We start from the raw sequence: 72089 nt of genomic DNA on the forward strand, positions 1-72089 counted from the left end.
GCTTTTTAGATGCTCATATAAGTAAGGGCTTTACATCCTGAATGTGAAACACATATGCCTATACGGAGACTACCCAGAGTCTCTGAGGGTTCTGCTACATCTCAGCCAGTAGACTGCTGGGCCAGCCGTGGTTCTTCAGTGGTGCTTGAGATCTAGGGGCTCAAAGACGGCCTAGGAAAAGTCACCTACTTTCCCGTTCCATTGGGACTGTGTTTCTGGAGTGAGAAATATCTGGGGTCAAGGTCAAGAGTTAGCTACATGCCTGTCAAGCACATATAGTCAAAATCAAAACACTCATCAACTACTCAGATGGGCCAGGAAGTACTAATATGCTCAAAAGATGACTGCACTCTTGAAAAATGCTCACAAATCACACACTGAATATTTTGAAAAATGTTAAAATTTATTAATAGTTAACATCACACAGTTAATTCAACTAGTTCTTTATTGTACATGACAACATCTTCACTAGACTGAGGGCTCAAGGATTTGAGATGATCTGCTATTGAGCACATCCCAGTCCAAGACTGAGAGGCAATGTATTTACACGGGCAAAGCAGCGTCAGCAAGGAACTGTCACCTAACTGTGGGAACACAAACATTCAAACTGCATTTTCCAGCTTTCCTTTTTGGAAACCAAGGACACATCTTAAATAGCCACACACACAGCTCTACCTTTTAGAAATGTGCAATTTCATAGATGGTGCCTAATTTTCAAGTTTAAAAGTTAAGGTTCATTTCTATTTCTTGGGCATCCTTTAATGAGACACAAATCTAGACACTGTTCCAGTACAAGTTTGATAAATGTGCAAAAATTGGGTGCTGCTGAGTTGCGTCTTTCCATTTTTCTGTTTTGATCCTCGTATCCTACTCAACATTGTTAAAAGGCCATCCCCTCTTTATTATGAAGTATTCAGGTTTAACGTGTGGGGGTGTGATCATTTTAGGGCAGAAGTGGGCTTTCAGATTCAGAATTAACTGCACTCTAAACAGCAGGGTAAGGAAGGTTTTATGTCTCCCCTCACCACCACCCCAAACCCGCACCAAGCAGTTTGAAATAAACACTTCTTGTAAAAACAGCTCAGTGTAAGGAAGTCTGTGGACAACACCTCTTGTAGAACATTTACAAAACAAATTGAAGGCGAACTTTGCTAGGAGGGCACAAATCCACCAAAAGTGTTGTCCCTGAAGTTTCGTTTGTTTGATTGTTTGTTTTGGTTCGGTTTGCTATCAACAATTAGACAATTTTTTCAACGTTTTTGGTGGCTTCCTTTGTATTGTTAGAGAGGTTTAAAATACTAATAACTGCCCTAAGGATGAAGATTTCTAAGCAGAGTCTATTTGAAAGGATTCCTGTTTCCTTTGTTAGCATCTCATGTAATATGGCTCCAGGAAAGTCCCTAGACTGAGCAGCCAGTTAGCGTGGTTTCTTCAATCCATAGCCCCAGCCTCCTTCACTCTGTCCCCAGCCACCTTCCAAGTTTCTGAGTCTGCAGGGAAAGGAGCTGGCAAGGAGCTGCTTGGCCATTCGCTCACCCTAAAGAGGCTTTCCTTCTTTTCCTGAAGATGAATGAGGTATTTCTAGGAACCAATCAGTATCTTCATCTTCCATCCTTTAACTACACTGATCTACTAATGAGACCCTGTGTATTTACAGACATAACAAATTAACATATAAATACGTTACATACAACCGACCGTTACGTACAGTGTCAAAATGAAGGAGCAGATGTACTTCATGAACTAAATAAATTTCAAATATAAATTAAAATGAAAATACAGTGTTTCCACCTCTGCAGGAAAAAATTTTTAAACAGACCAAAAAGTCTTCCCTTCCCCAAAGGTCCACTGCTTATGGATGACTTGTGAACCCACAAGGAGATGTGACAACAAGCCCACTCACAGGACTCTTAGCTTTGGTTTTGCTTGCTCAGACTCAGGATGCTTTGATTCCAGGAACAGCATCCACTGGAACCCACTAGGCAAACGCTTAAAGATGAGGTTGAAGAGGGGCTGCCACATGGCTATCCATGGGTTTCCCCTACATTACCGCCCCTCCTCCCTGCCTATGGGAGAATCAGGCTCAAGTCAGTGGAGACCTCCCAGATCTCTGAGAGGAGAAATAGCATCAGCTTCCATGCTGGGGGATGCTCTCCACCTAGAAATGTCATGTTCAGGCTCCAAGGTGAAGCAACCGTAGTTTTTCATTAGTGTCCCCACCCTGTAGGGTTATACAGGGACATGGAATTTGGCCAGGGGGATTACTAAAGGTTAAATTTTTTTTCAAGTTTTAAGAGAACCCATGGTAATGGTTGTGATAAGTGGGAACAAATCCTTACTTCAAACTGTATTTATCTCAGGAGGGCTAAGCCTTGGGTACCAAACTCTACAGTGAGTAGACAGAGACAAAACCCAGTCCGATAAGGTCCTCTCTGCCAAGGAAAAGCCAAGGGGTCCGTCTCTGACACAAGGGGATCAACTTATAATTTAAAGCAGGAAAGAAGGGAAACCAGAGGAAGTCCTTCCAATTTCAGGGGCTCTACCGCTGTCCAGCCTCTCGGATGCGGCAGGCCACAGCAGTGATGAGAGCCGCCCCCTTCCCGCTGCCATCCTCCGACTCCAGGAAGGACACATCACATTTTGGAGCCAAGTCCTTCACCGTCTCATGCATGACTTTGGCAAAGCTGGAAAGGTTGGGAAGGAGACAGAAAAAATACCTTAGTCACAATTGATTTGTATCCTCAGAGATGGGACCCTAAGAAGTGATGCTGGAAACCCAGGAATAATTGAGATGGGAAAGAGGATGACAGCTACCATGAATGAAACATTATGTATTGTGCTTCAGAAAACTGAAACTTGGAGAGACCAGCAACATGCCCAAATTCTATGTCACAGTGGGCAAGTGGGAAGCTAAGATTCAACTCTAGGACAAAAGTCTGAGATTCTGGCAAGCTGTGTTCTTAAAACTAAGCAGTGAAAGAGAAGTTCAACAGTCGTGGACGCCACAAGCATACCTTGCAGAAGTGTATATATAACCTGTTCATCAACTCTGGAGGGAAGGGTGAAGCGCCACATGTGTGATATTCTATTATTTTCCAGAGGTATTAACTCACATCAGACTCATATCTAACCCAAAATGTCATTAAAGGCAAAAGGAGCAGACTTAGGAGGGTGTGTTGAGAACAGAAATCAGAGATTCTTCCTGATATGGGACTAGAGGAAGAAACCGTTCGTCATCATCTCCCTACCAGAGCAGGGACAAGTTGCTCCTCCCCATCTGCAGAGCTGAGAACAGAGGCTCCTAACACCAAGCCCCAGTGCTGGTGGCTAGACTTCTGTCCCCCTTCTGACCCTCACTTGGGACTGAGGTTCCTATTTTCACAATGACACTGATCATCAACAAGAGAAACTTGGAACTTCTCAAGGTCCAGTCTTTTCACTAACTGTGTAGACTCTGGGCAAGTTTCTCAGCTCCCTGAAACAATCATGGTGACAGCAGGTGACAATTCAATCGATGAGTCTCTCCATCCTACCTCATGTCCAGGCAAGGGGCACAGCTCTATTCTTTTAACTTTTAGTTGAAGAGCTTCTAGGGGAGAGGGACTGAGGCACTTCCTAATTTTAAAACAATTTATTCAACATATGCAAGTGAGGGAAGAAAGGAGAAGAGAAATAGTGATGAGAGGAGAAAAGGGAGAAGAGATGGAGAAAGACAGGAAAAAGAGTAAAAAGAAAAGGGAATTCAGTACTTCCATACCACAGGTGAGGGTGGAAAACTTCTTCTACAGAGGGCCAGACGATAGGTATTTTGAGCTCTGTAGGTCATATGGTCTGCTGTTATAACCGAAAGCAGCCATAGACAGCACATAAACAAGTGGGTGTGGCTGTATTCCAGTAAAACTTTAGTTACAAAAACACTTGTGGCTATAATCTGCCAACCCCTACCCTAGACTGTAGAAAAAAATCTTGATCCAGAGTTCCGGCATACATTTACTAGAATGTTGACAGGAGCACTGCTTGTAATAGTCAAAACCTAGAAATAACCCAAATATCCATCATTAGAATAAATTATAGTATAGTCATTCAGAGGTATGCTATACAGCCTTGAAAATGAATTAACTATGATTGCAGACTTCAGTGTGGATGCATCTCAAAACCATAAATGTGGTGTGAGAAAAGCCAGTCAACAAAAGAAAAGATGTCATATGGTAAATTCAAAATTAAGTAAAACTAAACAATGTAGATGCATACGTAGATATATGGAGGGGGAAAAGAAAGCAATAGACTTAATCACCCCAGCACTCACTCATGGTAGGGGGGAGTGAAGGGTGCAATTGGGAGGGGCTCACAGGGGGCTTCCTAGCTGGGTGGTAAAACACACACCTACTTCTAGTTATTAATCTTTAAACTATAATATATATATATTATATACACTCTTTGGAACGTCTGATAATTTGCCATAAAATAAAGAGAGAGAGAGAGAAAGGAAAGCAAGGAAAGAATGGTGAGAAAGAGGGAGAAAGATGGGCAGGAAGAGTGGAAATCAGGCACTCACTGAGGATGTAGCTTGTAGAGGGTCCCATCCACGCCCACTGTCACTTTGAGGGTGTCCAGCCCACGGTTCTCTCGTATCTTGTCCACCACGGCGGCCATGCCTGCACCACAGAGTTGGGCTGCCCGCCGCGCCACCACAGTGCACACCTCCTTGACAATGATGCTGTCATCACAGGTGCTCTCGAGCCCTAAGTGGTGCAGGATGGCACGGACCTGCAGCAGGGCCAGGCAGTCACTGGGCCAGGAGGAGACAGTGAGTGGTCAGTCACATACCTAGAGGGCATGGTGGCCTGCCACTCCGGGGCCTGGCTCCTTCATCAGAAGTGGTTCTGGGGGACCTGGCCTTCTGAGAGCTGGGGGTAAAAGCCACTGCCCCTGAGAGGTGGTTCCATTCTTAAACTCAGTTCAGGAACTAGTGCTCATCTCACTGACCCTCACAGAGAGAACACGAAGAAACAGCTCCTTATGCCACTTTGCCCAGGCAAGGTAGAGCACTGCTGCTACAAAACTGACACTCAAAACAAAAGGAAATTCACTGTCCATGTATTCCACTTATCTGGAAATATTGACAGTAAAGACAGTGATGGTGCTCGTATGCGACAGTTTTCAGTTGCAAAGCCCTTTCCTGTCCAATCTCTCATTGTTCACAGGTCAGCAGAACAGGCATCACCCACCAACATTAAATGCCTGTTCTATTTCTCCTCCCCCACTCTGGGTTGTCTGAAATCTACCTGTGCACTATTTATGAAACAAAGATAAATAAAACTATAAGAAGAAAATAAACAGACATGCAAACTAGAACAATATTCTATTCACTGGTGCAGATGCCCTAGGGCCCCACTCATGTACGCCAACCAGTTCCTGTTTTCCTATATGCATGAGAGTAATAATGACACAGCATTAATTTTTAAAAGGCTCTGAAATTCAGTATTCTAATTTGGAGCAGACTTCTCCACCATTAGACTGGAGGAAGAAGGCTTTGCTTTAATGAGCCGCCACAAGGCATGTTTCTGCATTGCCTGACATGCCAACCTCACTCAATCCTGGTTGCCTTATTACAGCAGCCAGCAGTTAAGAAGAACACTTTTGCCAAGCATAAAGTGCTTTAGTGGGTTATCTTCCTCCGTGCGTTCCAATTTACATTCTATGAGCAGCTATATTTCTTTCTACCTTTGAAATTGGTCTAAAACCCAACAATACTTCTTTGCACAGGCTCATCCAGCTTACCATGATTTTTCATGAGAATATTATATATTTTCCCTTAAAATGCCAACTGTTCATAACGTACTTTAAAACAACACTATATAGATACAAACATGTGAACTACTAAACTGACCTTTATGTAAGCCACACCCTGATCTTACTTGAACTGTGGAAATCCCAGCTTGTCTGTCCATGAAAAGGAGGATATACAGTCTATCCTATTCCAGGCCCTAAATTCTCACCTCTCAATCTGAGACAGGAACTTGGTTTCAAAGATTCCCCGTGTCTTGAGCCGCTCCGAGATGCGGCCACGGAAGAGCAGCCCACGTTTGGTGAAATCGATGAGGATGTTACGAACAATTTCGCCCAAGTACATGCCACTGATCATTTTCTCGAACCTGCAATGCAGGTAATGTTCATGGAGGTTAAGAAGGAAGGTGGTGGGATGTGCTGAGATACACCAGCTCCGTCACCCCCATCGCATTAGAAGGTAGAAGGCATACAAATTCCCCTTCGTGGGAAGGAAATGCTATTTGACTCACTGAGGCAGGATTCCTGGCATCCACACATACTGACTCATAGCCTTCAGTAAAACGTGTCCTGAGGCCCAAGGGGTTCCCTGAGATTGACCCCATTTTGTGGTTTCATTTCCCTTCCAAGGCTTATTCCCAACTCCTCAAGAAGGAACGCACACCCAAACCCCACCACACTTCCAGAAGGGTAAGATGCTGTCTTAATCCCCTGCGTTGCTGAGAATTTAGCACGCTTTCTCTTCAGCCTAATCACTTATTGCTCAAGTAACTAGTGCCAGCTGGAGACCCCTGTTCTGGCCACTAGAACGAAACATGACTACTCAATGGCATGAGGGTCTTCTGGCTCTACCTAGTGCCTTTAAAAAGTCAATGTTCTCAGTTTCAACCAAAACCCCATCATCATTCAATCTTGTCTTACTCCAGCCTGTTTCTTTCATTAATGTTGCCTGCCTGGCTCCTGGAGGCATTTTAGCCTGTGACCTCTACTATAAACAAATATTTTGCAAAGTATATTCTGCAGAAGTATGGTCCCTGATTAATCTAGTTAGGAAACACTACGTGCAACCTCTTCCTAATGAGATCCCACCATACCAGGGGCTTTGTGATGCTGGGGCTACCCCCTTGTCCAGTATGACAGTAAAGGGTGCTATATACTGGATGGATGGAGGAGAAAGAAGTTTGCTTCTATTGCTTCCTATTCCTATCTGCCTCACCCCAGCAATGCTTCTTCACCCTGATGGCAGCAGGTGGTTCAACTGTCTGTTTTTCCTCAAGTTCCAGATCTAGGTTTTAATACTCTCTCCCACCTGTTCTCCTAGTCCTCAGGGTAGGAGCTGATTGCTACATGTACTAACTGCTCCTCAAAAAGCATCCCCTTTTTGTCTTTTCATCCCTCTAAAACCTGTGTGACCAGTTCCCTATATGATATTCTCCTTGCAACATAACTGTTGTGATTTGTTTTCCCAATTGGACTTCAAGAGCATCACAGTCCAGCAGGGGGAAAAGGACTTAACCCAGAACTTTCCAGATGTATTTGACAAGAAGCCCTTTCCAAAGAAATCTCTTCTATTAACATCTCAAGAGAATGAGTGTCCCGGGATTTGCTGTTGTGGAGGACCAGATCACTCATCACTGTTCAGCTCTGAGATGAACAGACCAGGGCCTACATGCAGTCGGGTACCTACCTCTGTTTGCCAGGGTTGAGGGAAAGTTCATCCACAGCTGCATCAAATTCTGTGCGGAAGTCATCTAGGCATCCATTGTCCCCGAAGGCCCCCCACTCCATGTTGACACACATCCGCCCCTCTTCCCCTTCCACCAGCTCAACATTCCGCATCTCCTCCATGTAGCAGGCATTGCTGCCCGTGCCTGCCAATCAAGAGATGTCAGTCAGGGCCTCACTCTGCACTTGCCATCCTCCCACCCTGGGTTGTGTGTCCCCACACAGGAAGGACAGCCCGAGTCCTTACCAACAATGAGGCCAACTTCACAGTGAGGGTCTTCATAGCCACAGGTCATCATAGTCCCAACTGTGTCATTCACCACAGCAACCACATCCAGGTCAAACTCCTGAGAGCAACAGCAGATCCCAATCCACAAATGAACCACAATATTCTCCCTTCAGACCCTTGCAAGGGAGATTTAAATGGATCTAAAACTTATAAGGCAGGGCTCATTTTCTCTGCTCAAATATCACCTCTTCAGAGACCTTCCCTGGTTATGCTGTTTAAAAGACTGCCCTTCCCCAGCCCACTCACTCTGTCCTCACCCAACTTCATCTTCCTTCATAGCTCAAGAGCACCTGACATTAGCTCATGGGATTGTTTATATAACAAGAGCGTTCTGTGGGCGTTCCTGAATCCCCAGTTGCCAAGAGCAGGGCTTGACACACAGCGTACACTCACCAACTGCTGAAGAACTAGGTTAACTCTCCCTTTGACCAACACAACTGCACTTAACACTTCCCCCAGCTCTGAACACCCAGATCACTTCGGGCCTCATGTCACGCCTCTCCCACCTCTCGCCGGTGGATGGCTTCCTTCAGCAGTGTAACCACGTCCTCACCCTCGCAGCCAGATGCCTTGAAGCCTTTAGTCCACTTGAGGAGGATGCTCTAAAAATCACACATGGGCAGGGATGTGGATATCAGAGAAGGGCTCCTGGGTCATTTTCTAGTTCACAACCTCACAGGTTATACAGATGCCCTTTAAAAACCAATCATCTCACCCACAAATTATTCTAAACCTGTTTCACCTACTAGGAGTGCCTACTATGCAACAGGTACTGGGCTAGGCACAACCCATGTGTTACAACGTTTAATCCTCACAGCACTTTCGTGGAATGTTTATCATTATCATGCCCATTTTACAGGTAACGGTAGCTCTGGAGTAACTTGCCCAAGGCCCACAGCTTGCAAGAGAGGAGGACTCACCCCCAGGCCCAGCAATTCCAATGGATGGGCTCATAAGCACCATACGATGGCCCCTGCCAAGGAACTAAGTTCTAGATGCTTGTTTCTTTCACTGGGAAAAGGAGTCTGCCCTGTACATCGTACAGAGGGGCGGGTTTGTGTCTCTAAATTTTCAAACTCTAGTACGAAGTGAACAAGTACCCTTCGCTGTGTCAAAGGGCCCTCCAGGAGCAGATACATGGCGGCTTTGAATATGGAGGACTGTTTCCTATACTGTTCCCTCATTCCCTCTTTGCTGCCATAGCCTATCAGGGAACAAGCACCAAGGACCCCCAGGCCCCCTTCCTGAGAGATCAGAACCTATAAGTGGGCTGTGTGCTCACTATCCACCCCCCTTGTATTGTTTCTCCATGACTTGCTTGGTTGTTTATACCAACCAGCTTGGCATTTCATGGCCCAGGAGTTTGGTCTTACAAGTCCCGCTGTGTTCAGATCCCAGGAAATTTGGAAAAACAAAGTACAATCTCAGCAGTGGCCTGGTTTACACACCCACATCCAAACAACTATGTGCTTCTCTCCACCTGATTTTCTTGTCTACAAATTAGCTTGACGTCTCCGATGAAATTTTGTATTTGGCACTTTCAAGCGTACAGAATGTTCGAATTACATTATTGCAGGTGGTCCTTAATAATAAGACATGGAGAGGCCCCAACAGCTGAGGAGAACTGCCCGTGGCCACCAGCTAACCCAGGCAGCTTGAGGCCTCTGGACCTCAGCACCTGCTGGTTTTCCCATCAACAGGGTGATCTCAGCAGAGCAGAATCCAGCTTACAGACAACAACAGACAAAACCCAGCTTCTGCTTCATTTGTTCTTAGTTTTCACAGTTCTAGACTGAATACATGCTCCTTACAGAAACTTAGAACCTATGGTATAAAGTCCAATACAATGACCTGGAATTTTACAATTCAAGCACTAACAGAAACAGTTAACATGCCTTGGGAGCCACTAGATAAATATATAAACATATATACATGTTGCTATACTTGAAAAGTAAGATAGTGCCTGTTAAAAATATTTCAGTAGGAAAAGTCTGGAAGCATATACACTGGAATGTTATGTTTTTATCTTCCTATTAATCACGTTTTGTATATTTCTATATTATAGAGATTATACTTCGATTAAAAATATTTTTTTAGTCTTACCACGAGTGTTCTCCCAAATCATTGAAATTCCTTGAAAAAACTAGTTGCTGATATGAGGCAGTGAATGACTCATGATTTAACTATTTCCCACTGTTGGACAACTTGGTTTGTTTCTAATGACTGTTATAATAAGCAATGTTTCATTAAATATCACATAAATATTTATACACGTTTGATAAGTCCTTTTGGTAAATTGATGCAAATGTGAAGGCTTTAAAACCCAATGCATTGACACTGAAAAAATATATGTTGAGACAAAGAAGTTGGAAAAGCTAAAAGCAATTCTGGACTAGCTAACACTGGACAAATGTTAACAGCTGTTGGGAAATACTGGATTAGGCAGGGTTTTTATTGCGGGACTTCCTAAAACCATAGGAAGTGCACGTGCTAGTGCACGTGGTGAATTTAACCCTCAGAAGGGAGGAGTAAGAGGCATTTACAAAACTCAGCTGAGCAACGTAAGGCCTCCTGTTCCAGGGACGCTGTTGGAAACGCAGGCCTTTTCCCGCCACTGGGCCAAGCCCACTGTACCTATGACTGTTCCCACCTACATGCCTTTCTCCATACTGCCAGGCCTGCCTGCCTTTCTTCCTCAGCAGCTCATTCTTCTGACCAAGTATTCCTCATGCCCTCCGGGTATGTGCTCAGATTAACATCATCCTCAGGGCTTCATCATTCCACTGCTGCCACATTCCAAAGAGCAGCTCTTGCTTTTCTGAGCTTGCTTCCTCAGTCCAGTTTGTTTGTAGGCACCTATAGCAGGAACCATGCCCTTTGTACCCTGGTAACTCCATCCACAGCATATGTCCACCTGTACCAAGCATGTAAGCTTCTAGAACACCGATCGAGACAGAGAGAAACAACTGCTTAAATAAGAGTATTCTGATATCTAACATACCAATTATCTGCCCTGAGTAAGCCTAGGCGTTGCCTACTCAGCTCTCCTAGGCTTCAACACACCCATGTCCAGAATATGTGGGAGCACCAGCTCTTCAACAACCTGCTTCATTCATCCGAGGCAAGGTGACAGGGAATGAAAAGCAAAGGTGACACTAGAGAAACACCAGGGCAGCCAAGGGAGATGGAGTGAAATGTCCTGAGCCCAAAACAGGAGCCTCAGGAGCAGCTGAGCATAATGGACAGCATGGACTCAGGTGTCAGGAAACCGGAATGAAATCATGACTTAGCCACTCCCAAGCTATATGACCTGCAAGATAGTTGGCATCTCCGCAGACATTGTTCTCCTTTCTGCAAAATGGGTATACAAACACCTACCTTATATGGTTGCTCTAAGGGTTAAATGAGATTACGCACACAGGAAGCCTAGGAGTACCTCGCATAAAATGCTTTAAAAATGTCAGTTGTTGATATTATTAGCATCATCATCATTATTCCAAAGATTGTTACCTGCTTGACCTCTATCAGCTCTGACTTGCTCATTCCCATCAACAAGCCCTTCCCCATGATTGGTCACTCATGCCCTTGTTTTCTTCCTCTCAGCTCAGCATTCTCCCCTGCTCGAAACTCTGGCTGGTTCAGAGTCAGTACAGCCCATAGGAGAGTCCTCCAGGAAGGCACTATTACCTCGTCCAGGCTGTTCTGCTGGCAGGGGAAGGAGAAGGTGAAACCCAGAGGCAGGGACACGCCCTTCATGCCCATGTACTCAAGGAAGTCGGCAATGCACTGGACGATGTGGTCAAAGAGCTGCAAGCAGAAATTGGGCTCTGAGAGGAGGAACCCTGGCCCGGGCGTGCTGCCCCACCAGGGTCTGAGCACCAGCTCGAGGCCTCCACCCAGGAGAAACGCCAGCTCAGGCATGCACCTAAGCAAAGGCCAGCCCAGGGCCCTAGCCCATGTAGCCCTCCCCAGGACCACGGGTGAGCAGAGAAAGCACTGTCCTCCCAGGTGAGAAGTGGGTGTCTCCTGGGGTCCCCTCCCAGAGGTGCCACCCTGCCTCACCTCATCCCCTGTGCCATGCATGACCTCCCGCGGGATAGAGTAGATCTTGTTGTGCATCTCCACTCCACGTCGCTTCCCATTCCGCACGCGCACCAGCAGGACCCGGAAATTGGTACCCCCAAGGTCCAAGGCCAGGAAGTCACCTTTCTCTGGAAAATAAGCCCAGGAAGATGGTGGGTTGGGGCTGGAGAGAGTGACAGTCTAAACACCTTCCCCTAATGGGGAGCTCTCCCAGGAGGCCCTGGACAACCTCAGGGTGACGGACTGTGAGCTCCACCTAATGATAAAGAAAATAAGATCCCCGGGGCCAGAACCCTGCTGGCTCCTTAGTGGTTCTCAAATGAATTCAAGTTGTGGGGCCCCAGGAGTCACAATGAGCTCCAGAGCTCCAGAACACAGGAAAGAAATGATGATACGGTATACTCCAGGATATCCAGACACGCCACTTGTACTAAATCAAAGGCCACCTCACATAAGTCTCTAGAATACAGAAGGAACAACAGAGTCCAACTCTTTAAAGGAAACTGAAGGGAAATGTTTCTAGAATGAGAAAACCCTCCTTTTTAGGACAGTCACAACGCACTACGTGTGTCACACACAGTTTCCATGCAACCCTCAGGCAGCCCTAAGAGGGAGGCATTGCATTCCCCTCTATGGAGGAGAGAGATCTGGCTGTGCTCAGGGCCACACAGCCTGAAGATGGTAGAGCTGGGACTGAGTCCCAGTCTCCATCTCTGGAACCTGTACCAGCTGTACCACACTGGACTGGTCAGTGATCATTTTTCTGAATTGGGAAAAGACCTTCATTTCTTAGATTGCAAGACCTAGAGCAGGGCTTAGCAATCTTTTTCTGTAAAGGGCTGAGCAGTAAACATTTTAGGCCTTACGAGCCACAGTCCCTGCTGCAACCATACAACTTGGCCATGATAGCGCAAAGCAGCCATAAACAGCATGTAGGCAAATGGGCGTGGTTGTGTACTAATAAAACTTTATTTACAGAAATAGGCACTGGGTCAGATTTAGCCCATGGACCTCAGTTTGCCAACCCCTGGCCTCATAAGAGCTAACCCTGGAACCAAAATTCCCGATTTGAATCCCAGCTCTGCCATTTTTCTAGCTGTGTGAAGTTGGGCAGATTTCTTAATTTCTCTGTGCCTAGGTTTTGTGCAAAACGTAGTAGCTTGTTAACAAACAAAATGAACTACTAATCTCTGTTAACGGTTAAAAATTAAATGAATTAATATGTGTAGAATGCTTAGAGAAGCACTTGACACATAGTAAGCCTTCATTAAGTATTTACTATTATCACCATTCAGTTTTAGCAGAGGAATGCCTTGGTTGGGACCCCTGAACACTAGAATTTCCCAGTACTAGAGCTGAAGAAACATGGTCAACAGTCTGGCCTGAACACCCAATGCTAAGGCTAAGGGAGTCCTCCCACAGCGACTGAACCCTGTGGTGAGCTGGGTGGCATACCTGTGCCATCAGGGGTGGCACACACATAGGTGGGCAGCATCTTGACGGGGGCAATGGTGTGAGTCTCCTTGCTCAGACCTCGCTCCATTTCTACCTTCATCCTCCTCTTGACCTCCAGCAGCTGCTCACGGCTCAGCTTCAGAGACTCCAGGGTCTTCTGGCGGGCTCGGTGTTGATCGGCCAGCCGGTAGGCCACTGCTGTCACCATGGCTGCCCCCTTGCCACTGCCGTCCTCAGAGCGGAGGAACCGGATGTCGCAGTCGGGCACCAGGCGCCGCACGGTCTTGTGAAGACGCTTGGCGAAACTGCAGTCACAGACGTGGGGTAAGAGGTGGGTGTCCACAGTTAGAGTCAATGGTACAAATGGTGGGGGCAGTAGCTCACCACCTCAGCCCAAATGACACCCTAAACATCCTCTCCCTACTCTTTCCCAAGTTAAGGGTCACTGTATAAAAGCTCAGCTATTCAACTGCGACCACCCTGCTAAAAGGAAGGGTGGCCTTCTGGGAAGCCAGTGTCACCTGCATGCACTCACAGAAGACTCCCTTCCCATAGGCCACAGTTCCTTTGCCCAACTTATCAGCCTCAGGTGATTCTGACACCAACTACTATTCATGTTTCATCCTTCATTTCATTAGATGCTGCTTATGAAAGACCCAAAAAGGAAAAAGTCAAGATGCTCTTCTGGACTTTGGCCTCTCTTTGGCCCATTTCTGCCAACAATCCTAGAGGTGTCTGAACAGCTAAAGATAATAGGTGTGTTCAGCAAGAAATTCTCGTGTGGTGGTTGCTTGGAGCCATGGTCCCCAGGGCCTACTCCAAGTGTGGCCTATAGGCCACCAGCATCTCTGGGGGCTGTTCGAGATACAGGATCTCAGGCTGAACACAGACCTTCTGAATCAGAATCTACCTCTTAACAAGATCCCCAAGTAATTCGTGTACAGCTTAAAGTTTTAGGAGCTTTGGACTAGGAGCCTAGGGAATGGAATGGCTGAGACCTTCCACATCTACCTTCAGTTAATGAAGGCCCACTGACCTGGCACTCATATTAGGTGAAAATGATGGGATAGTAAGTGGGCACAATTGAGAGAAATCCTTCAGGTCCCAACTGAAATTTGAGTATTTCAGCACTTATGACCAAGGGATCAAACCATGGAGGGCAGGGCAGGATCAAATCAATACCCAGGTGAGCCAGAGAAGCTGGAAATAAGAGGGTGCAGAAAAAGAGCCCCTAGAAGCCAGGAGAGCTCTGAGTAAAGCCCTAGTTGGCAGCCTTCAGAAATAGCCTCTACCCATGCCAAGGAAAACACACTCATAGCTCCCGCTTGCCCCACTGGGAGCTTTTATTCTACAAAGAACCTCAACTCTGTGGTCCATCTCCACCACCCCACAGTGCAAAACCGGGTTCCTGTGGAGTCAGGTCTATCAGAGGCCCCGACTGCTGGCTCACTGGGGATGCTTCTTGTAGACAGAACCGTCCACCCCGATGGTGGAGCGCAGCCGCTCCTCGCCCTTGTTCTCCTTGATGCGCCGCAGGACGGCTGCCAGCGTAGCCGCGCACAGGCTGGCTGAGCGTGTGGACACGATCTGGCAGACCCGGTGAGTGGCCACACAGTCCTCCTGTGTCGGGTCCAGGCCCAGCCGCACCAGGATCTCACGGGCCTTCCGGATGCCATCCTTCTCCCTGGGAAACAGAAACAGCGTGTGGGCAGGGGTCCACTCACTGTGGCCAGTGGGCGGGGTATGTGGGCCGACATAGAAAGCCCTCGGCTCCAGCAAACACTATGTCCCAGGGAGAGCAGACACCCACCTCACTGCTCTGTCCACCTATGGGGGCGGCGGTGAGCAATGAATAAGGAGGAGAGGAAAGCACAAGCTGAGTTCCTCTCCCAGACACACACACACACACACACACACACACACACACACACACACACACACACACACAGTACTTCAGGTGCCCATTTTTCCCCCAGTGAGAACAATTAATTTTTCTCACACACATCCTACGGGAGGATGAGGCCCTGGTCTTGGGGCTTTACGCACCAAGTTGTGCGTGTGTGAGTTTGCCTTTCTCAGGTTAGTGGGAATGGTTTCCCTCTGACCACAGGAACCCAGCTGTGGAGCCCATCCTATTTTCTCTCTATAAGGCAGTCAGAGTCTATTGCACTTCACAATGGAGTCAGCACTGCTTTACCTTGCATCTAAAGATGGCGATAAAGGGTTGATGCTATGAGATTAGCCCTCTTCTTAGGGGAACTAAGAGCCACACAAATATGAAGACTGTCATCCCCTCCAACTTTAACAAGTAGGTACAGTTCCTTCAAGAATTCCACTTAAAACAAAGTCATTTGAACTGTCTCACTGCTCTCTTTAGCACCAAAATCACCTCCTCTCCACCATCTGGTCCCTGAGACAAGGCCTCATCAAGCGACAAGTGGAAGTCTCAAGGACGGGAAACCAGGCCCAACACTTTGGATATTGTTAACTGAAAAACAAAAATCAGGCCATCCTCACTCCCACTCCTGCCACTCTGTGAAGATGTAGGTAGGCCTCAGCCCTACCTTTTGGAAATAAATGGGTCCATCTCAGGGCCACCCAAGGACCTATTTTTCTGTTATGAAGCAGGGGTCAGGACAGAGCCCTTTTTGAAAATCACCAATAGGGAATGAAATGTCAGAGCTTCAGTAGAAGGGAAAGGAAGTAGATGCAAGTGAGTCATTAAAAGACCCACAGGGAGCCTCCAGCATTAAGCTTAGGTCCCTGGGCCAGGCAGGAACACAAGTGCAAAAGCACGAGTCCCTGCGTGGGGGCCAGCTGTCCCCAGCACCATGAGTCACTTTGGTAGTCAACACGTTCAAAACAGACAAGAGTGGAGACTATCTGGCTGGTGACATCTAGCCACAGGCCTGCCATGTGAGGCCCAGGCCTCACCACTGGGTGAGACCCTCCTGCCGTCCACATTTGAAGGATCAAGGGTCCATGCGTCTTCCTCATTCCACGGCCACCTGTCCACCCTTCTGGGGTCCCAGTGAACAGAGAAGGACCCGAAGCTTACCCTTCAATATCTGAAACATCTTTGGTCTCAAAGTGGCCCGTGGCGAGGAGCTCAGGGCTGAGCTTCCCCCCGAAAAGCAGCTCCTCCTTGGCCATCTTCACTAGGATAAGCCTCACGAGCTCCCCCATGTACATTCCACTGATCATCTTCTCAAATCTGCAGGGAGAGACACACCAAAAAAATTAAGTCTCTGCTGCCAATGAACTCGCTACTCCCTTGTGGAAGCAACATGCACACACGTGAGGCTGATGCAGGACAAAGCGCTAACTTGTGTGGCACTGACTAGGAGTGAGAGATGTAGAGAAGTGATGGTATTTCCTTCTCTAGCAAGGAAATGCTCTTTTAAAATGAAATCTTATGTAGAACCTCAATATTTATTTACAAGAGGAAAAAAAAAGGTCAATCTGATTAAATTTGGGGCACAGGGCCAGCAACTCATAACCTCACACTGTCCCTCCCCATGCAGGCCATTTGTGGATTCCTGAGAAAACTGTGAAAACAACCTGGGGTGGGAGGACGATGAAAAAGAGTAGAAGGACAGGTTGGGACAGGTGAGAAGGAGTACCAAGTGTCAGGTGGTCTTGGGAATCTGGGAGTGAGACATGTTGGAAGTTTCCGAGGAGGAAGGTGACTGGATAGCTGAGAGGGCAGTTGGGTAATTTATTTTTTCAACGCTAGGTGACACTGTTTCCTTTACAAGATCGTCTTTCTGGCTTAGATATGTGACAGGAGAAACCAAGCCCTTACAATTCTTTCTAGCAAAAAAGGCCCTTTCTTGGTATCTTAGAAAGGATCTAGGTCCTAGAGAGAGGAGGCACGCAGGGCCTTGGGCCACTAATCTACGCAGGCCTTCAGAGGAGGCCCAGAGCAGGGGTGTGGATGGGATTCCGATGTCACCTGGTGCAAACCAAAGAGAGGAAGCCGGGCCCTCGGGAAGTGACTTGCTCAAGACCCAAAGCCAGGTATGGCAGAACCGGAGCTAAGTGGAGAGCTGGCAAAACTGCCTGAACAGAAGGTATGTTTAAAATGTTTAAGCACCAGCACAGGCACGCTGCCTGAGAGGTAGCCCAGCTTCAACAGTAAGGAACCCACAGGTCTGCTTCTGCACCTGCTCCAAAATAGCTGGTTCTACGACACATAGGGGAGGGGGCCAGTGGGGCTCTGAAGTGTGAGTGGTAAAAGTTTTTATTTCAGTTTTTAAAAACACTTTGTTTCAGTCAATGTTTGGAAAATATTTATTTAGAAACATATAAAGAGTGAAAAAAAGTTCCTCCTCAAGCCCAGTAATAACTTCAGGGACAGCTGACACGTTGGTACATGTCCTCCCAGCATTTCTTTTTTTCTTTTTGAGCAGTTTTTTCAGTCCATGAATTTCCCACCAGCCATGGCAGACACAGCCAGTCTATGAAATGGACTCATGTTTCAACATGTGAGAGAAGCTTGTGACTTAAATAGACTGTGCTTTGAGGAAGCAAGGACTCCCCCTGTAAAGAAAAGGCCTCTCTTTTATAAAGCTGGTTTATAGGTTGGATTTTCCTCTCCAAGCAGGGATTGGTACTAGAAGATTTCCTACAACAGTCACAACACCAGTAAGACCAGAGTGGGCATGGGAATTCCCTGGTGGTCCAGTTGTTAGGACTCCACGCTTTCACTGCCGAGGGCCCTGTTCAGTCCCTGGTTGGGGAACTAAGATCCCGCAAGCCTCGAAAAAAGACCAGAGAGGGCCTGATTGCTCAAAACGTTTTGTAACTGCCTTCAGAGCTTGCAGCAATCCCTGTTTCAAGATCTTTAATAAGGACATTGGGCAAATGTTTGTGAGAGTGAAATAATGTTTTGTAAGAATCAAAAGTAACTAGAGGGCTTCCCTAGTGGCGCAGTGGTTGAGAGTCTGCCTGCCGATGCAGGGGACACGGGTTCGTGCCCCGGTCTGGGAAGATCCCACATGCCATGGAGCGGCTAGGCCCGTGAGCCATGGCCGCTGAGCCTGCGCGTCCGGAGCCTGTGCTCCACAATAGGAGAGGCCACAACAGTGAGAGGCCCGCGTAATGCAAAAAAAAGAAAAAAAAAAAGAAAAGTAACTAAAACCCAAGTCTGACCAGGTTGGAGAGACGTCAGGGGTCCAAAATGCTAGAGCCCCTCCTCCAGGCCACTCCAGGATCCTGGCTGGACCACAGGTCCAGGGAAGGTGGCCGAATGGGCTCCTTAACCAACTTTCCTACATGCCTTGGGTCTGGCTACGGCTGGAGCAGGAGGCCCTGGGACTGCTGCGACCCAGCCTAGCTCATAATAGGCAACGCTGCAGGAGTCTGAGTCAGAACCTCAGCCAGTAATTAGGAGCCAACTCTCACAGCTTCATCCCCTGAGCAGTGACAGAGCTGGGAACTACAAAAGGAGCTTTCAGATCCCTAATCTTTGCCATCTCAACATGACTTTTCTTATGTGGTGCACAAACTGTTTCTATGGACAGCTTACAAACCGAAGGTGGAAAGAAAGAGCAGGGCCGCACACTTCGAATACGAAGAATACGACCTTCTAAATTGACTGCTCTGAGAGATCCAGTCAAATCATTACCCATAATCTGTTTTGTCCGCTTGCTCTATCTTTTTTAGAGCGCTCTCAGCAACTGATAGTCACAATGTATTAGGAAGCACAACATTCCCATCAAGCAGTGGGTGTCTTGGCAACTTTTGGGGGCTATGAGGTTGTAAGGTAAAAATGACAGCCACCCCCGGACCTGGCCAGCCCCCACCTCAGCTCTGGAGCCCACCCCCCGAGCCCACCGCACACAGGGCAGCCGCTTACAGTTGCTTCCCGGGGTTCAGAGAGCCCATGTCGATCTCCTGGTCAAACTCCGTGCGGATGTCATCAAGCACGCCATCATCCCCAAAGGCTCCCCACTCCATGTTGATACACATACGGCCCTCATCACCCTCCACCATGTCGATGTGGCGCATCTCTTCCATGTAGCAAGCATTGCTGCCCGTGCCTGGACAAAACAAGGGACTGCTCGGCACCCACCCGCACCATCCTCCCCCCAAACCCCACATCTCTCCTAAACCTCCGTCCTGAGACCACCCCAGGGTGGCTGGGATTCCTCAGTACAGACCCCCAACATCCCAACATGGTCCAACCCACTACCACCCACAACTCCACAAGTCCTGGCTCAGCCCTCCAAAGTGACCACACCATTATCTTCCAATATGAAGTATTCAATACAAAGGAACATCCAGGCCATGGACCCCTCCTCTCTTTGCAGCCCACCCCCGCAATCCATCGGCCAGCACTGCTCCTCACACCCAGTGCTCACGCACCCACAATGAGACCAATCTCGCAGTTCTGGTCATCATAACCACAGGTCATCATGGTCCCAACTGTGTCATTCACCACTGCCACAATGTCAATATCAAAGTCCTGCAGGGATAAAAGGGGGGCTTCTGACTTTCACTGTCACAGAAAGGTTACAGATGTGAAGATGAAGAGAAAGAGCAGTAAGACACACAGCTCAAGTGCAAGGCTAGAGCTGGAAACTGGGTCCAGATCCAGTCTAACAGCAGCATCTCACTTCCCACCCTGCTGGTCCTCATCTTGGAGGGCTTCGCTGACAGCAGCCCTGCAGTCTAGTTCACAGCCATCACTGCACTGAGAAGAGCCCATCTTATCATTTTCTTCTCATTCTCTTTTTTCTTTTCTTTCTCTCCCTCCCTCCCAGAAGGTCTTGTCCTTCTGTGACAAGACCTTTATCATGTCCTTGCTCTACCTTGTTCCACCCTGATATCAATATCATCCCAACTTTCTCATTTGAAAATGATATTCGAGTCTTCTTCAGATTAAGAACTAAAGGGTTTTTCTTGTACCAAGGCTAAGATTAGTTGTCCATCACGCTAATATGAAAACCCCAAAGGCATTTGATCATATATAAGATCACTGGCGTGCTAACTCTCTCAATATAGGTATGTCATTATGCAGCACACCTTAAACTTATACAGAGCTGTATCTCAATAAAACTGGAAAAAAATAAAGATTATTGAGTAACATAGCAGAGAAGAAGACAAGAAAACTTCTCATTAAGAACCACAAAAGATTCTCATGCTGATTTGAGGACAGACAGAGAAAGACTTCAGAGTGAACCCAAAAGGAAGTAAAGAGCCTCCAGACCCCAAGCTCCTGCCTCCCCATCTCTGCTGCCCTACTCACCCCTCTCCTCTGGATGGCTTTCCGGATCAGAGTAACCACATCTTTCCCTTCCACACCACTGGACTTGAACCCCTTGGTCCATGAGACCAGGAAACTCTGCAAAAGGACCAAGGAATATTGATTCCCCACAAAACTCAACCACACTCCTCATCATTAGGAGACCTCGTCCATGGGGCTAAACTAAAGTCATGACTGAATTTGTATATTTCTTCCCGACTAGTCTAGGAAGGAGAAACTCTGTCAATGACCAAGAAAGGAGACTAAATGAATGATTTATTGCCCCCAAGAAGTGGAAAGAGCAGGTTGTAGAAATGCCAAAATAAGACACTTGTATCCTAACGTCATTAACTTTCAACGATGTCTATCATAACACTTTAGAACAAAGGAGTCCCAGACTAATATCTCACTCCTTCTTCCCTAAGAGGGATAAGGATAATGTGCAATGTATATGGTCCTGCAAATTGCCATTTGACAGTGATAAAGACCCCCCCCTTCTCCGATACCCCTTTACCATCGCTCTCACACATACCTACACAAACTCTCCCAGAAGGACAGAACTCCCAATACTCAAACATTGTCCACTCAATCCATCACAGCAACCTCCTTTACAACCTCCATTGTAAAGGTAGCAGGTGGCTCAGAGTTCTTCCCAGTCCTCCCAGTCCGAAGAATGAAGCAACAAAAGTGTCTGAAGAACTCATCTTACCTCGTCTAGTTTTGTTTGGAGACAGGGGAATGAGAAGGTAAAACCCAACGGGAGCTTCTTGTCTTTGATTTGTAGCTTATCCATGAAGTTGGCCAGGCATTCAGCAATGTGGTCAAACAGCTAAGGGCATACAACACAGGAAGATGAGCAGGGAGGCAGAATAGCTTAGAGATTAAGAGCATGGACTTTGGGCTCGGAAAGGAACTAGCTTAGCTGAATGTGTGCAAGATATGTATCCCCTCTGAAGTTTTAATTTGTTCATCTATAAAATGGGGGTGATAATTGTACCTGCCCATGAGTTACCAAAAGAATTAAGTGAGTCAATACATATAAGGATTTAACACTAGTTAGTGATTATTAAATACTGTCTTCCACTTACACCATTTATCCAAACCACCGTCAAAATAACTGCATTAGGCAGGGTAAATCATAGCCAAAGCTAATCAGAAAGTCATCGCGAGCCCTGGTAACGGAATATCCTTTGGTGGCTCTGTCAGAACCTCCCTTGACATGGATGCACAGCTGATTGTCTTACCAGAAAGGGCAGCCCATCTCACTGCCAAGAAGTATTTTAGCATCCCTGTCTCTTGTGATTGGGGGAGGGGATGGGACATTCTCTGTTAGCATTCTATAAATGAACTTAACGAAAATAAGTAACTTTTATATTTTTCCTCCCTCTAGAAAACCAGTTTCCTGGGGGCAATTCCAAGAAGTTAGTTTTGTTTTCTAACTTCAGTATGGAACACCCAAGTGAGTCCACAAAGAGCACTGAAGAATAAATAGGGTTTTATGAGTGGGCAGCCTCACAACCGTGACTATTCTAAGGAGGACCCAAGGCCCCTAAGAAAAATCCTAAGCCTAAGAAATCATCCAGACTTTCAATCTGCCCCAAAGCTCGCAGCCCCATGGCTTCCTTTTTGCCCACTCAGCATCCCCGAAGAGAAATTGGTGACCATTCCAGACACTTAGAGACTGAGGCCAGGAACATTCTGACGCAAAAAGTAAGCAACGGTCAAAAAGACTGAGGAGCAGACATAGAGAATGGACTTGAGGACATGGGGGGGGGAAGGGTAAGCTGGGACAAAGTGAGAGAGTGACATGGACTTATATATACTACCAAATGTAAAATAGATAGCTAGTGGGAAGCAGCCGCATAGGACAGGGAGATCAGCTTGGTGCTTTGTGTCCACCTAGAGGGGTGGGATAGGGAGGGTGGGAGGGAGGGAGACACAAGAGGGAGGAGATATGGGGATATATGTATATGTATAGCTGACTCACTTTGTTATAAAGCAGAAACAAACACACCATTGTAAAGCAATTATACTCCAATAAAGATGTTAAAAAAAAAAATAAAAAAAGACTGAGCAGAATCCAAGGGCCAGGTTGACCAGATGGCAAAATCTAAAAGCCAAGGGAGGTGAAAGTGGACAACATTCCTTTTGTTCTCCGGGCAGAAGCAAGGAAGATTCCACTAAACCTGGGGTCCCCAAAGTGTGGTCCACAGCAGCATCACCATCATGTTACAAATGCAAATTCTAGGGCCCAAAGCTAAACCTCCTGAATCAGAAGGTGTGGTAGAGCTCCAGGTGATCCTGAAGCAGTGGTTTGAGAACCACTGCACTAAACCAAAAGAGGGTTTGCATTTACAAAGGAACTGAGAGGCTCGGGGTGGCAGGGTAGATTGAGAGATGCACTGGCTCCCCAGATGTCTGGGGTATGCTCCGTAAGAGGCTAGAAAGACAAGCCCCTCCTAGAAGGGGGCCAGCTCTAACTGAACTTCCCACATCAATCCTGTCTCTCTGTCTGATCATGTGCAAAATTAACATCAGGTGATGCTGAAACTCTCAATTTCCAAACCAAAACATTCTCAAGAGCAAATACTGGGCAATGACGGGGCTCTCTCACTAAGAGGATCCCCAATGCAAAGTGCCAACTCCCTTGAGCAGAGATCAAGTATTTTAATGTGGAAATAGGGTTTCTAGACAGATACTCAGAGAGTTCTGTTCTGTTGGGAAGTTGATCAGAGACAAAGTTTACAATAGGGTTAAACAAATTCCCAGCACCTTCTTCCTGGTACTCTAGTCAAAATGATCTTTAGTACAATAATTTTTATCTAAAAAAAGGAAGTTGCAGAAGCTGTGCAAAGAGATAAGGCCAATCATCAGAGATGGGGGAGGGGTTGGAAAAAGTAAAATGGTTTCCCCTCATCCAGCCCTGATCACTGCTCTCTTTCCAATTGCACTACCAACAGGGGAAGGCAGAAAAAAAAAAAGAGAGAGACAGTGAAGAGGCATTAAATAATGTGTTGCCCAATACAGTAGCCACTAGTCATCTGTGGCTATTTCAATTAATCAGAATTTTAAAAAATTAAAAAGTTCCTTCCTCAGTCACACCAGCCATATTTCAAGTGCTCAATACTACACGTAGCTAGTGGCTGCCTCACTAGACAGGGCAGATATCAAATGGTTCCATCACCATGAACAGTTCTATTGGACAGTTCTGAGTTAGAAGAACCTACAGCTCTTTAAAAGAGGGTAAAAGGAGACCATCTGCTTCCCTTAAAGGAAGACTATGCCCTTTTCGGTTAGCTGATGATCTAAGGATAAGATACTGGGAGAAACAGCTAACATCTTCCTGCCATAAAAAGGCTCAAAGAGCATCATTTTATGAAGGTAGAAAGGTTTCCTCTTCCTTATTGGTCTGACAATGTGTTCACTCCCTTTCCCACAGGAAACACCTTTAAAAATCTAAAGTGGCTGCTATTACCATTTGTAATTCACTGCTCTCATGTGGAAGTTCATGTGGCAGAAGACAGACTCTGTCCAGGGACCCACACTGCCCAGGTTCACAGATCTTCAAAAACTTTTGCAAGTTTTGAGTTTGGTTATTTGGTCTTGGTTTTAACTAAATTTTATTTTTTAAATCCATTTGTTTTCCTATAGTTAATTAAAAGATTGATACCTAATATTTTAAAAAAGAAAGAAAGAAAAAGGAAAAGATAGGAAAAAAAGCATCAGTAATTCCACCACTAAAATAGCAACAATGAATTTCCTTCCAATCTTTTTACCAAGTGTTTTCTGCTGCTTTTAGAACAATAACATTCTTTCCCTTTCTTAGGATGGAATAAGCACCTATATTTTCTAGCTTTCTTTGTTTCATTTTTATATAGCATTTTTTCCCATTTATTTGAAGGATTCTTAATATCACAGTAGATTCATAGTTTCTTCCAGATGGATCTGATAGATTCTTTTGGACTAACACATTTTGTTTCAGTATACTGGAGCCACGTGACAACCTCAGTGCAGCTCAAATCCCACTGTCCCAGAGACTCAGCCTCCCGTGTCCAACCCCAGCATTAAAACAAGGAAAACAGTTTTACCCTCAGGGCCACCCCCAAGGACATAAAAGAGTCTAAAGATATCTCCCCCATATGTCCTACTCATGGTCCAAAATTCCTTTCCCAGGTGGCCTGCTGTGGTGGGAAGAACAGTGCACTGGAAGTGAGAAGGTTCCACCTCCTCCAAGCTCTAAGGCTCAAGAGATGACCATGCAGGAAGAGCATCTTACTTAGATTTCGTTTTCTCCATTCGCTCTTTTATTGAGTACATATTAGGTATAATAAAATACAGCAGGAACAGCCAGCACTCAAGAGTGATCCCTATAGCTATGAATGTCTTTGGTGATTCCTCTCCATGGACTGAGAGCAGCTGTAGTAGGAGTAGAAGGAACATCCCAAGGAAGCTTTTTTAGAGCAGGTGAAAGGGGATACCCAAGAGCAGAGAACAATGGCTGGACCTGTGGCCATCACCCACCAACAAGCCAGATACTTCTGGTGTGGTAGCAATGAGTGCCCCCTCTGTAGGAAGGCTCTCCTGGGAGAACTTTTGAGAGGGAGAGCCCCAGAGGGCCTGCCCTGCAGGATCTCACATCTGCATGAGCACCAGCCCCTTTGGAGAGTGCTTCCTACTCTGGAAGCAGGGGCAGGTAGTAGGGACCCTGGACCACCATGTTGCCTAGTTCCAGGAAGCACCCATGGACTACATAATGTGGCCTAAAAAGTGGAGCCTCCTAGAGTTGGACAAACACAGACTCCTGTCATATGAATCTGACTTTGTGTCTTGCCTCTGGCCCCTCCCACCCCTGTAATCTAAGGCCAAGTCACTCAATCTTTCAAAGCCCAATTCCACATCTAGGAAATGGAGATAGTAGGAGCACCCAGCCTTAGGGCTAGTGTGAGGATAAGATGAGGAAATCCATACAAAGCGCTTTCACTCAGCCTGACTCCCGTCAGCTCTTCCTCTTGGTGGTTGCTCATCCACTTCAACACAACATGTATTACTTTCTGTGGGATGATATGTGTGTCTTGGTGGTCCAGTTGGACTTGAAACCCTGGAGGGGAAGGACCAGGACTTTGATTCCCAGCAAGGATCAGTGGCCCAATGTCTAGTAGATGCTCAAAACATGTTTGGACACTATCATGACAGCAACTCCATCCTTGCTCGTTCTCTTCTAGGTGTTACTGAGAGGACTCTTACTTGGATTTCACATTTCTTCTCCATCCACTCTTTTTATTGTATGTGCCGAGTACACAATGTGATTCTAGAGGTCACAGAGATATGGGGATGACTAAGCAAAATTTGGGGCCAGTGTGGAAGCACACGGGGCCCACTGCAGTGCCAGGTAGAACAGACTCCCAGAAGCTGTATTTTAGTGTTTTCTCAACAGGCTGAGAAAGCAAATAACCTAAAAGGCAAAGAGGCAGGTTCCATTTCATGCAATGCTATGCTAACAACTGTGAGTCAGAGGGCTACAGAATGACCACTGTGGCGGGTGGCAGTGTCAAACCACAACCGTGTATTCTTGACACTAACCATAGGTGTCCAGGTATACTGGCCCAGCCTCCTGGCAGCAGGCTTTCCTCAATAACCAGTGCATGCAAGCACACCTCAGATGAGATGGAAAATCAAAATCCCTCCCACTAAAGCACATCCAGACCCTGGGGCCTTGTGCACACACTCCCTGCCCTCTGGCCGTGTGCACCTCTCCTGATGGAGGTCCCCCACCTAGCCTCCAGGCATGGAGGGGGATCACCCAGCAAAGAGAGGACGGGGAATCTGAGCCTCAGTCAAGATTTCCTCCCTCCAGACCACAGAGAAGGAGCAGTATCTGCTCCTGTGGGGCCCAGAGCCCCAGTGGCCACCCCAAGAGATGGGTCATACCTGGGTGCCACTGCCTCGCATGATGTCCTCGGGAATGGCGTAGATCTGGTTCTCCATCTCAACCTTCTGGAGCCCATTGTCTGTTACTTTCACCCAAAGCACACGGAAGTTGGTCCCTCCAAGGTCCAGAGCCAGGAATTCTCCATGTTCTGCAGCGAGAAGGACCACTATTAGTTCGGAAAAGACAAGGTATAACTGTTTCACAGAGACCAAAACTTAAAACCCAAGAATCCTGCCATAAACACTGGTCATCTCTGGGTGATGAGGTGGCCAGCGGGTCTTTTTTCTACACACTTTTATGTATTGTCTGATTCTTTTTCTTAATGCTAAACACTTCTATATTACTTTCAGAATTCACGTAAAGAATCAGACAGTTTCACATCCAGTGATAGGGTGCCCACCCCCTCAGAGCTATTTCCCAAGGGCTTTCAGCCAAGTCCCCATCAAACTCACAGGGCCCATCAAGCCCTGCACCAGGAGAGTAGGCCTCAGGTTTTTGGGGGGTTTTTTTGTTTTTTTTTAAATTAATTAATTCATTTCTGGCTGTGTTGGGTCTTCGTTGCTGCGCTGCTGCGCACAGGGTTTCTCTAGTTGCATTGAGCGGGGGCTACTCTTAGTTGCGGTGTGCAGGCTTCTCATTGTGGTGGCTTCCCCTGTTGCGGAGCACGGGCTCTAGGCATGCAGGCTCAGTAGTTGTGGCTCTCGGGCTCTAGAGCGCAGGCTCAGTAGTCGTGGTGCACAATCTTAGCTGCTCCGTGGCATGTGGGATCTTCCTGGACCAGAGCTCAAACCCATGTCCCCTGCATTGGCAGGTGGATTCTTAACCACTGCGCCACCAGGGAAGTCCCCCAGGCCTCAGTTTTGTTCTTCATGGCCCCAGGACACCCAGCACGCTGCTACAAGCTTGTGGCCCCCTGGGCCTTTTGCCAAATTGTAATCCCTGAACAAAATGTACTCTTTTATGTTTGTATACAGTGACAGCAACATCTCTCGGCAGGATGAGGGTCACAAGATGGAGTGGAATGGGATCCAGCTGGCTATAAATTAAGAGGCCCAGCAAATAAGTCAAGTAGGTGTCCCCACCAATAAAAGATCCCAGGTGCTGACTTAAGAGTATATAAGACAAGAGTCAGGCCACTCAGAAAAGCCACAAGGCTGGGGCAGAGTGGGGAGAAGGAGACTCCACAGACACAAGGGGGTCAAGATCTTCAGGTGTCACCAGGAAGGCACAGTCCAGTGTCCCCAGGAAATAAGCAGTGCAGAACAGGAAACGTCCAGATTCCAGATGATAATACCGGCTACAGGGACACGCGCCATTGTACAGCACAGAATGGAAGTGCTGAAGAGGCTCGGAGGCCAGAGCCAGCGCTGGGGCCCAGCGGGGCAGGCAAGGACTGGGGAACAAGGCGAGCTCGTCCCCTCAGCAGCCTCTTCAACCAGTACTGCTCCACCAGTCTTCCAATGTCCTGCCGCACACCTTCTTGAAGGATACATGATTATTTCTGGGGGGATTCACTTGTTGGCATGTTTGTCAACACTCGGCCACTTTCCTGATGGGAGACTTGCCACTGAAGTAAGGGAGAATGGATCAGATGGTCAGGGAAGCGCTCTGACTAAACGAAACAAGGATTTATTCTGACCCACTTCCTCTCAGCGGCAATAACTGTTTGCACCTGAGAAAAGCTACATCTGCCCAGCTCCCTGAGGGCACTTACCCACACAGTCCCTACAGTCCAGATGGGCAACTTGGGGTGGGCATCATTCACCCGACATTCCGTGGGGACTTGCCTCCACACAACAATGGCTTGCTGGTAACAATATACAGAGACTGGCTCTGGAGCCCACATTACCTGCATCAGAATCCCAGCCACATTTTGGCCATGGCAAATTCCTGAGCCTCTGAGCCTCAGCTGCCTCATCTCTAGAGAAGGAACATCATACCTCATGTGGTTGAGGTGAGGGGAAGAGCAGATAATGTGCCTCAAGTAACCAGCACAGTGCCAAGAACTCAGGACACACTAAATAAGTACTAGAAACTTTCCATCCAGGCTCTCGGCAAACACTGCCTGACACCCACACTTAAAAGTCTCCCAGGGGGCTTCCCTGGTGGCGCAGTGGTTGAGAGTCCGCCTGCCGATGCAGGGGACACGGGTTCGTGCCCCGGTCCGGGAAGATCCCGCATGCCACGGAGCGGCTGGGCCCGTGAGCCATGGCCGCTGAGCCTGCGCATCCGGAGCCTGTGCACTACAACGGGAGAGGCCACAACAGTGAGAGGCCCGCGTACCGCAAAAAAAAAAAAAAAAAAAATGTCTCCCAGGCCCAGTATTAGGACTGCCTCTCAGACTGAAAAAAGTAAAAGCAACATTCTGAGGCGAGACTGAAGAAACCTGTCCAAGGAAAGCCATTGAAATCTTCTCCAGTGACTTTAGCATTCCTCCTCAGGGGTACTATTTTCCATCCCTTCCCTGGCATCTGGAGGTCCCCCCAGCCCTCTAGCTACAGTCGCTAGATAGCTTGGGTAACCTCAGCCCCATCTGGGGAGACTGCCCCTCTCGTGGCCATGGATGACTTTTCCAGGCACTCCAGTTCTGAGCCTCCCCTGGTAGTGGGACGTCAGCCAGTTCGTAGGGAAAACTATGTGTGGTTGTCATGGGGGATGAAAAGGAAAATCAGAGATGAACTGCCTGCATCAGCACTCTGCCCCAGGACACATGAATCTGCTGAATCGGCAACCGTGGGGGATTGAGGCTGCCGAGGCTGCCCCTGGTTGGTCACGATTTAAGGCCAGCCCAGCTGGATTCACTGGAGAGGACAGCTCCGTCAAGAATGGTGGTTTTGCAGTATTTGCTGATGGACTGAAGGGAAACCACAAATAATACAGTGCTGCTGATAATTCCGTTCCCAGGAAGGAATGTCATTCTTTTCAGACTCCACCAGGTCAGACATTCCTCTGCATCCCTCCTCCCTGATGCTCCCTCCAGAAACACACAGGATCACAACTACCAGAGCCAAAGACTTTATTCCTTCCAGAGTCCAATATCTCTGAGGCAGGCCCAGCATCATGACTCCTGGAGCTAAATCCTGAGGTGACCCCTTGGGACAGTGGATGGACCCCTACCCTAGTGCCTGCCTCTCCACCACCCATGAGAGGCCCTCACACAGAGAAGCAGCAAGCTTTGCTTTGAATTCCAGCTCAGCTGCTTCACTACCTGTGTGGCTTCTCTGAGCATGTCACCTCAGCTGCAGAACAGGGCACATAATGCTGACTTTCCCAGGGGTCATGAGCTTACATGAAATACAGAACACATTATGTGAATATATAGGTATACTGTAAGCCATCAATAAACAGCTGCTGCTGTCACTGTTATTACTCCTTTGATTATGTAGCTCCTCTCGTATCCCTACCTACTCCTATCCTACTCCTGGCCCAGGTCCTACCTACACTGTCAACCTTCCGGGACACCCCAGAAGCCCAGAGCAGAGAGTGTGTGATGTGGTGTGAAGGAGGATGGCATCTATGGGCCTGGGACCGTCAGACTGGACGGGCAGGAGTGAGGCTCTGGGGCAGGAGAACATGTCTACAGCAGGCTTCTTAAGTACACAGCCACAGGGCAGACAACCCAGTAAGGTCCAGCGAGATCATTCTGCTGAATGAGTATACTTGGTATTTGAGGCAATGTATTAAGAAAACATCTCATATTGCATCTGCTTATTGATGGTTCATTTATTAAACAAAATATTTGAGGAGACCATAAGACCAGAGGTAAGATTTCTTTTATTGTTAAGCATGCTGTTATGTCTAGAAAACATTTTTAATATCTGATTTTTAAAATATTCAAACAGTACAAAAGTGGAAAAAATGAAAAGCAAACATCTCCTCTCTTCCCCATGCCCCAAAAGTAACCATTATTAACATTTCTTGAGTGTCCTTAGATACATTTATATTATAAAAACAGGGAAGACTGTTAACTGACACATTCTAAGAAAAGAGTTTGAATTGCTGGTTCTAAGGATTTATGTGTTTGATTACCAAAGATATTAGCAAATTAACTTCCTAAAAATTCTCTCCAAATTCCACATAAACCAACAGGTGGGTGTCACTGTCACCAGTGTCCTATGTTATGTACAATTAATCTTTGCCAACCTCATAGGTCAAAGTGGCAGCTCATTTTTTAAACTTGGTTTCTTTCCTTTGTGTAGGTTAGACATTTTGAATTATTGACTGGCATTGTGAATTCTTTCTTCTGTGAATTTTCTGCTCAAATGTTTTGTCTTTTAAAAATATATATTTATTATTTTCTTAATAATGTAAAAGAGCTCTTTGCATATGAATGAAACTAGTTTTGTTGGTTGTATATCTGCAATTATTTTTCTCCAGTTGGATATTTGTCTTCACTGCCCTTTCTAAATCTCTCCAGTTACTTCTAAATGTTGTCACCAGCACTGCTAAAATAAAAGAAGCAAGGTTTCACCATAGGTTTATTTAAAAGATCAAATTCATCTTATACTTTCTTATGTGACTTTTTGAAAAAAATGAAGCCCAGAACCCTGTCTTCATCTCTCTTGTCTCTGGGACACAGTTCAGACTTTTCCACTTGCATCTGGATTATTGTGGCAATAAAACAATGGAAAGACAGAGGCAGGTGTGGAGGAGGTTTAGTTAATTTAAGGCCCACCATGTAGATATTTTTAAAAGAAGAAAAATATGTTGTGTGATATTCATAAACATTATCTCATTAATCCTCAACAACCTTATTGGACATCATGATCCCAATTTCCAGATAAGAAAACTAAGGCTCAGGTCAAGTAACTGAAACCAAGATTTAAATCCAGGTCTAGCTCTCTAGCAAAGTTTTCTACTGCAGTGAGCAAGAAGGCTGCTCATGAGAAAGTTGTAAATCCTCAAATAAGGAATTCTTCATTATTGGGACTTCCCTGGTGGTCCAATGGTTAGGGCTCCGCGTTTTCACTGCTGAGGACCCGGGTTCAGAGCCTGGTTGGGGAACTAAAATCCTGCAAGCCGCGTGGTGTGGCCAAAAAAAAAAAAAAGGAATTCTTCATTATCGATGCCAAGAGCATAAAACCCAAAGGTTGCCACAGGCTCTAAGCCGGCCTGCGTGGCAAAGGAAGTGACACTGTGGTTCAGAAGCTGAGTCACTTAGTTAAGATCATACAGGGGTAAACAACTGGTGGATTTGACCCCAAGTTCATCTGACCCCAGCACCCGTGCCAGTCCCTATGCACCTCACCCATATCTCTCGTGGTGCTGGTTCCTGGAAGCTGAGGATTACCTGACGCAGAATCCAGGCTGGAAGCAAATAAGCCATAAAGTGATGAAAAAGAAAGCAAAACTGCCCTAATCTTTATCAGTAACTTGGCCCATCCCTCTGGGCCAAGTGTCCTCAAACTTGAGTGGGAGGCGGCAGACACACATCCACTGGCAAGAGGTGACACACGCTTCTCCCCAAAGGAACCCAGGACCTGCTAAGGCTTTTCGAGGCAGGATTTTTCAGTAGCCGCAAATTGGTGCCATCTCATACAAGTATACCAAACCTCCGTTCCCACCTTACTGGACACTCCCCAATCTCTCTCTGATGAAGGTTCTCCTAATTAAGAACATCCCCCTCCAAAAGCAGACAAAAGAAGAGGTAACAACCCTCTATCGAAAGGAAATAAGGGGGCTTCCCTGTTGGCGCAGTGGTTAAGAATCCGCCTGCCAATGCTGGGGACATGGCTTCGAGCCCTGGTCCAGGAAGATCCCAAATGCCACAGAGCAACTAAGCCTGTGCGCCACAACTACTGAGCCTGTGCTCTAGAGCCTGTGAGCCACAGCTACTGAGCCCACAAGCCACAACTACTGAAATCCATGCACCTCAACGAACAGTAGCACATGCTCACCCCAACTAGAGAAAGCCCGCACACAGCAACGAAGACCCAACACAGCCAAAAATAAAATAAATAAATTAAAAAAAAAAAAAGGAAATAAGGACTCATAGTTAAGAGGAACTGGCAATAGGAGTATTAGGTCTTGCCACCCTCCATCGAATTACCCAATGGTTAAGATTCAAGTTGCTGGGCTTCCCTGGTGGTGCAGTGGTTGAGAATCCGCGTGCCAATGCAGGGGACAGAGGTTCAAGCCCTGGTCCAGGAAGATCCCACATGCCGCAGAGCAACTAATCCTGTACACCACAACTACTGAGCCCTCACTCTAGAGCCCGCAAGCCACAGCTACTGAGCCCGCGCACCACAACTACTGAGCCCACGCACCACAACTACTGAAGCCCGCGTGCCCAGAGCCCGTGCTCCACAACAAGAGAAGCCACTGCAACGAGGAGCCCGCACACCGCAATGAAGAGTAGCCCCCGCTCGCCACAACTAGAGAAAAGTCTGCGCACAGTAAAGAAGACCCAACTGCGGCCATAAATAAATAAATAAATAAATTTATTTTTGAAAAAAAGGATTCAAGTTGTTCCCTCTGGCAGAGTTTGTTTGCTGACTCATTTCCCATCCTGGACTACCACTCTGCCCACTCTCAGTGAGGTTCTTATCAAATACATAAGGTCAGCGAGATAAAGGGGTTTCAATTTCTCCTGGGAACTCACCTGTCCCAGGGAAAGGCTAAAGAGAACTAACATGGCATCTAAGTAAGTAACCACCTGAACATGATAGTCACTGTCATCTCGGTTGATGGGACATCAGTAATGTATTTGAGCAGGCCCTAACTCCAGCATTATTCAAGTCACTCACTCACAATGTCCAAGCAATTTGTGAGGGGTGAGGGCCAGACGAATTTCCCAACAGTCTATTTTCAATCACTAGGTATTTGCCACTAATTAAAATAGATCACCACCTGTTCCTCCCATCAGGAGCTCAGAGCAGTGTGCCAACCAGTGCACAAAGGACGACTTGTGAACAGAACAGGTCTGGTTTTGTTTTGCATTTTTAAGCAGCAGTGCCCTTTTGTCGAAGGCAACTGTGTTCAGAAGTGGCAGAGCACTGCCTTGTTAAGGCTAGAGCCAGAGCCCAGTCCCTCACCCTGGGCAGGGCTTCTTCAGGTGATCAAATGGACTTCTTCGGAAGCCTCCTTTAGACAAGTAGCTTTGATGCAGCGTTCCCAGAGCTCTGAGGATCCTTGAAGGTGCCATAGTGCCTGCTAGCACTCCGCGACAGATGGCTAAGAATGTACGGCATGGACTCCAATTGAGAGGACAACTAAAAGTCTCTAGGTCTTGAGTAGGTAATCCAGCAAAACTAACTTTGCCAGACACAGGTTTCAAGGCACGTATTTCCCAAGTACCTGGAAACACCACAGTCACTACCACCTCTGGCAGCCTCTTTTTAAGTTCCAAGATTTTGGATACTCCATTATAGTACAACAACAAGACGCTGAATGCCAAAATGTAGAAACAGAGAAACGTAAAGCTGCTTCAGTTGGAGGGAGGGGCCTGGAGCACATACCACTTTGTAAGTGCCCCCCAAAACTCCCAAAACACCGTCAGAAAGCACCACCCTGCTGCTTTTATACTCAGGAAATGTTTCTTAAGCTCAAAATACGTGCCACTCACAGAGAAATGTTATACTAGCTCCACAGATGTGAAACTACTCTTCAAAGGATTAAAATATGATTATCTTTCAATACTGTGTAGGCATTGAGTGTGTTAAGATTTTCAGGCAGGCCGACACGGGTTCAAATCCCATTTTAACATGTATTAGCCATATAAATACAGGTAAATTATTAGAAATCTGATACTCAGATTTCATCATCTGTTAAAAGGGGACAGTAATAACCTCCTGTCTAGCCAGCACCTCCCCATCACTCGCCAGGACACAGAGACACAGACACACAGTTTTTGGTCAAGAATCAATGCAATGAATGCGTAAGGTGTTTGGCACAATGCCTGGTGTATGTAAAATGTTTAATAAACTCCAGTTACCACTATATGGAGGCTACTTATCAATACAATCTTCATTTTATATTGTAGGCACCATATAAATCCACTTATTAATTTGCATGTATGCAAGCTATTAATCTATGTCCCCACGACACAGCTGTTGATACAATGCTGAGCAACCCAGATAAGGGCTCCTTTCAGAGTAAAGTGCTCCTTTACCAGCCTCCATGCACCCTATCACCAGCCTGGTCTCTCTTTATCATATCATGTACTTGCATTATATGACCTAGTATCATTTCCTTTATGATGACAAATGATATCCTTATGTCCCCAGGATAATGTGCACTCTTCAGAAGTGGGGCACAAGGCTGCTCAGCACATTGCTGCCCCACAGAGGACCAGCCTCAGAGGGGATTCTATTGAATGAACTGAACAGCTAGGCCTGAGTTACAAATAGAAGAATGAATGCATTGTGCTAGCAGTGTTGGGGGCCTCTAGTGATATGCCTAAGGGCCCAGGCTTTGGAACACAGATGGCTGGGTTCAAATCCCAATGCTTCTACTTGCTCATTATGTGACTTTGGGCCAAGTTGCCTAATCTCTCTAAATCTAGTTTCTTTTTCTCTAAAACAGGGTTTATGGTGTCTACCATTGAATCACTGTGAGAATTAATGAGATAGTTCAAATACAGTGCTTAGCATAGTACCTGGCATTTATAAGCCTACATTTTAAAATTATCATCATCATCATCATCATTCCCTGCTCTCGAAGGAATGAAGTTTAGCCAGAGGGTAGAGATACATTCACCTGCAAAAAATAATTCACAATTCATGGAAGTGGGGAAGTATCAAAAGATCAATACAGCAAAGGTTTCATCTCACTCTGTCTTAAGACATGCTTATATCTAAACAATCTTGCCAAGACAATGAGGGCAATAAAGATACTACAAAGATAATTTATTTCTAAATTGGAACGCTGGAAAAAAAAATTTGTTAAAAATGTAAATTATTTATTAAATAAATAAATCAATTGGAATGCTGGAATATCTGTAGATTTTTAGTTGGGTCTACTTGAGCTTCTTATTATAATGGTACAAAGTCAATCCATATTTATGGTCAATTTTAAAAGATAATAACCTGATTTGCTCCAGAAACTTTTGTTCAGCAACATGAGCCAATGTAAAGCATGAATCTTATGGCCTTGGAGTCAAGACTACCTATGCTTAAAGTCCAACTGTGCCACTAACTGTACACAGGTGACCTTGGCAATCTCTTTTAGCCTCAGTTGCCTTATTTTTAAATTGGAAATGTCTCCCTTGTAGAGTTTGCATGGAGAGTAAAACAGATTGTTTCCATAAACAGACATCACGGGTGCTCATTAAATGATATCAGCTATTCCTGCATTTCCTCTTAAGATGGAACTGTCCTCTGAAAGCCAGATGCCTTGTGATGTGTGTAATGGGCCCCCTGACAGGGCTGTGACTGAGGCTGGTACTGCAATCACATGCATAGTTCAGCTTAGGTTAGGGCTGCCTACAGAGAGGTCAAGATGGTGAGATTCCTGACAGATACAAATAAAGAATTTCTCTGTTCAACTCTGCACTGCCAAAAACAAAAAGGGTGGGGGGAGTCACAGACAATAATTATTGGGGCAAGTGGAACTCTCATACAGCATTGGTGGGAGTAGAAAATAGTTCAACCACTTTGGAAACCAAAGTTCAAACCACTTTGGTCTGGGAGTTTCTTATAAATTAAACACATCCCAAACCCTATGACCCAGAAATTCCACTCCTAGTTGTTTCCTCAAGAAAAGGAAGAAAACAAAAACATATGTCCACAAAGAAGCTTGTGCAAGAATGTTTATAGTAGCTTTCATCAAAAACTGGAAACAGCCCAGGTGGCCATTGTCATATAGGATTCCAATCACACCACGGAATCAGCAACCAAAAAGGAGCTACTGATATACACTACACGGATAAAGCCCACATTTTGATGGGTAAATGAAGTCTTGCATAAAGAGTAAATACTATATGATTGTATATACGGGAAGTTCTAGAACAGGCAAAACAAATACACGTGGAAAATTTAAAACAGTGATTACTTCTGGGGGTTGGGGACAGGGACTGCCTGGGAAGGTGCAGCAGGGAGCTTCCTGGGCTGATAATGTTTTCTATCTTGATAGGGGTTGTATTAAACAGGTATACGTACTTGTCAACTCATCAGATGATATCTAAGGTTTGCATCTCGTACGAAATTTTACATCAAAAGAAAAAAGAGCAAATATTGAACTCTGGTTAATAATGGGCCTGCTGAAGTTCTGGGGTTGAAATGAACTGATTTCTGCAATTTACTTTGCAATGCCTCAAATAAAACAAGAGGGACTGATGGGAGGAAGGATAGAGGAGTGTGATAAAACAAATCTAGTTAAAATATCAGTGTAGACTCTAGGTAGTCTGTATACGGATGTTCATTATACAATTCTTTCAACTTTTTTAAACTGTCTTAGAGAAAAAAACAAATAAGGAGCATTTTTTATATACATACCAGCTGACACCAAATTCAGTTACCTAAGTAAGATATTCTTGAACCATTTACATTTTCATTTTTATCTGTGCCAACTATGTTTCTTTGCACTGCATGGTCCACACAGTCTACGAAGCACAGATATTTTAAAATCAGCCCCCACAGGGCTCTGACTGTTGACATTCTCTTCCTTCTCACAGAGAACTCAAACGATAATTTGGAAGTTCATATTTCATGTGTGTAATGGAAGCCTCCGTCATAAACAAATGGCCTGAAACCTCCTGAAGTCTCTCCCACGTTCTCTACCAGGTCTTTGATTACCATTAAATAGCTGAGACCTGATTTATGAAAGCTGGAACCTGGTGCTTGCTCCAAAATGCAGGTAGGGCCTCCAACGATGGGGATGAACCCTCACACCTGCTCCCTCCAATCAAAAGGACCTGGGAGATTCACTCACCCTCTCTCAGTAAAATCGGTGCTGGCTGTGAGTCTTGCCATGGTGGCTGCATAGGACTGTGTTTACAACACACATGGGAAGGTAACATAACCGAGTCCCCCTTAATTCTCAGAGAGCCAACCCTCTGATGTTTCTTCTTTTTACAAATGAGAAAATGGAGGAATAGGGCATAAATGAACTGCTCTAAAGCACACAGCTTGAATTCAAACCCTTTTAAACCTAGAATTCTGATCTTCACTCCTCACCACACACTGCCCTGAAACCACCTCTCACCCCTGGCAAGAAATAGCCAATTTTACAAAGGTCTGACCAGGACAAAACTGGGTAAGAAGCATTTGACAGTGGCTTTCACACTGCAAGCTGAAAAAGAAATTAGTGAGACCTTACTAGAGACAGTTTTAAAGTATAGAAGATAATAGATCTGGGGCTTCCCTGGTGGCACAGTGGTTAAGAATCTGCCTGCCAATGCAGGGGACACAGGTTCAAGCCCTGGTCCGGGAAGATCCCACATGCCGCAGAGCAACTAATCCTGTACACCACAACTACTGAGCCTGAGCTCTGGAGCTCGCGAGCCACAACTACTGAGCCCACATGCCGCAACTACTGAAGCCCACACGCCTAGAGCCCGTGCTCCACAAGAGAAGCCACTGCAACGAGAAGCCCACACACCGCAACGAAGAGTAGCCCCCACTCACCGCAACTAGAGAAAGCCTGCATGCAGCAACGAAGACCCAACGCAGCCAAGAATGAATGAATGAATTTTTTTTAAAAAAAGAAGATAATAGATCTGTCACATTCAAGAATAAACATTAGTTCCTGAAACTTGTTTTCGTTGTATATCAACATTCATATGTATGTGTTTCTTGCTGTGACTATGCAGTCCAAAAAAGTTAGAGAGCCACTGACTAAGTCCCTTTAGAGCAGAGGTTTAGATCTGAGGTTTAACTTCCCAGATATGAAAAAGTAACACTGGAAAGGGCTGAGCAACATTCTGAGGAAGGCTAGCCTGGAGCAGGTGCCACTTGAGCAAGGTCTCTAGCCTTCTGTAGAAGAGAAGCACAGTCACCAACAGCAGCAACAGTGCCGGGACTGCGGCCTTGGCCGGCAAGCAGATGCACCAGCCAAGCCTCACAGGCTGCGTGACCACGTCCAGGGGAAAGGCAGTGGTCCCTGCACACAACGGCTCTCTCGTTTCTCCTCTCAGCACTTTACTGGGGTGTCAATAAAAAGAAGAATGTTCATTTTTGACAGGCTTTATCTAGTGAAGAGGTACTGGTCCTCACTGCCACATTCCATAACACACAGCCCAACTAACGAAATATAAAACTCAAAACCTTGATGTTGAACACTTTCAATTATATTCCCTCATGTTCCCCTCCCAGTTCCATTTTCTTTCTCTCTCTCCAGAAGCAACCCCTATCATTTATCTGGTACACATTTTCTAGCTTATATCCTAACAATTTTAGGATGTGTGTGTGTCCATGAGCAACATATAGCATTACTCGGAGAAGTTTTTTTAAAATAACATTCAACTACTATGAGGTACATGTCCTTCTGCAATTTTTCACTCTTCGTTTTGTAAATGTATCCATATTTATACAAGGTCATTTTTGTGACACGCTATATTGTATCCCTTCATATGCACAGTCTATAAACTGTTCCCAATATGCTGTCATTATAAGCGGCACTGCCATGAACATTCTTAGACATGTCTCCTCGAGTTCACATGGGAATCTGTTCAAGGTATAGTTGGAAGTAGAATTGCTAGTTGTCATATACATATATTTTCAACGTAACTCTTCACTGCCAACCTCACACTCCGGGCGAAACACTACCAATAGCTCGATACATATCCTTGAGACGTTACACACCTGTACACACATATATAGTTTTATGTGTGTATATATATTCTGTAAAATCACACACGTGATTTTACAGAATATGAATTTACATAAATCTATCTCATGCTTTATGATGGGTTGCAGAGGACTGTTTTCTGCATTAATTGACCAGTGCCCAACTGATGGACATTAAAGGGGTTTTCCCTCATTACAGTAAGTCAAGGAACTTTGTGCGTAAATACACTGACACACTAGCTCCAGGACATGTGTAGAACAGACCAGGACTGCTGGATCCACCTCTTATTTTTACAAAGGAGAAAAGGCTGAGTCCCAGAGAACTGGGATGAGGAGCTGGCCCACAGACCCCCCAGCAAATGAGGAATGAAAGGGCTGGGGACCCCATTTCCTACAGTCTGGTCTCTAGTACTCTAGGGGGCACCTGTTCTGCTTAAGTAAATAAAACATCCCAATACACAGTATTCCTTTCACACACTGCCTCCGTTTACACTGTAGAATCTGAGGTTATAAAGAGGTACTCTGGGTATCACAAAAGTCATGTAAAATCTCCCTGCTTCTGTGTGGAAAGAAGGTCAGGCAGATAAGTCTTGCACCAGACCCCCCCCACCCCAGGAAGCCTACAGGAGTCAGCCTCTGGCTCCTGTCCTCAGTCCAGGCAACTCAAATGCATAGAAGCCAAAATCATGCCTGCTGCTCCACTGTGGGTAGAGGTGGGACAAGGACAGCCTCCAAGGACTCTGCCCTGAGGTCAGAGAAAGAGACTTAATGACCACACAATACAGCAACGGATGCAGACTCTAAGAGGCAGTGGGAGGTCTCCACGCTCCAATCTCAGGAAAACGAGAATAGGAAAAGTTGGCCCCATACCTAGTTCTCCCCAACAAACTTACTCATCTGCCTATAATCCAGGCCAGACATCCACTCCCAACCCCATTTCAAAAAATTTCCACTGAGCATATGCGTCCTCTGGTGCTGAGTGTACAGGCTCACACGTGCACATACACACATAATGTATCAAGCTCAGTCTTGATGCCTGGCGTTTGGCATACATGAGTTTGAATCCTGACTCAGCCTCTCATTAGCTATATGACCTTAGGCAAGTTATCTGACCGTCCAGGCTCCCAACTCCTCATCTTTAAAAAAAAAAAAAAAAAAGTACTCAAAATTTGTACCTACCCTATAGGGTTTTGTGAAAAGTAAATAAGTTACTACATGTAGATGCTCAGAAAAGCTGTTAGCCCATAATATATATTTCGAAAATATTTAGGATACTTGCTTAGTGCTAGTGCCTTAAATAAAGACAAGGTCCCTGGTCTTAAGGAGCTAGTAAATTTATCAGAATGTCATAAAAACAGTACAAGCAGGTGTGGCTGCCAGTCAGAGGGAGTGGTAGGTATAGTAAATGGGCCATTCTAGAGGGCACATGAGGGATATCCAAGAATTGGAGGAGGCCTCTCACCTCAAGAAGCTCTTTGAAGGGCTGAGACACACACACTCAGAACAATCCTGAACAAGGTCACACCCTCAACGTTGGGTTCCAAGGCTTTAGCAAACACATACTTATTTTAGAAATTGTAGAAAGGTACAAAATCTTGTTAGATGAACAGGTCCCCAAAGGCTCTCACGCAAGCAAGCCTCAGGGACACAGACGTGATGGAGACACTGAAGGCATGTGGTACAAACGAACAAGCCCTGTCCTGTGCCTTGCCCCGCCCACCCCTCCCCAGGGTTTCTCTGCAGATGCAGATGCTTCACCAGCAACCAGCCAGCATTTTGGACTTCTGTCCTCCCTCCGGTTCTCAGACTCTGTGCTTCCTGGTTCCTCCATCACCCTGGCAGCTGCCCCCGGGCTCTTTCTCTCACCCTCTATATATAGGTAGCCATCCCACACCCTTCACCCCTCGTGGCCCCAGAGGTACCTCATCTCTAAAATGGAAGGTTGTCATGAGGATTAAATGAAACAAACTGTGTGAAAGTGCTGGCACAACTTAGTTCCGTTCCCTTCTCTGAGGATGTTGCCACCCCTGGGCAGCTGGGCTCAACACCCTGGCATCACCTTTGAATCCTCTCTGGTCTCTGCCCACTACATCCCACCAGGGCCATGCCCTATGCTCTACCATCCACCCATCACCACCCCCCCACCCGCTCTGCATAAACTGCTAATGATGTGCATTACCAATACAGTTCTGCTCACACCCCTCAAAAACTTTCAGTTACTCCCCAGTGCCTATTACTGAAGAAAGACTCAGTGTTTCAGGTGTGCATGCAAGGCCTTCTGAATCTAGCCCCAACCCACCTTCCAACTTCAGTCTCCATCATGTCCCTTTTCTCCAGTTTAATTAAATCACTTGCTGGGCAGTGCATCATGAAATGGACTCTGTATCCAAATAAGGGGATAACACAAAGCTTGACAGGTTCTAATTGCACAGTTTCAGAGCCTTTAATACCTTAATATGTACCATGTCTCTTTCACATTCTTCCAAGTTTATTTGGACTTCTAGTAGTCTTTATTCATGGAGTTCAAAACACAGTCTAGAACAACCTATACCACACTGTTTCTCCAACAAGTCTGTGGAATGTGCCAGTTAGATGGGCCCAAGAGTGACTGACATGGCCTATGGCCGTGACCATATTAGGCACGTTTGTTATTCATCACTTTCATTGTGTGCAATCTCAGTGAAGCTGTAAAATCCCAAACTGAGCCAAACAGCCTTTCTCAGCACATGGATGGGAAACAAATGGCTGACAGCAGTACCCCAGCAGGGCTGACAGAGATTTACTTCTCCTTGACTGCCAGGACTTCCATTCAAATCCCTGCATGCTTAAGTTAACAAGGGTTGGCTTCTGAGGCTTGAAACCAAAGAACCTTCACTGTCGTATATAGTTCTTTGGGTCCCTAAGCAAAGTTACCCAAATCTCTCCCAGGCAATGGAGCACCCAGAGCCTTCTCCCAGGGGTATAATACCTGTCCCATCTGGAGTAGACCTCACAAAGGTAGGCAGCATTTTTACTGAAGCAGTGGGGTGGGTGGTAGCTCCAAGCCCTTTCTCCATCTCCTTGCGGAACCGCTTAGCAATCTCCAGGAGGGTCTCATCAGAAAGACGCATGTGGTAGAGATACTGGTCAACCTGAAAGAGAGGAAAATGAGAGTAGCAACCTATATGTTAAATGAATTATGGTATGCATCTACATCATGGAACATCACTCAGCTCCTCAAAAGGATAAAATCTGTTATGTACGGAAGGTTATTATTAAAGACCATTTAACCAGACTCTATGACAGGACTTGTCTTTAAAAAAAAAAAAAAAAAAACTAAACTACAAATTAAAATTAAATTTTATTTCGGGAGAATGTTAAAAACCAGGGGAAAGGCCAATTAGGGAAGAGTTCTTTTCAGATAGGTTGAGTTTAAATGCCTATGACAACATCCCTGGAGCTGGGGTTCATTACTGGCCCTCATCTCTTGTCCTCCCCCACACTCATAAGGCCAGTCATGCCAACCCTATTAGCCCTCACCACAGGCCAAGCAGCCATAGCTTCTTGCCTGGACTAATAAAATCCCCGATTCTACAATACTATTCCCTCTTCCATCCATTTTCCATCCCCAGACAGACTACTATTCCCCTGCTTAAAGACTTTCAGTGACTTCCCATTGGCGCCAAACCCTAAATCCTTCCAAGGCCCTACCTATATAGCCAGGCCTCTCCCACTCCCCATCTTACTGTGTGCCTCTGCACTCCTTGTGCAGATCAGCCTTGGTTCAGTCCCCCAACTCACCCAACTTGCCCTTCCCTGCCTAGAAGACTGTTCATGCAGGCCCCATAGATCCTCACCTTGCTCTTCATCTGCGGATCCCTTACCAATTCTTCAGGCCTCTCTGCATGGAGGCCTTCTCTACTGTCCCTAATAAAACAATCAGGCTTCACTGTTTTTTCTGCAGACTCAGACTTTTCCCTTCACAACACCATCCCCAATTTGGAAATACATATTTATTAGGGTCCAGATCATAAGCACCAAGGGCAAGAAGAACCATGACTATTTGTTCACCCTTGCATTCCTGGAGCCTAGCACACTGCCTGACACATTAACAGAGGCTCGATACACATGGTAAAGCAACCTCCCCCATCCTCAGAGGCAGAGGCAGCTCTCCCTAGTCATTTCATTTATCTTGCTTCCAACATAAATTTACAAGAACTTTTCCCAGATTTAACACCAGGAGAAGGAAAAACAACAGGAGTCCCCCTCAGACAGTCTGCTTCTTGAAAGCTCTCATCGGCCCCACCTACGGATATTCCCAGTTTTCTCCTATAAGGAAAAGGTCTGATAGAAATCCATCCAAGGAGGCGCACAAGTTTCCACAACATCCCTGTTCTCAGCAGCAGTGTCCAGGACGGGTAAGGCTGCTGGCCACAAAGGGTAGGAGTAGAATCAGGACCCTTGGGCCAGGTCATAGCTGTGCCCTCAAGGTATGAGGGTGGTGGTCCTGGCACTCCCAGCCTCATCAGCAGACTGGGGGACCAGAAGGGACCCTGGTCTTCCCAGCTCCAAAACTCCAGGATTCCCAAGGGCAAAGCGTGGCTGATGACCACTACCACTGCTTGTCATGCAGGGTTTTAAATTCGCAGAAATGAGGATTTCCCCCAATTCCCTTGCTGCCAGCTTTTATTAAAGAGCTACAGCAGACATCTAACTCCATTGGTCTAAACCAGGACGACGCCAACCATCAACTCTGTTTTCTGGTTTCAGGCTCCTGGCACCTCGATGGCCTTGAGCCCACTATCTGCCTCAGCCTCCTGGGGCTGTGGGGCACCAGCCACCACCCCAAGCTGGGTCACTGATCTGGGCTTCCTACAATCCTGGGGAGCCAGGGTGCTCCTTAGGAGGTTGGCCTAACCCCATAATGATATTTGAGGCTCCCAGGAGGAAAAAGCATACAGCCTCAGACAAGTTCTCTCCCTGTTGGTGCAGTGGGAGACAAATTGCTGGAGACTCTGAGCCCAAGGCAACGTAAATCACCGCAGAGGCCTCCTGTTCCAAACCCAATGACGCCTGGGCTGGCCCAGGAACACTACATTATGGCTTACGCATCTCAGTGCTAGCATACAAAGTCCCAGCCACCAGACCAGAGGCTAACGCCAAGTCACATCCAGGTACAGCCTGAGACACCCTCAGAGGCAATAGTAATAACGGCAAACCCTTCAGCAAAACCTGTTTTCAAGGTTTTATACCCATTAACCCATTTAATCCTCATAACAGCCCTGTGAGGTAGGTAGTGTTATCTCCTCCATTCCACCAAAAGGGAAAGGCAGCATGCCCAACATCACACAGGTGCAAAAGCTAAGCCAGGACTGGACAGGGCAGCCCAGCTCATCTGTGCTCTTCTCTGCTCTGCCTGATGAACGCCCCTCTCTGCTGAACAGCAGGGTCTATACAGGCCAAATGGCACTACAGCACATTCAGGCTGGCCATGTCCACTAAGAGGCCATCTTCTATTCCAGTCATCCCACCACACAGATAGGAAGGGCAAACAGTGGAGGGCATGGCCCATGGGGCTGCCCTGGCAGATGAGAAGGCAGCGGACATATCTCTGGACATTATCATGAGTTTGACACATGACTAAGTTGGAGCTCCCACGTTACTACTTTCCCAAAGAGAAGAGAGGTCCAGAGGCCTCACTGCCATCCACCCCCACCTCCATGGATGGCTCCGGATGTTGCAAAGGAAGCAAGAGAGTTCCTGTGTGGGAAAGCAAAGCCTGTACTGCCTTGTTAAGAGGCTGCACTGTCACTTCTTGGAGTGTGAGGTCACGAGCACAAAAGAGCAAATGTGGAATGGCCATAATTCTACAGCGGCCATGCTTAATTTAACTCTGATGTTTAAACTGCTACAAGCCTTGTTGGAAATCCAGTCTTAACTCTCAAAGAACCTAACAAGTTAAACAGTCAGACTTTACTCAAAGAGATTATAATCATATTTAAGTGTTCAGTGACAGATGAAAACGATGATGATCGTTACAGTAGCTAAACATTTACCCAGCATTTCTTACCTGCCAGAAACCATCCTATGGGTTTACTGACTTGACTTCCTTTGTTCTTTTGTAATACTTCTACAACCCTGTTTTACAAGTCACTTGGTGAGGGTCAGAACTAGGATTCAAACCGAGGTGTCTGGCTCTAAAGCCAGGCCCTTAGGACCACCACAGTCGCCTTTCCTGTGGACCCTCTTAGTGCGGGAGAGCACCCTCTGCCCTGTAGTTTCTTGGATAACCTCAGTGCTTTGATTTCCTCTCCATCAGATGAGACTAAGAGAAAGGATATGGGACAGCTATGAAAAATGCAACTATAGCACCTTGGCCCGAACTTCTTCTCTTTGGGCCATGATGACGGGCATGATGATGTATCCTTCCTGAGTTTCTTAGGGCCACTCAGGAAAGGCTGATTAATCACCTGATGTTACAGCTTCCTAAACACACCACTGAGGCCCACCTAGCCTTGGTCAGAACCGCTGTGTTGAGTGAAGGGTAGCCAAGGGAAGCAGAAGTTAGAAACAAGAAGCAGTCTCCATACGAAGACCTTTTTCCTGGATTGGGAAGGAAGAAAATGAACTTGGCATAATCCTTCCAACTTTCACTCACAGTGCAGCCAGAAGGAGGGAGCACAAGGAACGAGCAAAGTCATGGGAGAATGTCGTTCATGTTACCAAATGTAAACAGCATAGTAAGACTATGGCTAAAAAATACTAACTCTTAGAAGGAATCTTGGGGTAATGTGAGTTCAAAATCCCACTGAACATAGCATTTGAGTTTATCTAGTTTGTCCCTTTCACCCCAATAGTCATAAGGCCTAGGTTTGAATGCTTCCAAGCATGACAGGCTCACCACTTCTCAAAGTTGGTCAGCTTCTACTGTTGGTCAGCTCTAGTTATTAGAAAGCTTTTCCTCAATCTGACATAAATCTACTTTCTGATCATTTCCATCTATTCTCTATTCTGCCACTTGGGATAATAGTTCCCAAACTTGGCTGCACATAAGAATGACACACTAAGAATTCCAAAGATCTATTCCAGACTAATCAAACTGACACCTTTAGGTCTGTCTGGGTGCTCAAACATCTCCCCCTCTCCTTTGGCTGGTATCCACCATGTCAATAATGTAATAATGATGGGCTATGTTCTGGTCAACACTGCTCAAGGTCATTTTTACCACTTTCTGCCTGGGATCTTTGAAAGTCATTACTTAAGACATTAGGCTAAAGTGTGAAATAATCCTGTGTTGATCCTGGGTGCTGGGAGTTGGAGAGACAAACCCTGTACTTGTTGAAAACAAATTTCAGTTGTTGGAAACTATCAAAGTAGAAACATTCAAGCCAACCCTTATTTAGTAGCTGGTTGTGGTGAAGTACAGGCTGTGGCATCAGAAAAGTCAGTGTTCAAATCCTGGCTCTAGCATTTGTACAGGTGTCTGAGTCCCAGTTTCCTCCCTCTAAAATGGAAGGACTAGCACTCACAACAGAGTCACTGGCATAAATGAGGTGACATATGTAAAGCTCTCCATCTATCTAACCTTTTTTGCTACCCATTTTCCTCTTCTTCTCCCAGACTCATCTCTGACAAGTGGTACCCTCAGAGGATCAAGGACATTTCTTAACCCTATTTAGTCATATTGGGGTTAGCAAAACAGGGGCTGGTTCCCCAAATTGCTCCTTCTCTTTCTGCGGTGGGTGTGTGGCCTATCACACTGGGCTGCTCCTCTTTAAATCTCTATCAGGAATAAAGAAGGAAAGGAGGGGGCATTCCAGGCTGGGGAAACAGAGGCAGGCCAGAAGCAAAGCCTGGCTGAGGTATGGGAAGGCCACTTGCCTACCCAGAAACAAGGGACTAAAGAGAGATAGTAGTTTTAGATACATCTATTTAGCAATCTCGAGATTAGAACTTCCTCATTGAGCAATTCTGGTCAATTTCTTTCTTCCCATAACATACCAGACCATGCCTGCCTCCTCTACAGAACTGTGGGTACAGGCAGAAGTTCTAAAGAGAAACTGGAAACAAGCAGGACCCTTTAGGGCCTTCCCAGGTACAAAAGCCTTTCCGAGTCCTAGTTCATGTTTGTGGGAAAAAGGCTTCAGCCTCCTAGACTTTCGCAGAGTTCTAAAGGTCGGATTCAAACAGTTACTAACTAGGGAAGGGAGGGAATGCAGAAACAAAGGAGGAGCAGTCAAGAAACAATAGTGAAGCGATAAAGCAGAGTCCCAGAGTTCCTCCTCAAGGGATACACATAACAATTATCTCTGAGTACTTCTGCAAGAACTAAGGCCCCCATCCAGATAGAGGATGGGAACTTAAGGCTCAGCACAAGATTCCTGGAGCACCGCCCAGTTACCTCACCACCAACCAATCAGAAGAAAGTCACATACCTTGTAGCCCTCACCCCAAAATTTGCCTATAAAAACTCTTCCCTGAAAACAATCAAGGGAGTTCTAGTCTTTTAAGCACAAGTCCCCCGTTCTCCCTGCATGGCCCTTGCAACAAACCTTTCTCTGCTCCAAACTCCAACATTTCGGTGTATTTGGCCCCACCGTTTGTCGGGCATGTGAACTTATGTTCAACAACAAAATTAACCCCATACTATTTATGAAATAAGATAACACTCCAAATGGAAAGCCCATCTTCTTAAGTGCCCACAGTTTCCTCCAGACTAGCACTGAAGAGGGGAAACTGTCATAGCAATGATGCAAGGAATGGAGGAAGCAGAAGATCACCCTTGTAGAGGCTCCACCTCGAAGAGGGCAGTGGCTCAGGTGTGGCAGACACAGCCCCAGCCTGGTATGAGGAAGCCCAGAAAGGAAACCCTGGAGGTGAGAGCTAGAAAGGAACCTCAGAGAAACTGAGGCCAAGGTAACAGCCTTGACTAAGGTCACAGAGTTGACACTAGAATTTGGATCACCCAGATCCCTTACTCTATTGTCAGAAACAATAAATGATAATCCTACCCCCAATCATCCCCAAGGGCCTGTATCATCTTGCAGGCCAATTCCAGTTGAATGGCTAGTGACCTTCCCCGGGTTGTGAGGACACCCTATCTGGTCCCAGTGGGAAAATGGTCCTGATCAAACTACTTACATCCAGAAAAGAACAATATTCCAACGCTGAGACTTTGTTATATAAACTGCCATAAATCCTACCTTGAATACCTTAAGAGGTCTCAAAGGAAAGTATAGAAGAAACCTTAAATTTCAACATCTAAATCTGTAAGATTCCTATCATACAACCCCTGAATCGCTGACCCCAGATTCTCTCACTTTACAGTCTGTGTTGAAAACCAATTACATGCAAAGCACTATAGTATACAGGAACATAATTTAAAAAGAAATCAGCTGTGGAGATGGATAGTGGTGATAGTTGTATGTGAATGTGCTTAATGCCACTGAATTGTACACTTTAAATATATATACAGTTGACCCTTGAACTACACAGGGGTTGGAGTGCCAACCCTCACACAGTGGAAAATCCACAGTCGGCACTCCTTATACATAGTTACGCATCCAACCAACCGCAAATCATGCAGTAATGTAGTACCATAGAATATATTTATTGAAAACAATCTACATATAAGTGGACCCATACAGCTCAAACCCATATTGTTCAAGGGTCAACTTTACACACACACACACACAAATGTTTTTTAAATTTTTTTAAGAAATCAGGATTCCTGTTCTCTAGGACTTTACGAGAGAGCACAGAACTCAACTCACTATAGACTCAATCAATGTCTCTGAAATGAATGGAGGGATGGGTCTTAGGAGTTAAGAAAGGCAAGAACAATGCAAAGCAGCCCATGGGAAGTGTTACATGTACGAGTAAGTGGCCTGTGAGACTGGCATTCAGGGGAGAGTTCTTCCAGGCTAAGAACATACATATCCAACATACATGTCACTGGATGTATGTTGACGTGGAGACAGTAGGGAGATCATGTGAAAAGGCTCAGAAGGTGTGGGCAAGCCCAAGATCCTAGAAGGAGGTTATGAACTTTAGAAGCAGAAAGCCACTCACCTCACTACATTGCATTAGCTCCCTTTTGCAATGCCTTCATATTAGTATGATTTAATCCTATCACCTTTAATCATGGGAAGGAAGAATCATAAAGATCACCCCACTGTGTAAAGTTGCTGTGTTGTTCACTGATCAGTCAATTCTCTGTAGGGTTTAGTGTCAGGAGAAAGTCTGGCTGCCCAGAGTCACTGTGCTTCCTGCTACAGGCCAATGAAATTAAAACAACTGACTCAAGGAGAGCTGTCCTGGGCTTCCCTGGTGGCGCAGTGGTTGGGAATCCACCTGCCTAAGGCAGGGGTTGCAGGTTCGAGCCCTGGTCTGGGAAGATCCCACATGCCTCGGAGCAACTAAGCCCGTGCACCAGAACTGCTGAGCCTGCGCTCTAGAGTCAGAGAGCCATAACTGCTGGGCCCATGTGCCACAACTACTGAAGCCCACACACCGCAAAGAAGAGTGGCCCCCGCTTGCCGCAACTAAAGGAAAGCCTGCGCACAGCAATGAAGACCCAAAGCAGTCAAAAATAAATAAATAAATTTCTTTAAAAAAAGGAGAGCTGTCCTTTTTGCCTTGACTATCAGGAAGCTCAGGGCTCCGTACTCGACTTTAACGCACTAAGTTTTTTGATAATCATTTCTGCCTGTTCCATGACTCTTATTCTCGAAGTCCTTTCAGTGAAAGCTGAACCATATCACCCGTACCACCTAATTCTTTTAATAAGTAGGCAGAAAATAAATAATACATAATCGAGCAAACGCTCATCAGTCATCCCTACAGAACCCACCCTCCTGGTAGAAGGGTGAATTCAAGTGACCAAACTGGATAAGACAGCAATCCCATAAGCATAGTCAGAGCCAAGGACACAGGAACACCCTGAGGCACTATTGCACTGCTGGACTTCTTTCTCCAGTCTTTGGGTATTTCTTTTTTTTTCTTTTTTTTTTTTTTGGCAGTACGCGGGCCTCTCACTGCTGTGGCCTCTCCCGTTGCGGAGCACAGTCTCCGGACGCGCAGGCTCAGCAGCCATGGCTCACGGGTGCAGCCGCTCCGTGGCATGTGGGATCTTCCCGGACCGGGGCACGAACCCGCGTCCCCTGCATCGGCAGGCGGACTCTCAACCACTGCACCACCAGGGAAGCCCGTCTTTGGGTATTTCTGATTTAGTACCTAGAACCTTCTCTCCAGGAGGTGCTGAATGAACTCTAGCTAATTCCTACATTTTAGCTGCTTCTGGACCTCAAGCAGACCAACTGACTGCATTTTAGCTTTCCTAGCACTCGTGTTTTTGTCCTAAAGATACAATCAGGTGTATATATATATTATATATATACTGTATATATATAATATATATGTATATTATATATATATGTGTGTGTGTGTGTGTATATATATATATATATATATATATATATATATTAGACCAGACTCCAAGGATCCAACCTAGCCTCCTAGAAAGAAATTTAGGAAGAACCACACCCTCTTGAAGTGAAGGGCTTTGACTAATCTCATCTGCTTTAATTCAACTACAGTCAAAACAGGGTTAGAGAGGCAGGGGCAGGGTACTATACAGCAATGAGAAGGCAGTACTTACCGTCACATCCAACTACATATATAGATGAATCTCACAATATAAAGTTGGGTAAAAAAAGCCAGATACAAAAAGGAACAGATCATATGAGTCCATTTATAGTAAGTACAGAAACAGATCTAGGCCGGTAGAAGTCAGGATAGTGATTATACTTAGTGGGGGGTATACCTGCTATTGTTGGTAATAATTTGTTACTGGATCTGGGTGGTAGTTACCTGGTGTGTTCAGTTCTCTATATAAATTATACTTCAATTTAAAAACATAGGAAGGAAAAAGGACAAGGCACTGATTAGGCCCTAGTCTACCTACTCACATGGTCTGGCCAAAGAGGTCAAATCAGAGGGGAAAGCCATAACCTAAATGCAGCCGTACATAGCCTTCCAGTGACTCTATGTGCTGACACATGCTTGCAACTTAGTTTCAAAAGAATTTCATATCTTCCATTATTCCTTTGCCAGTGTTTCACTGCAAATCTTTGACAAGGAAACCAAGGTTTGAAGAAGCTTCCCCAAACCGCAGGCCAAAGTCCCTGACAGGACCCATAACACCCAGTGGCCAGATGAGTGCCCTAACCCGGGGCATAGGTGTGCCCACACAGGGAAAGCTAGGTAACTACCATCAGTGGCCTCATTAATAATAGTGTCTTCACAGACTCCTCCTGGGAGGACCGAGACTGTGCAAAGAGCAGCAAGTTTATCCTGTAATGTTGCCAAGCCAAGGCCAGATGTTTCCGATAAGATTTAAAAAAAAAAAAAGGATGAGTTGGGGAGGAAAAGACAGAGCAGATCCTGGATTCTTTAAGCCTCCTGTCCTCTGAAACACAGCTAACGAAGTGACAGATCTGCCTCGACACTTTTTTCAGATGGGACAAGGCGGACCCCCACTAGGGCGGCGCGCCACCTCAGGGAGATTCCAGCTGACGCACTGCGTACTCACATGGCTGGAGCAGCGCAGGGTGAGTGTGGAGCTCACTGAGGAGGCTTACAGGCCACTCCTCCAGGATTCTGTTGCACCGTGAGTCACAGGGTTTCCTGTTCTTCCAGTTCTTGGGCTGCATCGAGTTACAGCCAGACAGACCTCAGGCAGTAGCACCTGTCTGGGGTCCAGGAGACAGGCATTTGGGACGCCTGTCCCAGGACCCTCCTATCCTCAGACTATGGGGCAGCAGTACAAAGGAATAATATGTCCCCATTCGCCTGCACATAATGATTGAGCACTAAATTGAGTGTGCCAGCGCCAGGCGCTGAGGATGCCGGGATAAAGAAGACCCTTCTGCCTGCAAGTGTCCAGTCTATTGGTGGGAGGCAAATAGGTCAACAAGTTATTATAAACTGAAGGAGTAAGGCAGAGAGTAAGCAGTTTCTTTCACTATAATAAAAGACAGATTTACAATCACTTAAATCACATACATCAGTACAATTCTGAGGAGTTTTTGTCTTGAAAAGGTTAAACATATGTGTTGACCCCATGCCTAGAATGTTCTCCTGCTCTGGCCTAACAAACTCCCACTTGTCCTTCACCCCAAATACATTCCCCAAGTTCCCAGCTGGTTATACTAACACACTTTTGACACTTGTGTCTCTTGCTCTCACTGGTCCCAGAGGACTAAAAGGCACTGACTACATGTTCCCAACTTCATATTTGTGATGCCAGAGCTCTCTCAGTACTGAGATACAGTAGATGCTCAAGACATATTTGTTATGGTGACATCAAGGGGTGACAGGAATGCCGAGGAGAGGAGTGAGAGAGTAACTTGGGTAAAGGGGAAGAGCTGGCTACTGCAGACTGCCCAGGTGCTCAGAGCCTGGCCTTGTTCTTCAGGCCTGGGCCCACACTGCATGTGATCCTGGCAGCAGCAGAGTTTCCTCTCCATCTACCTAGCTGCCCTGGCCAGTACCCCAGATCCCCTAGGGGTCGAACTCTGCCTCCCCTGGCCAGCCCCATGTCAGGGACCAGAGTCTGCCCCTGAGCCCATATGCCCACAGGGGCATCTGAACTCCCCACTCTTGTCTGCTGCCAACTGTCCACCTGCTGGACCAAATCACTTTGGGTCTGTCTCTTTATACCATGTCCAGCCCCAGAACTTCCCAGTCTGCTCTACCCACCCCAGACACACCCACCATAAGCAGGGCAACCATATATCCCAGTTTGCCCAGGACAATGTTTACAGTGTGGTAGCAGCATAACTGTTAACAGTGTCTCCTTTTACTCTCAAAAGTGGCCCAGTTTGGACAATAAATTATAGGGTCACCTTAGGTACAGGCCACAAATCAAATCCTGCTCATGGTTCTTAGGGAGCCCACACCTGAATGATGAGAAGAGCCCATTCTATGCCAATGGCGCTGAAAGGAATCTGGGTTTCCTTTCAGGAAATGGTGGAGAAACTGGGTTCTTGGCTGGTCCCTTAGTACATGGCACCCGGTTTCCTCAACTGCAAAATAAAGGTTTGGACGAGATGATCTCAAAGGTCCCTTCCCAACTGACCCCGGACTGATAACCCCATGAAACTGAAAGACAACTGGCTATCTCCAGTTGTCCCAGGCAGCCCCACACTGGGGCTAAGTGCCTGGGCTCTGGAATCATACTGCCTGGGTTTGAATTCTGGCTTGCCCTTGAGCAAGGTACTGTCCCTTTCTGTGCCTTGGTGTCTTCTTCTGAATAATAGGTAATAATAACGTCTACCCTGGAGGGCTGCCCGAGGACGACCTGAGTTGTAGTAGAGTTCACAGACAGAGCCCAGCACTTCGCGAGTGGTGTACATGTTTGTTAATTTAAGACCTTTGGGAATTGAGGGGAAAAGAGGACTGGTGGGACATGGCTGGAAGGCTTCATTAGAAGGGGTTGAGACAGGACAATATGGGAGGAAGCAGGAGGAACTTTTGTCCCTCAAATGGGAAAAAGGAAAAGCGACAGCTTCAAATGCCCTTACTCAGCCCAAATCAAAGCTGTCCAATGGCTTATCTGGTTTCACTCCTTTATCAGACAATACGGTGCTGCCAGAAGGAAGAGGTTGGGAACAAGGCCTTCCAAGAACATAGACCATCTCCAGGCCTCCAGGGCAGGGATGCTGAGCTGAAGGTGAGAAGAGGCAGGAAGGCTGGCTGAGGTGGATGGGCACCGAGGGTTCCCAGAGCCAGGTTCTCAGGTCTGACTCACGCTCCAGGGAAGGACTCTTAAGGAATTGCTTAGAGATCCACAGACAACAGTGCAAAAAGCATGGTACTTCAAGGAAAAGGAGATTGTCTAGCTCCTGCTCCCATGGAAACAAGGCCAAGACTCCCAACCAAGTTTGGACAAGACAGAGGCTGTACAGGGATGGGGGGAGTAGAGCATGGGTTCCACACTGAGGGTCCTCTCCGGCTTTGTCGAGAACCCCAAGCACCTCAGTGTCAGAAGGGGCCACACTAGACAGCCCAGAGTCTACATAGGAGGGGCAAAGAGCTCTCTGCTGAGAACCAAGATGGCCAGGGACTCTCCATTCAATGTGCCAGAAAATGTGAGAATGACTGTTCCCTTCATTGAAACTCCAGGGGTCAGTGGGACTGAAACCTACCATGACCCGGTCCTGTGACTCAACAGCACAGGGCACCCCAAGTGGTTCCCCCAGTGGGAAGCCAGAGTCTGGGGCAGATGTGAGGAAGTGTGAGCAAGCATCTCATTGGCCAATTTCAGCGTAAGTGGCCTCAGCAACTGCCATTGGAGCCTCTGTGATTCTGCCCTCCAGGGGAGGTACCGACAGGGAGTGGACTAGACTTCTACAGGGAGAAGGGGTTGAACAAATGCTGTGACTATTCAGTGTGCAGCTTTGTCTCTCATGACTTCCCAAGGAGGATGCTTCAAGCTGAGGTGTACCAAAATGCCCCAGGCAACCCAGAGACTCCCCCCTCCACCCAAGGGGAATGCTGTATCCCCAGAAGACCAGAAGGAAAGCAAGTTAGAGGAAGAGCTCAAAAATGGGTCTCCTATGCCCAGAAAAGAGAAGGTTTTAGAAGTTGGATGGGGCAGTGAGGAAGCTTCCTTATTTCTCAGCTTTAGGAACTTTCCATCCTTCTGTCCGCCCTGTCCTCTGCTCTAATCCAACATAAGACAGAGAATATAAATGGGCCAGAACCCATATGCCCTAAAAGTCCTTAGGAAAAAAGAAGCAGGGCCTCTTTTGCTTCTGCCCAGATGGATAGCGCAGTCAGGTATCTGAGAGTGTGTCTATCTCTATGTACTAATATTTGACACATAAAGTGTTGACTATGTAGCAGGCACAGCTCTAAGAACTTCACATATATTCACTCTCTCTTAAATCCTTACAAAGACCCTATTAAGGTGTTATCCACTCTCCATCTTATAAGCGGAAGAAACTGAGGCCTAGAGAGGTTAAATAACTGGCCCAAGTTCACACAGCTGGTTTGTGGTGAGCCAGGATTCCACCCCAGGGAGCCTGGCTCTACTTCTCAGCACACAGCCTCTCCCAGTGACTGCTGGACTGTCCCTCAGTGGGTACCAACGGCCCCTTCCCTCTGCTTCCTGAGATAGGAGTTCCACCAACTCACATGCCTGCCTTGTTCAGAAGCCTGGAAAATGCCTGGCTTTCAGGGAAACCCCAGCAACAGCCAGGGTGAGGTTCTCCTGGGGTCAGCTGAGCAAACTTCTCTCCCACTGGCTTCCTGGAGTGCTTACCTTGCCCACATTTTTCTGGCTGAAAACAGAAAACATTACTCAGGTAACCCACACTTCAGCCAGGGGTCATGGACATCTGCTAACTACTGTGGTCTGCAGACCTCACCTTAAATTCATCTTTTGTAAAAGGCCACTCCCCACCATGACACTCCCCATCCACTTCCTGCAGCCCTTGCTCTGCTTCTTTTCCCAGGAAGGTCCACTCCTTCATTCTTGGACTCACTGAACACCTCACCAGTGGCCATAAACTGGCTATAAAGGTGAACAGCTAGGATTCTCCCTGCCCTGTAACTACCAACTCCAATGTATGATGGAATGGTGACCAGGTGTGACATTTAGAGGAATGGTGATTCAAGTCTTCGGGAATGCAGATAGAGAAGATGAGGCTGAGGTGAGGGGTGGGGTCAGGGAGCAATCAGTATGCAGTCTTTTTTTTTTTTGGAGGAATATTTGATTTACAATGTTGCCTTAGTTTCTGGTATACAGTAAAGTGATTCAGTTATACATACATATATACATATTCTTTTTCATATTCTTTTCCATTATGGTTTATTACAGGATGTTGAATATAGTCCCCTGTGCTATATAGTAGGACCTTATTGTTTATCTTTTTTTTTTTTTTTTTTTTTTTTGCGGTATGCGGGCCTCTCACTGTTGTGGCCTCTCCCGTTGCGGAGCACAGGCTCAGACGTGCAGGCTCAGTGGCAATGGCTCACGGGCCTAGCCGCTCCGCGGCATGTGGGATCTTCCTGGACCGGGGCACGAACCCGTATCCCCTGCATCGGCAGGCGGACTCTCAACCACTGTGCCACCAGGGAAGCCCCTGTTTATCTATTTTATATATAGTAGTTTGTATCTGCTAATCCCAAACTCCTAATGTATTCTTCCCCCACCCCCTTTCCCCTTTGGTAACCATTAGTTTGTTTTCTATGTCTGTGAGTCTGTTTCTGTTTCATAAATAAGTTCATTTGTGTCATATTAGATTCCACATATAAGTTGTAGTACACAGTCTTCTGAAATGATCCAGTCTGGCTCCAGAAAGAGACTGGAAACACACCCTAGGAGGCCTCTGAAGTAACCCAGAGACCAGCTGACCAAGGTAAAGCAATCAGAAAGGAAAGTCAGTGAAATGGGTCCAGGGCTCCCAGTCAGAATAATCAGAGGGTACTGGTGCCACTAATCTGACCAAGAGAAGAGCTACCTGCATTTCTGGACATGCTGGGTGAGGGTGCTGCCAGCATCCAAGAGTGAACACAGACACGGGCCAGGATGGGGTCTTCTGATGGTCCCAGAGGCAGGGGGTGTGGTCAAGAGCATGGGCCTCTGGAGCCCAAATGCATGGCTTCAATTTCCAGCCTTTACAAAAAAGCTAGTGACCTTGAACAAGTCACTCTGTGCCTCAGCTCCTTACCAGTAAAACAGGGATGCTGATAATAGTATCTACTTCATGGTGTTGTTATGAATGTTAATAAGCTAACATATGTAAAGAGCTTAAAACCACCTGGTACACAGTAAATGCTATATGTGTTTGCTCTTGAGTTTCAAAGTGTCAATCAGCACAAAACACTAGGCTTGTCTATCAGGGGACAAGTGATTCTGATGGGGCTAGTTTTGGGCAGGTGAACCTAAACTTTCCCTGCCTCAGACTACAACCCATATTATGTAAAATAATAGGGATTTCAGAAGAGTTCAAATCAAGGCCTTTTCAAAAGACTGTAAAACTAAAGCTTCAACCTTCTCTCCTAATTCTTCCTTCTAGTAGCAACTTTAAAAGATCCTTCCATAATATTCTCTCTGATTCTCTCCCTATTTCCTAACTGCTGCTGGAAACAGGCAGCTTTGCTCACCTAAACTGGGAGGCCAAGTCCCAGCTTCCACACCTGCTGAGTTAAGGCCTGACTCAATTCTGCCCCCATTGGTAATTTGGAGGAAATACACCCAAGTGTCCCTGAGACACTTGACAGGCTGCAAATGTAGAGAAGACTACAAGAAAGACCTTTTCACATGGCTGTGCTTAATCATCACAACTCCCCAAAGTGAAGAAGGTTGCTGTTGTCATCCCTGTTTTACAAAAAGAAATTGGCGGTCCAAAGAAGCAAAGTGACTTGCTCAGAGTCCTGTGGTTAATAAACCACAAAACAGTGATTAGAACTCATTTCTACATGCCCTGGTTAATTCTCTTTCCAGTTTGGGACTAAAGCTATGACCCCTCCCCATTCCAGGCCAGGAAGGTTCCAGTCCTAGCCTCCATCCTCTGGTTTCGGGGAGGGTAAATTTGTGGTCCTAGGTTCCTTCCTCTGGACAGGGGGTGAGTAAATTTAAATGTCCTGGGGCAATATTCAACCAACTGAGAAGACCTCTCCTGAATTAATGGTCCTCCAGCTTTGTATTCTAGGACTTGCCAAGAGATGACTGTCACAAGGGTTAACTCACTTCTTGAGCAAAGAAGTCCAACAAAGTTGCCAAGGTCCTGCCGGATCACAGACACGTTCTTAAATAAACTGAATTAAAGTGCAGAGCAGAGCCTTATCCCAGGATTGAGTTAGAAGGTAACAGCCACTTACAAGCAGACTAACACTCAACTAAACCAGCGGCCCTCTGCTCCCTACTCCAGTCTGAGGCTAAGTAATGTCACGGTATTTTGGGGTTCATCTACCACGACTTTGAAAACACTGTGATGGCAACCCACCTTCCTCTCCTTTGCTCTCAGGATCCCCAGAATGGGAGTATGAGCAGGTCGCCCCACATAAAGATAACGTCAAAACATTTGCCCAAAAATGTGTTCCCATTGAGATACAGAAATTTCAAGTATGTAATTGAGCAACGCTCTGTCATTGACTCACAGATCTGGACACCCTCCACCCCCGCCCCAGCCCACTCTCTCGTCTCAAGTCCTAGCTGAGGCCCAGGGCCAGGAGCCAATCCCGAAATCCCGAGCGTTTCAGAAACTCAATTCTCCCCAGAGAGCGCCTGGGGCCCAGCCTAGCCCCACCCACTCTCCATACCCAGAGGCACAGAGAGCGAGGCTCCCCGGCGGGGCCAGAGGCTTTGTCTTACGTAAAAGACCTGGCCCGAGCAAGAGCTCGGACTTAGGCGGGGTGCTGCTGAGACAGAAGCGGGCAGACAGGTCAGGGCTCACGACAGGGAAAAGCTCGTTTTCAGAAGGACAAAAATCTCCAGGAAGACGGCAAAGAGGGGAAAAGGGGGTGTTGGTCCTCTCGGAGAAACTTTTAGGTACACCAGAAGTAACATCCAAAGTCCACCCCGCATTTGGGGGGCGGGCCCGAAGATGGGGTACTCAAGGCAGGGCGGCCCCGAGGCAGGCGCTGGGAATGGGCGTTGGGGGGGCGTACGCCCCTCGCGGAGCCACAGTTCCGGGCGCCTCAGTTCCGGGAAAGGGGTGCGGCGGGCGGAGTTTCTCTGACCCTTTCCCAGCTTCTTCCCGCGTGGTCTTCTCCCCAAGCCCACCTCCGCAAGGCCGTGAGGAACGCTAGGGGGAATCGTAGGTCCCCAAAATGTGGTCCTTTAGCGCGGGAGGAACCCAGGCAACCCCGCGCGGCAGCGGAGCCTTCCCCCAACTCACCCCCCCCCCCGCCACGATTCTCCCCACGTGCTCTGGCCGGAACTCAGGCAGCTAAAGGGGGGCTCCTCCCACGTGGGCCCAGCAGTCAAAGACTACGTGCCGGGTGGCCCGCCCCTCCAAAAAAAAAAAAAGCGCGAGCGCGCGCAGGGCCGCAGAGAGGGAGAGCCGCGCGGTGCGCGAGCCCCGGAGCCTCGCACGCGCGCACACGTCTGCCCGTGCCTAGCGGACGTGGCTCCTCCAGCCCAGGACTTTCCCCGCCGCGCTGATATTTTCCGCGTCCGCGGCCCGGAATGGGAAGGAAGCGGGTCCCCGCAGGGTCTAAGAGGAGAGTCCCAGCCGGCCGGGACCCCGGAGAGAGGGCCGGGGACAAAGCAATGTTGTCAGGCAAGCCAGCCGCCCCCGCCCGCGCTTACTTACCTTCTGCACTTGGTCATGGTTGAGCTCCGTAAAGAAGTAGGCGAGCAGATGCGAGGCGATCATCCTGCTGCGGCCCGACAGCGCCGAGATGGGAAACCGAGGCTGGAGCGCTTGCGGGGGAGGAGGGCGGCGCGGTCTGACCGCTTTGTCCGGGCTTGGAGGCCCGGTTGGGAGCGATGAGTCCGGGAGGTACACAAAGAAGGCACACGATGGCGCGCCCAGCTGGAGAGTTTCGGGACTCTAAAAACAGGTTTTGATAGTCACAACTGCTGAAGGACCAAGAATCACTCCCAGCGACGTGCTGGGATGCCCCCACTGTCAAGGTACTAACTTCAGCCACAGAATCACTAAGGCTTAACTTGAGAAGAATAGCAGCTTGGCTCCACTAGGGCGACAGGACCTCTCCGGCTCACACGCGCGCTGCTCTCGCCAGCGGATCTTCTCGGCTCGGTGACACGCTGGTGCTAGCGGCGGTCCGGGACTCCTGCGCTGGAGTTTCGTGCAACAATGTGGCTTATTGAGGGGTTGCCGGCTCGCGGGCCGCCGGGTCAGTGACGCGCGCACGCCCATTGGCTGCGCGGGGAGGGTGTGTGTGCCCACGGGCCGCCCGCCGCCGCGTTGCAGCCAGTCAGAGCGGACGGCCCGCGGGCGCGGCCGCTCAGACACCCGAGCCGGCAAGCTGGAGGGGCGCACCCGGGGCAGGGGGAGGGGCCAGGCAGCATGGATGAGACGTGTGGTCCGTGGCAACAGGCTGGGGCGGAAAGGCGCATGAGCCACCGCCGCGTCAGGCCCAGCTATGGGGGGGGGGGGGGGGCGCATAATCACAGACCCGGAGTGTGGGGTGACTGGAAAGTCGGGTCACCGGACTTGCACACGCCCTGGGCGGGGAGAGAAACACTGTCTGGCATCTCGGGGTCATGTGAGGGGCCCCCCGCTACTGGGTCACATTTCTGAAGCATCTTAGTTCTCACCTATTGTGGCTCCAGGCGTCCGCGCAATGCTGATGCAAAGTGAGCCGCCGCAACTGCTGCTCACTTTATGCCGGGCACCACAAAACTGAATGGATGTGAGTTTTACTAACCTTGTTTTACAGATGAGGAAACGGAGCCCTTAAGAGACTTGCCCAAGGTCACACAGTTAATGAGTGGCAGGTAAGGGAAGAAACCCACGTCCGTCTTTGAGGCCCTATTCTTTTCCCTATTATCCCATCCTGCCACTGTAAGAGCCGGGAAGTAAAAAGCAGGAAAAGAACTTTGTCTGCAGCTGATGCGTGGGTGAAACTGGGTGGGTGATAAGTGCGTAACCAAATAATCCTGGACGTGTGTGGGGTGGGGTGGCTTATGGATGCTGAGAGGAGTAGGAGTCACAGCCACAGCTAATGCCCGGCATCAAACGTTTTCTTTTTTTCCTTTTTTTTTTTTTTTTCCTAATTTTATTGAAGTATAGTTGATTTACAATGCTGTGTTCATTTCTGCTGTACAGCAAAGTGATGCAGTTATATATTCTTTTTCATATTCTTTTCCATTATGGTTCATCACAGGGTATTGAATCTAGTTCCCTGTGCTATACAGTAGGACCTTGTTGTTTATCCATCCTATATATAATAGTTTGCATCTGCTAACCCCAGACTCCCAATCCTTCCCCCCTCCCCCCCACCTGCAACCACAAGTCTGTTCTCTGTATCTGAGTCTGTTTCTGTTCCATAGATACGTTCATTTGTATCGTATTTTAGCTTACATACATAAGTGATATCATGTATTTGTCTTTCTCTTTCTGACATACTTCACTTAGCACGAGAATCTCTAGGTCTACCCATGTTGCTGCAAATGGCATTATTTCATTCATTTTTATGGCTGAGTAGTATTCCATTGTATATACATACCATATCTTCTTTATCCATTCATCTATAGATGGACATTTAGGTTTTTTCCATGTCTTGGCTATTGTAAATAGCGCTGCAATGAACATCGGGGTGCATGTATCTTTTCAAATTATAGTTTTGTCTGGGTATATGTCCAGGAGTGGGATTGCTGGATCATATGCTGGCGCCAGACTTTTATACATGGTGGAAGCCAGCAAGAGTGAGTGCAGCCTATGGGAGACTGGTGACTGTGCAGAATAGCAAGCCTGGGGTTGGAAAGGTCGCAGGGGAGGGAAGGTGAAGGTTTGCAGTGTCTCCTGAGGAGTTTCTCCTTCTCTCATAAACAGTGGGGTGCTATCTGCAATGTATAATAATAATAATAAAACACAATATTAAATGTTCATTGTTGGAAAATAAGAGTATACAAACAGAAAAAAACATAAACCTCCATGATCTAGCCTCCCAGCAAAACTTCTTGAAAGCTGTGTACCCTTGCCAACTACACATTCTCGCCCCTCCCTCCCTTACTCCAATCAGGCTTGGGTCCAAAACTGCTTTGGTCATAGTCACCGTAATGACCTACAAAGTGCCAAATCCTCTGTTCCTTTCTCTTTTCTTTTTTAATTTAACTTAATTTTTTATTTGATGTATAGTTGATTTACAATGTCATGTTAGTTTCAGGTGTATGGCACAGTGATTCAGTTTTGTGTGTGTGTGTATTCTTTTTCAGATTCTTTTCCCTTATAGGTTATTACAAAATATTGAGTATAGTCCCCTGTGCCACACAGCAGTAGGTCCTTGTTGGTTATCTATTCCTATCTCTTTTATATGCTTGTCTTACTCCACCTCTCAGGGATGTTGTGCACAGTTGACCAAATCCCTCATCTGAACACACCATCCTCTGCTAAGCCAGGGAAGCTCTACCCTCCTGGTTTCCCTCTAACCTCACTCTCCAGGTTCCTCAACCCCCATTTTCACTACTGGTAAATGCTGGCATATTCCAGGGCTGATCTAGTTACACTCTCTCCCTGGCGTTCCCTGCCAGCCCCATGACAGTTATATCATTTACACGCTGATGACTCACAAATGTAAATCTACAGCGAGGGCCTCTCCCAGAGTTCCAGACTTATTTGTCATCTCCCACTGAAGTGACCAGCATCTCCCACTTAACATGTCCAAAGCTGAACTCAACTTTTCTTCCCAAATCTATTCCTTTCCTGGTTGTCTCAGCAAATTGTATCACCATCCCCCCAAATCATCCTTGATTCCTTCCTCCCACTCACCTTCATATCCAGTTCCATCAGCAGTCAGTTTGATCCCTAAAATAGATCCTATTAATTGACCTCTTCTCTCTGTGTCCTCGGACATCTCCTAGCCAAGCCACCAGCAACTCAGCCAGAGCCAATACCACATTGTCCTACCTTGCCCCCTGCTTCCATTCATGCCTACCTCCACCCTGACCCCTATAGTCAGTTCTTTACTCAGGGGCCAGAGTGACCTGTAAAATATAAACCATTCTGTGTCTCTCCCGGGCTCAAGTTTAATGTCTTCCAAACTTAGAATAAAATTCAAACTCCTGACAATGGCCTCTAAGTCTTTATATGATATGGCCTCTGCCTCCCTGTCCACCCCACTCTACACTACTTTCCCCAGTACACTGCTTGGCACTCACACTAGTATGTTTTCCTCGAAAATGTCAAACTCTTTCCCACCCAAGGGCCTTAACTCTTCCTTTTTCTTCTTTCTGAAATATTCTTCTCCAGATCTGTGTCCAGCTGTCTCTTCCTCCATATTGAGGTTCAAGCAAAATATCACCTCCTCAGAGGACTTTCCCCTGACCAGTTTATCTCAAGGAGTTCCCCAAGTCACTATCACATAACTCTGATTTCCTATTGATTTTCCATATATTCTTTAGGGCAGGATCTGTACCTATGCTGTTTCCTCATATCCACAGGGTCTAAAATGGTGCCTGTCACCTGGCACCAATAAATATTTGTTGGATAAATGAATAGAAAAAAATCTTAGAGATAACCATTTTTCACATTTTTTATAACAATTCATACACCCAACATCTCTCACCTGATTGCAACAGTCTCATAACTGGGCTTCCCCCTTTAGATATAGAAACACCATAGATATATAGGTTTAGCTATCCAACAGAGATTCTTAGGGAATTTATGTGATCTGATTTGCTTTTTTAGGGCAATAATTGCCCTCCATGTGGATACAGGGGAAGGAGATCAGAGACCAGAGGCAGAAAGAGGCTGAAGCTGAAAGATAGGACCAGGGCCTGAACGAAGGTAAGGGTGGGTAGGGAAGTCAGGCTATAGGTTTAGATGTTTCAAAGTCTGAGGTGGAATTGATGGCTTTGGCTAGGAGTGGGGGAGGAAAAAGAGGATACCTACTGCTTAGAAATACTTGGAAACCCAATAGTCCAGTGCTACAAAACCTGTTGACCCCAGGCAGATGGGACTAAACCCAGTGGGTCATGTTAGCTATGATCACTTCTCCACACACTAATTTTAGAGCCTTTTCCACACTCCCCTCTTTGGTCCCATTTCATGAACCAGATAATAATCACAAGGTAATTTAAGTGCATATTATCTCTTACAAAGCTCCCAATCCTGGGAGGTGGCTGGAGTAGGTATTGTTATAAGCCCCAACTTATACATGGGAAACTAAAAGGTATTACTCACTCAAGGGTGAGACTTACATCTTTGACTTTTCTGGCTCCAAACTCCATGCCTGGAATTTATTATTTATAGATCCTTAGATCTCTCTCTCTCTCTCTCTCTCTCTCTCTCTCTCTCTCTCTCTCACAGACACATACACACACACAGAGAGACACACACAAATGTTGAAGAGTAATAACACATCCATGTAATTTACATTCCACAACCCCAAGAGAGAAATCAATCAGCAAATATTTATTTACTTTTTTTTTTTTATTTATTTTTTTTTTTTGTGGTACGCGGGCCTCTCACTGTTGTGGCCTCTCCCGTTGCAGAGCACAGGCTCGGACGCGCAGGCTCAGCAGCCATGGCTCAGAAGCCTAGCCGCTCCGCAGCATGTGGGATCCTCCCGGACCAGGGCACGAATCCATGTCCCCTGCATCGGCAGGCGGACTCTCAACCACTGCGCCACCAGGGAAGCCCAGCAAATATTTATTAAACAAACCCTTGCTATGTTCAGGACAGTCTGTTTTTACACAAGGCTGGCTCTTGCCTCACATAGGACTGACCTGAGCCTGACTGTTAGGCTTCAGGGAGCTGCCCTGGGAAGAGGCCACTTTGCTAAGAGACCTCTACTTGCCAAATATTCCTTTTTCTAATTAGAATTTATCAAGTTTGCAACATGTTATAAGTAATGGGATTTCATGGAGAATTTTAAGACTGAGCGTGGGCCTGCCCTGAATATAAATATTAGGACTACTTGTATTGCATTGTCTTTAATGCTGGGCATTAATAATCTGCATAATCTCTTGTGTTTCACAGTTCAATGTATGAATTTGAGGGATTGGGAAAAAGAGGCATTTAGAAGCAATTAAAATTGAAAAATAGAAGCCACAGTGTACACAGCAATCTAATTTTATCTGTCACAGTTGCAAACTGAACCCATTCAAGCTAGTTTAAGCAGAAAAGGAGTTTACTGAAGAATCTATAGTCCCTTTCAGGATCTTCAGCAGAGCCAGAGACTCAGACTCAGAGGCTAGCCATCCAAGCATGTTGTGCAAGTTATACCATCAAACTCCACTGGTAAAAATGCTATCGTGGTGGCCACTGGGCTCAGACATCTCTGCCCAGCTCCTGATTCTGGGCATAGGATTTTACATCCAGGACGTGCCATAGACACCTTTGACAGTTAGATGTCTGTCTCTCATCATCCTTGCTAGAAGGCATTCGACACGGCACCCCTTTCTTTATGGTATTTGCTTCTGAACTGACATCTTACAGTTGGTTGCCAGAGCCTGGGCCACATGCCCAGGCTCGATCTTCAAGGAAAGCTGGGGAAACAGGCCCATGGGGTCAGGAGACACAACATGGAGAAGTCCTAAATTAAGAGGGTGTTCAAAGGGGCTGGGCAGGCCCAAAGCTTGACAACACATCCACCATACCCAACAGTCACTGAATGTGCTGCATTGCAAAGTTTAAGACAATCCACAGATTCAATGCAATCCCTAGCAAATACCAATGGCATTTTTCACAAAATGAAAAATTCTAAAATTTGTAGGGAAACACAAATAGCCCAAATGATCCTGAGAAAGAAGAAAAAAACTGAAGGTATCATGTGCCCTGATTTAAAACTATACCACAAAGCTACAGTCATCAAAACAGTATGTACTGGCACAAAAATATACACATAGATCAATGGAACATAATAGAAAGCCCAGAAATAAACCCACACTTATATGGTCAATTAATCTATGACAAAGGAAGCAAGCATATCAAGTGGAGAAAAGACAGCCTCTTCAATAAATGATGTTAGGAAAACGGGACAGCTACATGCAAAAGAATCAGACTGGACCACTTTCTCACACTACATACAAAAACTCAAACTGGATTCAAGACTTAAGTGTAAGACCATAAAATTCCTAGAAGAAAACATAGGCAGTACTCTCTTTGACATCAGTCTTGGCAATATATTTTTGGCTATGTGTCCTTAGGCAAGGGAAACAAAAGCAAAAATAAACAAATGACACTACATCAAACTAAAAAGCTTTTGCACAGTGAAGGAAACTATCAACAGAACGAAAAGGCCATCTACTAAATGGGAGAATATATTTGCAAGCAATATATTTGATAAGGCGTCAATATCCAAAATATACAAAAACACACACAACTCAACAAACAATCCAATTTAAAAATGGGCAGAGGACCTAAATAGACATTTTCCTAAAGAAGACATACAGTAGGCTAACAGACACATGAAAAGATGATCAACATCACTGATCATCAGGGAAATGCAAATCAAATCCACAACGAGATATCACCTCACACCACCAGAATGGCTACCATCAAAAAGACAACAAATAGAGACGCGGGGAAGATGGCAGAAGAGTAAGACGCGGAGATCACCTTCCTCCCCACAGATACACAAGAAATACATCTACAAGTGGAACAACTCCTACAGAACACCTACTGAACGCTGGCAGAAGACCTCAGACCTCCCAAAAGGCAAGACAGTCCCCACGTACCTGGGTAGGGTAAAAGAAAAAAGAATAAACAGAGACAAAAGGATAGGGACAGGACCTGCACCAGTGGGAGGGAGCCGTGAAGGAGGAAAGGTTTCCACACACTAGGAAGCCCCTTCGCGGGCGGAGACTGCGGGTGGCAGAGGGGGAAGCTTCGGGGTCGCGGAGGAGAGCACAGCTACAGGGGTGCGGAGGGCAAAGCGGAGAGATTCCCACACAGAGGATCGGTGCCAACCGGAACTCACCAGCCCGAGAGACTTGTCTGCTCCTCCGCCGGGGCCGGTGGGGCTGGGAGCTGAGGCTTGGGCTTTGGTCGGAGTGCAGGGAGAGGACTGGGGTTGGGGGCGTGAACACAGCCTGAAGGGGGCTACTGCACCACGGCTAGCCGGGAGGGAGTCTGGGGAAAAGTCTGGAGCTGCCGAAGAGGCAAGAGACTTTCTTCCCTCTTTGTTTCCTGGTGCGCAAGGAGAGGGGATTAAGAGCGCTCCTTAAAGGAGCTCCAGAGAAGGGCGCGAGCCGCAGCTAAAAGCGCGGACCCCAGAGACTGACATGAGACGCTAAGGCTGCTGCTGCCACCACCAAGAAGCCTGTGTGTGAGCACAGGTCACTATCCACACCCCCCTTCCGGGCAGCCTGTGCAGCCTGCCACTGCCAGGGTCCCGGGATCCAGGGACAACTTCCCCGGGAGAACGCACGGTGCGCCCCAGGCTGGTGAAACATCATGCCAGCCTCTGCCACCGCAGGCTTGCCCCGCACTCTGGACCCCTCCATCCCCCCGGCCTGAGTGAGCCAGAATCCCTGAAGCAGCTGCTCCTTTAACCCCGTCCTGTCTGAGCGAAGAACAGATGTCCTCCAGTGACCTACACGCAGAGGCAGGGCCAAATCCAAAGCTAAGCCCCAAGAGCTGTGAGAACAAAGAAGAGAAAGGGAAATCCCTCCCAGCAGCCTCAGAAGCAGCGGATTAAACCTCCACAATCAACCTGATGTACCCTGCCTCTGTGGAATACATGAATAGACAACGAATCATCCCAAATTGAGGAGGTGGACTTTGAGAACAAGATTTATGATTTCTTCCCCTTTTCCTCTTTTTGTGAGTGTGTATGTGTATGCTTCTGTGTGAGATTTTGTCTGTATAGCTTTGCTTCCACCATTTGTCCTAGGGTTCTATCTTTCCATTTTTTGGTTTTTGTTTTTTTCCTTAAAAAATTTTTTTTTCTTAATAATTATTTTTTATTTAAATAACTTTATTTTATTTTATCTTACTTTTATTTTATCTTCTTTCTTTCTTTCCTTCCTTCCCTCCTTCCTTCCTTTGTTCCTTCCTCCCTCCCTCCCTCCTTTCTTTCTTTCTTTCTTTCTTTCTACTTTTTCTCCCTTTCATTCTGAGCCATGTAGATGAAAGGCTCTTGGTGCTTCAGCCAGGATGCAGTGCTGTGCCTCTGAGGTGGGAGAGCCAACTTCAGGACACTGGTCCACAAGAGACCTCCCAGCTCCACAGAATATCAAATGGCGATAATCTCCCAGAGATCTCCATGTCAACACCAGCACCCAGCTTCACTCAACAACCAGCAAGCTACAGTGCTGGACACCCCATGCCAAACAACTAGCAAAACAGGAACACAACACCACCCATTAGCAGAGAGACTGTCTAAAATCATAATAAGTCCACAGAGACCCCAAAACACACCACCAGACGTGGACCTGCCCACCAGAGAGACAAGATCCAGCCTCATCCACCAGAACACAGGCATTAGTCCCCTCCACAAGGAAGCCTACACAACCCACTGAACCAACTTTAGCCACTGGGGACAGACACCAAACACAACGGGAACTACGAACCTGCAGCCTGCAAAAAGGAGACCCCAAATACAGTAAGATAAACAAAATGAGAAGACAGAAAAACACACAGCACATAGAGGAGCAGGATAAAAACCCACCAGACCTAACAAATGAAGAGGAAATAGGCAGTCTACCTGGAAAAGAATTCAGAATAATGACAGTAAAGATGATCCAAAACCTTGGAAATAGAATAGAGAAAATGCAAGAAACATTTAACAAGGACCTAGAAGAACTAAAGATGGAACAAGCAATGATGAACAACACAATAAATGAAATTAAAAATACTCTAGATGGGATCAATAGCAGAATAAATGAGGCAGAATAACGGATAAGTGACCTGGAAGATAAAATAGTGGAAATAACTACTGCAGAGCAGAATAAAGAAAAAAGAATGAAAAGAACTGAGGACAGTCTCAGAGACCTCTGGGACAACATTAAATGCACCAACATTTGAATTATAGGGGTCCCAGAAGAAGAAGAGAAAAAGAAAGGGACGGAGAAAATATTTGAAGAGATTATAGTTGAAAACTTCCCTAATATGGGAAAGGAAATACTTAATCAAGTTCAGGAAGCACAGAGAGTCCCATACAGGATAAATCCAAGGGGAAATATGCCAAGGCACATATTAATCAAATTGTCAAAAATTAAATACAAAGAAAACATATTAAAAACAGCAAGAGAAAAACAACAAATAACACACAAGCAAATCCCCATAAGGTTAACAGCTGATCTTTTAGCAGAAACTCTTCAAACCAGAAGGGACTGGCAGGACATATTTAAGGTGATGAAGAAGAAAAACCTGCAACCAAGATTACTCTACCCAGCAAGGATCTCATTCAGATTTGATGGAGAAATTAAAACCTTTACAGACAAGGAAAAGCTGAGAGAGTTCAGCACCACCAAACCAGCTTTACAACAAATGCTAAAGGAAATTTTCTAGGCAAGAAACACAAGAGAAAGAAAAGACCTACAATAACGAACCCAAAACAATTAAGAAAATGGGAATAGGAACATACATATCAATCATTACCTTAACTGTAAATGGACTAAATGCTCCCACCAAAAGACACAGATTGCCTGAATGGATACAAGAACAAGACCCATATATATGCTGTCTACAGGACACCAACTTCAGACATAGAGACACATACAGACTGAAAATAAGGAGATGGAAAAAGATATTCCATGCAAATGGAAACCAAAAGAAAGCTGGAGTAGCAATTCTCATATCAGACAAAATAGACTTTAAAGGAAAGACTATTAGAAGAGACAAAAAAGGACACTACATAACAATCAAGGGATCAATCCAAGAAGAAGATATAACAATTGTAAATATTTATGCACCCAACATAGGAGCACCTCAGTACATAAGGCAAATACTAACAGCCATAAAAGAGGAAATTGACAGTAACACATTCATAGTAGGGGATATTAAAACCCCACTTTCACCAATAGACAGATCATCCAAAATGAAAATAAATAAGGAAACACAAGCTTTAGATGATACATTAGACAAGATGGACTTAATTGATATTTATAGGACATTCCATCCAAAAACAACAGAATACACATTTTTCTCCAGTGCTCATGGAACAGTCTCCAGGATAGATCATATCTTGGGTCACAAATCAAGCCTTGGTAAATTTAAGAGAATTGAAATTGTATCAAGTATCTTTTCCGACCACAACACTATGAGACTAGATATCAATTACAGGAAAAGATCTGTAAAAAATACAAACACATGGAGATTAAACAATACACTACTTAATAACGAAGTGATCACTGAAGAAATCACAGAGGAAATCAAAAAATACCTAGAAACAAATGACAATGGAAACACGACGACCCAAAACCTATGGGATGCAGTAAAAGCAGTTCTAAGAGGGAAGTTTATAGCAATACAATCCTACCTTAAGAAAGAGGAAACATCTCGAATAAACAACCTAACCTTCCACCTAAAGCAATTGGAGAAAGAAGAACAAAAAACCCCAAAGTTATCAGAAGGAAAGAAATCATAAAAATCAGATCAGAAATAAATGAAAAAGAAATGAAGGAAACGATAGCACAGATCAATAAAAGTAAAAGCGGTTCTTTGAGAAGATAAACAGAATTGATAAACCATTAGCCAGACTCATCAAGAAAAAAAGGGAGAAGACTCAAATCAATAGAATTAGAAATGAAAAAGAAGAAGTAACAACTGACACTGCAGAAATACAAAAGATCATGAGAGATTACTACAAGCAACTCTAGGCCAATAAAATGGACCACCTGGAAGAAATGGACAAATTCTTAGAAATGCACAACCTGCCAAGACTGAATCAGGAAGAAATAGAAAATATGAACAGACCAATCACAAGCACTGAAATTGAAACTGTGATTAAAAGTCTTCCAACAAACAAAAGCCCAGGACCAGATGGCTTCACAGTCGAATTCTATCAAACATTTAGAGAAGAACTAACACCTATCCTTCACAAAGTCTTCCAAAATGTAGCACAGGGAGGAACACTCCCAAATTCCTTCTACGAGACCACCATCACCTTGATACCAAAACCAGACAAGGATGTCACAAAGAAAGAAAATTAGAGGACAATTTCACTGATGAACATAGATGCAAAATCCTCAACAAAATACTAGCAAACAGAATCCAACAGCACATTGAAAGGATCATACACCATGATCAAGTGGGGTTTATTCCAGGAATGCAAGGATTCTTCAATATATGCAAATCAATCAACGTGATACACCGTATTAACAAATTGAAGGAGAAAAACCATATGATCATCTCAATAGATGCAGAGAAAGCTTTTGACAAAATTCAACACCCATTTATGACAAAAAACCCTGCAGAAAGTAGGCATAGAGGGAACTTTCCTCAACATAATAAAGACTATATATGACAAACCCACAGCCAATATCGTCCTCAATGATGAAAAACTAAAAGCATTTCCACTAAGATCAGGAACAAGACAAGGTTGCCCACTCTCACCACTCTTATTCAACATAGTTTTGGAAGTTTTAGCCACAGCAATCAGAGAAGAAAAGGAAATAAAAGTTTTCCAAATCAGAAAAGAAGAAGTAAAGATGTCACTGTTTGCAGACAACATGATACTATACATAGAGAATCCTAAAGATGCTACCAGAAAACTACTAGAGCTAATCAATGAATTTGGTAAAGTAGCAGGATACAAAATTAATGTACAGAAATCTCTGGCATTCCTAAACACTAATGACGAAAAATCTGAAAGTGAAATCAAGAAAACACTCCCATTTACCATTGCAACAAAAAGAATAAAATATCTAGGGATAAACCTACCTAAGGAGACAAAAGACCTGTATGCAGAATATTGTAAGACACTGATGAAAGAAATTAAAGATGATACAAATAGATGGAGAGATATACCATGTTCTTGGATTGGAAGAATCAACATTGTGAAAATGACTCTACTACCCAAAGCAATCTACAGATTCAATGCAATCCCTATCAAACTACCAATGGCATTTTTCACAGAACTAGAACAAAAAATTTCACAATTTGTATGGAAACACCAAAGACACTGAATAGCCAAAGCAATCTTGAGAATGAAAAACAGAGCTGGAGGAATCAGGCTCCCTGACTTCAGACTATACTACAAAGCTACAGTAATCAAGAT

The 72089-nt window shown here is 46.1% G+C and overlaps 1 protein-coding gene across 2 annotated transcripts; it reads right to left on the bottom strand.

Moving 5' to 3' along the window:
• Positions 1-430: 430 nt before the first annotated feature.
• HK2 (hexokinase 2) lies at positions 431-60040 on the bottom strand. 2 transcript variants are annotated; one of them, XM_079940598.1, is made up of 18 exons: positions 59549-60040; positions 42211-42373; positions 26517-26665; positions 21298-21417; positions 20592-20687; positions 19709-19808; positions 19200-19383; positions 16398-16553; positions 14790-15023; positions 13340-13644; positions 11864-12012; positions 11489-11608; positions 8308-8403; positions 7760-7859; positions 7475-7658; positions 6000-6155; positions 4556-4789; positions 433-2684 (listed from the first exon to the last, which is right to left on the bottom strand). In XM_079940598.1, exons 1-18 carry the CDS (start codon positions 59609-59611, stop codon positions 2540-2542), a joined length of 2754 nt encoding a protein of 917 aa, XP_079796724.1. In that variant the 5' UTR covers positions 59612-60040; the 3' UTR covers positions 433-2539. The 2 variants fall into 2 exon arrangements, with proteins under 2 accessions (XP_079796723.1, XP_079796724.1); XM_079940597.1 differs by having other exon boundaries at positions 431-2684; positions 11489-12012.
• Between the last annotated feature and the right edge of the window lie 12049 nt (positions 60041-72089).

Source organism: Stenella coeruleoalba (genome assembly GCF_951394435.1).
Source record: "Stenella coeruleoalba genome assembly, chromosome: 13".
Taxonomy (NCBI): domain Eukaryota; kingdom Metazoa; phylum Chordata; class Mammalia; order Artiodactyla; family Delphinidae; genus Stenella; species Stenella coeruleoalba.

Bases quoted from the DNA above. Each gene is read 5' to 3' on its own strand.
- HK2 (XM_079940597.1), bottom strand. From the start codon at position 59,611: ATGATCGCCTCGCATCTGCTCGCCTACTTCTTTACGGAGCTCAACCAT. The intron at 26,666-42,210 runs GTATTATACCCC...TTCTCGCTGCAG, and splicing joins GTCTACTCCAGATGGGACAG to AACATGGAGAATTCCTGGCT. The intron at 7,659-7,759 runs GTAAGGACTCGG...CTTGATTGGCAG, and splicing joins TGAAGTTGGCCTCATTGTTG to GCACGGGCAGCAATGCCTGC.